This window comes from Coregonus clupeaformis, chromosome 30 (assembly GCF_020615455.1).
Source record: "Coregonus clupeaformis isolate EN_2021a chromosome 30, ASM2061545v1, whole genome shotgun sequence".
Classification (NCBI taxonomy): Eukaryota; Metazoa; Chordata; class Actinopteri; order Salmoniformes; family Salmonidae; genus Coregonus; species Coregonus clupeaformis.
This window is the reverse complement of record NC_059221.1, coordinates 42,429,615-42,501,703: the sequence shown is the minus strand read 5'-3', so window position 1 is coordinate 42,501,703 and position 72,089 is coordinate 42,429,615.

Here is a 72,089-nt window from a genome sequence, read left to right as displayed (position 1 = left end):
ATAGGAGACTGCAGAGATAACATGACATGAAGGAGACTGCAGAGATAACATTACATATAGGAGACTGCAGAGCTAACATGACATATAGGAGACTGCAGAGCTAACATGACATATAGGAGACTGCAGAGATAACATGACATGAAGGAGACTGCAGAGATAACATGACATATACGAGACCTCAGAGGTACACACCACTGCTGCCCAGCTAGACATAAAATAAGCATGGTGAGACACTGTGCGTGCGTGCGTGTACGTGCGTGTGTCATTCAATAAGCCTGGTGAGAGCCTGAGGCAATGCACACCTGGAGTTGTTCAAAGGCATCAACATCACAGAGGTAGAGCTGCTAGAGAGATAGTGCCACAATAAACCTTTCTCCCAGCATAGAGAGCCTCTTATCACATCTATCAGCCTCTCTCTGTTCTGTGGTGACAATGTGACAGTGTAGGACAAGTCGGCTTAGCTTCCTATAAATCCCATGGTTCTGGTTGTCCTTCACATGCCTTTCTTTTTTTTTACTATCACAGTGTAGTTGTATGTGAGGGTTCTGCTGCTCTCTCTGTCTCTGCCCCTTTCTCCCCTCTCTCTCTCTCTCTGTCTCTCTCTCTCTCTCTCTGTCTCTCTCTCTGCCCCTTTCTCCCCTCCCTCTCTCTCTGTCTCTCTCTCTCTCTCTGCCCCTTTCTCCCCTCCCTCTCGCTCTCTCTCTCTCTCTCTCTCTCTCTCTGCCCCTTTCTCCCATCCCTCTCGCTCTCTGTCTCTCTCTCTCTCTCTCTGCCCCTTTCTCCCCTCCCTCTCACTCTCTGTCTCTCTCTCTCTGCCCCTTTCTCCCTTCCCTCTCGCTCTCTGTCCCTCTCTCTCTCTCTCTCTCTGCCCCTTTCTCCCATCCCTCTCGCTCTCTGCTCTCTCTCTCTCTCTCTCTGCCCCCTTTCTCCCCTCCCTCTCACTCTCTGTCTCTCTCTCTCTGCCCCTTTCTCCCCTCCCTCTCACTCTCTGTCTCTCTCTCTCTGCCCCTTTCTCCCCTCCCTCTCACTCTCTGTCTCTCTCTCTCTGCCCCTTTCTCCCTTCCCTCTCGCTCTCTGTCTCTCTCTCTCTCTCTCTCTGTGCCCCTTTCTCCCCTCCCTCTCTCTCTCTCCACCCAGGGAGCCCTGAAAGAATCATAGGAAGTGTAGTCTGTGAAGGAATGCCTGTAGTCCCAGAGGCAGAGTGTTAGTCTGTTGGCCTTACTGCTTAACGACAGGTGGACCACCCTGGGGAAAGTCTACCACTTAATGACAGGTGGACTACCCTGGGGAAAGTCTACCACCTAACGACAGGTGGACCACCCTGGGGAAAGTCTACCACTTAACGACAGGTGGACCACCCTGGGGAAAGTCTACCACTTAACGACAGATGGTCCACCCTGGGGAAAGTCTACCACTTAACGACAGGTGGACCACCCTGGGGAAAGTCTACCACTTAACGACAGGTGGACCACCCTGGGGAAAGTCTACCACTTAACGACAGGTGGACCACCCTGGGGAAAGTCTACCACTTAACGACAGGTGGACCACCCTGGGGAAAGTCTACCACCTAACGACAGGTGGACTACCCTGGGGAAAGTCTACCACTTAACGACAGGTGGACCACCCTGGGGAAAGTCTACCACCTAACGACAGATGGTCCACCCTGGGGAAAGTCTACCACTTAACGACAGGTGGACCACCCTGGGGAAAGTCTACCACTTAACGACAGGTGGACCACCCTGGGGAAAGTCTACCACCTAACGACAGGTGGACTACCCTGGGGAAAGTCTACCACTTAACGACAGGTGGACCACCCTGGGGAAAGTCTACCACTTAACGACAGGTGGACTACCCTGGGGAAAGTCTACCACTTAACGACAGGTGGACCACCCTGGGGAAAGTCTACCACTTAACGACAGGTGGACCACCCTGGGGAAAGTCTACCACTTAACGACAGGTGGACCACCCTGGGGAAAGTCTACCACCTAACGACAGGTGGACCACCCTGGGGAAAGTCTACCACCTAACGACAGGTGGACCACCCTGGGGAAAGTGTACCACTTAACGACAGGTGGACCACCCTGGGGAAAGTCTACCACCTAACGACAGGTGGACCACCCTGGGGAAAGAATCACCGGAACAGCATCAAAACACATCAAACACATTGGTCTGATAAAATTCCATCAATTCCATTGCAGGCATTACTCTATGAGTCATCCTCCCCTCACCAGCCTCCACTGTTCTGAACTGAACTAGCCATTTTTAAGAGTGGACTAGCTGTAAAGGACTGTGCTTAATCAATATTACATCGTTATTAAAGTAATCTGCATGTTTTAACACTAATGTGACCAGGCAGTTGTAGTATACATATAGCTGAAGTCGGAAGTTTACAAATACACTTAGGTTGGAGTCATTAAAACTTGTTTTGCAACCACTCCACAAATTGAGTCAGGCATACAAACCTGACTCAGTTACACCAGCTCTGTCAGGGGGGAATGGGCCAATATTCACCCAACTTATTGTGGGAAGCTTGTGGAAGGCTACCCGAAACGTTTGACCCAAGTTAAACAATTTAAAGGCAATGCTACCAAATACTAATTGCGTGTATGTAAACTTCTGAACCACTGGGAATGTGATGAAAGAAATAAAAGCTGAAATAAATAATTCTCTCTACTATTATTCTGACATTTCACATTCCTAAAATAAAGTGATGATCCTAACTGACCTAAGACAGGGAATTTTTACTAGGATTAAATGTCAGGAATTGTGAAAAACTGAGTTTAACTGTATTTGGCTAAGGTGTATGTAAACTTCCGACTTCAACTGTAATGTTTCATTATGCTAGGTTTAGGTTTACTAGGAGGTCAGACACATGCGTTCTCTCAGTAGATCAATGCATCCCAAACTACTGTTGACCATGGTTCAACCCCATGGAATAACCCTCAATTCATTGGACACTGTGTTAACAAACCTCCAAACGAGCTTCAACGTCATACAACACTCCTTCAGTAGCCTCCAACTGCTCTTAAACACTAGTAAAACTAAATGCATGCTCTTCAATCGAACCCTGCTGGCTCCCGCCCACCCGACTAGAATCACTACTCTCGACGGGTCTGACCTAGAGTATGTGGACAACCACAAATACCTAGGTGTCTGGTTAGACTGTAAACTATTGTCGTATCGCGTAAGTGCTGGCAATTATTGCTGATAAACAAAGGAGTCCGCTCATACTGAACTTTGATCATAAGGTTTATTCAGATCACAGGCATTCAGCATAAGTTACAGGTGACATGCCCACCCGGAGAGCGACGCCTCAGATTGCAATGGACGCTCTGCCCTCTCTTTGTCTAGCCCCTACTTATAAACAATGCAAAAAGATGGGTGCTCCCTCTTCTGGCCAATCACCAGTCTCCCCTGGGGCGTTACACAAAAATATTCCCTCTTGATACTAAAATTAACGTCCTCTCCGGTTCCACTTAAAACATTAACAACGTCATAATCTTCATATACGATATTCCCCCCTTCGAGACTAAACAGTCTCGAAAACAAACAGAATAGGATTATGACAAGTGACAATTTATCTTATTGAGTATCTTTAACATTAAACCAAAAACATTCTTCTCTAGAATGTAAATACCTTTCTATGAAATGTGAATAACTGTTTATGAAGTGTGAATACATTACTATGAAATATGAACAAATCTTTATGGAGTGTAAGAGCGAAAAACTGTCCGGCAACCTTCGTTCCAAATCAAGACAGTAAAATTCTCTCACGGTCCCTCTGCCCCAGGCAACCACCTCGGTACTCCAGATAAACTCATAAACAATATAAATGCATTTGAAACTATGATGCAATTAAATACACATGTAAGCCCCTGCAAACAAAATCCTATCCAAAAAATATCCACTCTAAGGCTGGTCAACCCATTGGACCCTACAGTGGACCTCTCCCTGCCTAGACTCCCTGTCCCTAAGCATCAACGAAATAAACAAAAACATCTAAGATCCCCACATGTATTCAATAACATCAAATATCATTCTTCAAAAATTAATACCTAAGAATATGACACAATTATGTATTACACATGCAAATATGTCTATATTTCATTGCAGACACTGGAATGTAGTCCACTACACTTCATCTCCCCGTAGTCTCCTCTTCTAATGGATTGTTGATGATGGAATGGGAACCTTTCCCCACCTTCTTTCTGGTTCCATCTCCTCCAGTCATTGTCCTTTCATATTGTCCCTTCATATTGTCCTTGTTTGAGTATTTCAATCTCTACATGTTCCCCCAAATGCTTCTGGAAGAAAATAAAATACCAAACAGTATCTTTTGCAAAACAACACTTTCAAATTAAACATCAATATCAACTAAGAATATAAAAATGATATATAAATGATGTATGAATCACATTAACCCATTCCCCCCTTTGATTCATAAAATCATACTACAAATCACACTAATATTGGAGAAAAATTATTTGAAAAATTATCAAAACATCAAAAATGATATTTATCCATTCAGTTCCATCCAGACCCCCTTGTCCATCTTCATCCAGATCAGGAACAGTCAACAACGGCATCTGAGTGTTGTCTCCAGGCATCACAACACCAACCCATCTTAATATCATAGCTTTCGCAAAGGTCAGTAACAAAGTACAAAAGCAAAACATCACACACAACGCTATCAGAGCTGCAATTAAAATCTGAACCATCACTGCTCCTATTGGGCCTAACTGATCTTGCAACCAAGACTTCGCTGACCATCCAGCTCCCTCAGATCTCCCAAACGCATCCCTTATATTCTTCAATGCATATATAACCCTAGTGATAATATCTGAACTATCTGAACTCAAAGTATAACTAACATTATCAATATGATCTTCCCAAATGTTACACCATACCATGGAAAAAGTCCCCCCTTCTCCCTTAGATTTATACTTCAATGATAGGCTTGAAGACTATGACATGTAGCCATGTCTCTTTTCATCCAATTTCAAACCTAGCTTCAGATTTATCTGTGTCCGGTGCTACCCCTCTTTTAATGGTAAAACCTCATATGGAAACTTCCACATTGACATGTAACAACATCCTATCCATCCATAGGGTAAGAATATATATTTCATCACCACAAACCCTCCAAATATCTCTAAAATTCCCCATAGTCACATTGTCAGGCAAAAGCTAATCTTTTAACCATCAAAGTCCTGCTTTTCTTACTAACTGGTACATAAAAAGTTACATTATATTTGTCATCTCTAATCTTATGTTCATGCTTATCCAAAGTTATCATATAATCATCACAATCTGATATTCCCATAAACATACCCCTTACATCATATGTTTTATTAGAACAAAACAACTTTTAGCCCTCAATGGTTTCACCTCCAATGCTCCAGGGTTCGCTGTTACCTGATTTTACTTCACATCTAACAAATTCCCATAGGGTAATTCATTTAACCAAGAACACCTAAACCTAGGCTTAAACAAATGTTTTGACAACGACATTATTTTATCTGTTACTGATTGTTGTTGCTGATACAACAGTCATGACAAAGCATAAGATTGACACATACTTGATAGAGGTCGAGCGACCGTCTCTAAAATGTTTGGCTGGAATTCTCAACAGACATGGACCCTCAAGATTCCTCACTGATATTACAGAATGAGTTAACTGCTGGAACCAAAGATTCCTACCTGCCCATCCATCTTTAACTTTCACAACAGAAGAATCAAACCACATGCATATAGTTTCTCTCTTCCCTAACGAGCGGTACTGATCAGATACCTCTCCTTGTCTGTCATTAAAATCAAAGACCTCATCCTGTACCTCCATGATAGTATCATTCACTATTTCAGATGAATCTATATTGACTCTCTATCCCTATCTGCTCTCCTATTTTAACCCTATCCTTACTAAGTTGTTTTTTGTGTCTGTGTCATACTAATCCCTTCCCAAAGTTACCATTAAAGTAGTTGATTTAGTTGATGTATTAACCTTAATTATTTATAGTGGCAAAGCTACCGATATCCTATGTGTATTATTCACTGTTGGAGTGACTACTGTAACATATTCTTCCTGACCTCCTTTGGTGACTGCGGAAGCTTCGACAGACTTCAAATCTTCCATTATAAGCGTCACTTTACGAATTACATAGCCCTTTAACCAATAATTCTTAACCGGAACAAATTTTAATGCTTGCACTAGATAAGTATATTCTCCCTGATCTTTCTCTTATCATTTACGCAAAATAAGTGAACAGTCACTCATAACCCTCTTCCACTTCATATTGTTGTACAAACTATACCTCCTTTGACTAGGGGCAACAGGTTCTACATCTGGTCCTGATAACAATACTTCTTCTCCATAATTATCTCTCCATGTGGGAGGAACGTCCCCATCCTAACCCTAATAAGTATTTTCCTCTAAAATTGGTGCTGGAGCTATTGGTTCCCTTATAATCAAATGCGATATATTTATGGCTTTAATAACTATCAATGTTGAAAGAGTTAAATTGCTTCTCACTGTTGTTTTAATAGACTGACGTGTTAATGTCCTTATTGTTACTTCATCTAGTTTCCCCAAAGCTTTGAACTCTTTGCTTGTACTTCCATCTATCACCACTAGTGTCACTTTTTCCAACTCTCAGTCCTACCTCTAATCCCTGACTTTCAAACTTTTGATTATAAAAAATACCCCTACAATTACCTTGATCATCCTACTCTAAAATGTCCTTCACCACTGTTCTCTCTCTCTTACTACTAACTTTGAAACTTAGCTTACTGTCTTAGAGTTCCTTCAACCTAGTTCTCCTAACTTATTTTAATCTAATCTTTTCTCCTAACCTTTAAAAACCTTTCCACTGATTTATTCACAAAATCCCTTTACCACCAATTTTTAGGATATGTGATTGGGTAGTCCCCACCTGCTTCTGACTTCTTTACACACAGACTTGGCAAACGACTAAACACCTTTTAGCCTAGCCTGAAATCTCTTGGTGTAAGAATGTAACCCAGAATAACAGTCACCCCTTTTAACTTTATTTTTCAGACAGATTGTCTAATAGGCAGTCTAATAGATTATCATCCTTCCTATGATATTATCTTTTTAAGCAAATATGATTCCCAAAAACCCTACTTTTTAAAATCTTCTACCAGACAGCCGTCTAGTGTACATCTTATTGTACAGTTCAATTTACACAATGCATCTCTTCCCAACACTGCAATAGGTATATGTTCTAATATTAGTATGTCTATTTTAATTTATCTTTGATTTTTTATAGCATAGCTAAATTGGTTCCCTAAGAGTAATTAACTGTTTTACTACCTCAAATCCCTATCCTAATTAGTTAATTTTACATAGTGAGATGTTTAACCTCTTTAGGCTCAACACAGATAAAAGCTTTTCCACTATTCACTATCACTTCTCATAGTCCTCTGGTTTTACTTCAATTGTTAGATATTTTCTCTTCTTCTCTAATCGGTGCTATCAGCTGACACCCCCCTTCGTATCTTCTAGGCACTCTAGAATCCTTAGGGTTCACCTGAGAAACAGGTGATCTTGACTGGCCCCTGTATCTTCCTTAAAAATGTTCTCTGTTGTTTCCTCCTGACTTGTTGCACTCACAGGTAAAGTGACCAACCTGTCCATAATTATAACGGTCTTCTGAAAGTTGCTGGAAGTGTAGCTGAAATCTTCCTCCTCCTTCTAAGCCTTCTCGTCCTCTTCCTCTCCAATTCTGTGTCTGTCCAGAAACTGGCTGTGGATATGGAACACCTGGTACCCCCCTTGGCTGGTACAATTGCATTTGATATTGTTCAGTTGAAGCTGTAACAGTGATTGTTGATTTGGTTCACTCTGATTCTTCATAACCAAAGCTTCTCTTCTCCACCAGTTGTATGATTGAGTTTTCTGAGAGTTTCTTGATCCTGTTCTTTCTTGCTGTTGACATATCAGGATTCTTCAAAAGCTTATATTCTAAGTTCTGTCCTCGAAATATCATCTTCCATCATCTTCTTACTTTTCTTCAGCATCTTGGCCTCAATGTATTCTTCTCCTCCAATTCTTGGGATTATTTTCTCAGCAGGTTTTCTCCTTCTGTAGCTTCTCTTCTTGAGTTGTTCATCCAGTTGTGTTACTTCTTCTAAACTATTCGCTTTATCCAGGCATGATAAGCATCGGTCTATATCTTCTTCTATTTCTTCTGTGCCAGTCCTTGTAGGACAAACTCCTTTTGAATACACAGCACCTTTAGTCTCCTCTTTATCGCTGTCTTCATCTGAACTCGAATCTCTTGTATCCTTCTTCCTTCAACTTCCATCAGAGATCAAATCTCTAGTATCCTTCTTTCCTCTCTTGCCAACTTCCTTCTGATCACAGAGTCATATCCACCCATGATCTCTTCTCAATCACTCTGATCTTCATCTTCATCATCTTCTTCAAGTTCCATCTTCCTTAACCTCACTCTTCTCTTCCAGACATCTCATTTTCTTCCTTCTGGAGTTTTGGATTCATCTTTATCGTCGTTTCTGCTTGTCCTCTATCTATTATTTGTTCATCTTCCTCTCCGATGCAACAATCACCCTGCTGGATGATCACTGGAAGCTGAGGATAAACATCCCTAAGCTCTACTTCCTTCTCGTAAGGTGGGTGTCTTTTTGCTGAATCCGTATGTGAGAAAGGTGTACTAACTTCTGCCATTAGTTTTTCTGTCACCTTCTCTATAACTTTGTTTATCGCTGGAATCTTTTATCAGTTTTTGTTTGAGAATGAAGGGCAACTTTTATTTCATTTGCCGGATAACCTAACACTACTTTAGTTAAAGGATTACAATTTTTTCCCTATATCAACCGGTGTAATCACCTTCATAGCCTTGCTGTCCTTTCTCCCCATTATAACAACCCTTTTATATTCCTTTATCGTGAATTATTTTATTTTAGACTATATAGCCTATGGCTTCCCCCCTTTAATTATTAATAATATGTTTTTTATTTTTATAAATCAATAAAAATATGAATATGAAAAAATTCAATCAAAAACCATTTCTAATTAAAATAAAAAATCAATTAAAAAATCAATTAAAAATTATGAATAATTAAAACCAATTTTTTATTTCTACATCCTATGTCACCAATTTATCAATTAGTGGTGGCTATCTTACCACAACCCATCAAATGCAAGTAGTCAACTTCAGACTACAATACCCATAAACAAAGCCTGTAACCCTACCATTACTACAATTCCCATAACCCCCTTGCTCTATAAGCACCTAATTATCTTAATTTTACAGAATAATGTCAGTCCTTGATTCCCAACACAACTCCAATCAACCCAAGTGATGCACATAGCCTCCAAAATGCAATTTTTAATGAAATAGTATTTGCCAAGCCTATGTGAAATTGTCATAACATCAGATATCCTGTAGGGGAAGATTTTGTAACAGACCAGTACCAAAACCCCTTGACTCGATCCTCTGTCGCGTCACGTGACGTGATGTATACGTCAGCACCCCCTCTCTTTCTCTCTCCATTGTTCCTCTCATATGACAAAAGAACAGAGACACAAAAATATTTTTGTAGTTAATGCAATCACTGAGTTATTTCAACCATATTCAATATTCCCCCACTCACATTCACTTTAAGACTTAATTCAGGACTAAATAGATCGCTCAAAAACATTTTTATTTTATTTTAATCCGTCATTTAATTTAATTCATTATAATTCGTCAACATATATCTAATTTATAAATTCACTACATCTCAACAAATAGTTTCATTTTCAAGCAACAGCCGTTTAAACTAGAAGATTTAATTCATTTTCAAATCTTTCCTCTTTGTTCCCTCGTCTGTGTTTCTGTCTCCCCCTGCAGTGTAACAGATGTGTTGTTTAGTAAAATCCCACGCATGCGCGATACATTCAAAAATACTTTTTCACCGTGGAAGGGAGATTCTTAGATCTCTCCCCAACCCAAATAGACGGTTAACAGTCCTGCTGTACCTCCGTTTTCCCCTCATAGTCAACCAACATTTAACAGCGCTCACAAAACATAGAACTTGAATTCCACAGACAAACATAATTTAAGAGGCTTTCTCCCATCGCAGTGGACCTCTACGGTCACATGTTAGCATGCAGCATATTAGCATTTAGCATTAGCATTTAGCCTGTATGCACCATGTAGCATAAAAACAATGCACCTGACATTGCGTCTTTAATTACTTTTTCCTTTTTTCTAACTTTAGGCTGCCGTGAGTTCTGGATATTTTATGAGAGGCTACTCCAGACAAATGCTTCGTCAACCACCAGCTGAGATGTAACATCAATAGAATTTATATTCCAAAACTCGTGTCCCCAGAACACACCTAATCACACCGACTGCGTTTTTAGGATTTTATGGCCCACCCTATGGTCGCCTCGTTTGTTCCGAGGGCTTATCAAATCCTGCAATGTCCTAACTTGTATACATATCTTGGCCCCGATTGTTCTTGACTTACTATTCAAGCAACACATCTCTATAAACACTCCATAAGCTCTCCCCACTTTTGCGCTGTTTTAAATTTTTTGATAATGATTAGCCAGACCCCCGTTTTCAGCAATAATGCCACACGGGGCACATTTCGGTCCTAATGGTACATCCCTCCAGTGTACAATCACATAGCATCCAAACTAACAACTTCCAAAGCTGTGAGGAAAACTCACCCTTGTCTGGCTGACTTCAGAACTAGTTAGCTTGGCGGCAACGAATGCAACAAAGAAGATTTGCAGACCAGCCCCACGTTGAGCGCCATTTGTCGTATCGCGTAAGTGCTGGCAATTATTGCTGATAAACAAAGGAGTCCGCTCATACTGAACTTTGATCATAAGGTTTATTCAGATCACAGGCTTTCAGCATAAGTTACAGGTGACATGCCCACCCGGAGAGCGACGCCTCAGATTGCAATGGCCGCTCTGCCCTCTCTTTGTCTAGCCCCTACTTATAAACAATGCAAAAAGATGGGTGCTCCCTCTTCTGGCCAATCACCAGTCTCCCCTGGGGCGTTACACTAAAACATTCCCTCTTGATACTAAAATTAACGTCCTCTCCGGTTCCACTTAAAACATTAACAACGTCATAATCTTCATATACGATACTATCCTTCCAGACTCACATTAAGAATCTCCAATCCAAAGTTAAATCTAGAATCGGCTTCCTATTTCGCAACAAAGCCTCCTTCACTCATGCTGCCAAACATGCCCTCGTAAAACTGACTATCCTACCGATCCTTGACTTCGGCGATGTCATTTACAAAATAGCTTCCAACACTCTACTCAGCAAATTGGATGTAGTCTATCACAGTGCCATCCGTTTTGTCACCAAAGCCCCATATACTACCCACCACTATGACCTGTACGCTCTTGTTGGCTGGTCCTCACTACATGTTCGTCGTCAAACCCACTGGCTCCAGGCCATCTATAAATCACTGCTAGGCAAATCCCCGCCTTATCTTAGCTCATTGGTCACCATAGCAACACCCACCCGTAGTATGCGTTCCAGCAGGTATATCTCACTGGTCATCCCCAAAGCCAACACCTCCTTTGGCTGCCATTCCTTCCGGTTCTCTGCTGCCAATGACTGGAACGAACTGCAAAAATCTCTGAAGTTGGAGACTATTATCTCCCTCACTAACTTTAAGCATCAGTTGTCAGATCACCTTACCGATCACTGCACCTGTACACAGCCCATCTGAAATTAGCCCACCCAACTACCTCATCCCCATATTGTTATTTATTTTGCTCATTTGCACCCCAGTATCTCTATTTGAACATCATCTCTTGCACATCTATCATTCCACATTTGCACACACTGTATATATATTTTCTGTTGTATTTTTGACTTTATGTTTTTTTACCCCATATGTAACTCTGTGTTGTTGTTTTTATCGCACTGCTTTGCCTTATCTTGGCCAGGTCGCAGTTGTAAATGAGAACTTGTTCTCAACTGGCTTACCTGGTTAAATAAAGGTGAAATAAAAAATAATTAAATAAAATGGAACCGTCTTCACATTGTCTAATCGAGGAAGTTGAGCAAGAAACCACTAGAGGATCATAAACTCAAATCAAATGTGTGTGTTGGAATCAGAATCCTTGCCCTTTATCATTCGGCTTTCATTTTGTCCGCAGGCGTCTGACAGTGAATGAATCAAAAGCATTGAGCCACTTGAGATGTTAATAAGACTATTAATTACCCCCATCTCTAATCAATAAGTAATACAGTACGTAAGTGGAACGGAACGTCGTCTAATCTCTGTCTTCACAGTGATCTCTGCGGTGCATAAGAGATTGCCTTATTTTACACGAGAGGCAGTAGTAATCTAGCGAATGACGTCTATCTTGTGACATCTCTTCTCTATCCACAGTGGTCTCTGCAGAGGGGAAGGCATTGCCTTATTTAGTAGGCCTTAATGCTTTATCTTTGCTTAATACCATATCAGTTTAAACGGGAAGCTGAACAGAAAAGCTCAGGGTCACATAATTGTAAGAACCTGACAGGCTCAGAGACGTGTCTGGGTTAACAGCTCGGGTGTAATAAATGAGCGCACACTGTAGCAAACTGAACGGAAAACATTTTTTCCAACGAAAACAAGAATATCTATTTGACAAATGTAGGTATGTCGCTCCACGTTTCCTTCCGGGTTACAGAGAAAGAGACAGGTTTTCCTTTAACACGTTTGACCATTAGTACGTTTATTATTATTATTATTATTATTATTATTATTATTATTATTATTATTATTATTAGTACGTCTCAGGCCTGGTTTGTTCCGCCTTAATTGTGTTGATTTGCTTTTCCTTATAACCTGTTTGGTTGTGTGGTCCTCTGTAGCTCAGCTGGTAGAGTGTGGCGCTTGTAACGCCAGGGTAGTGGGTTCGATCCCCGGGACCACCCATACGTTAAAATGTATGCAGGCATGACTGTAAGTCGCTTTGGATAAAAACATCTGCTAAATGGCATATTAAACAGCAACTCACCACACCCAGAGAGAGAGAGAGTCTCTCTCTCTCTGAGATTTGTTTGTGCGTTGCATTTTTAAACTGTCACACTGAGGTCATTTTTGATTCTTGAAGTAAACAACTGCTTTAAATAATAGTTTCAGTTCAGGTTATTAGGGTGTAGCATACAACCAGCTATACAACCAGCTATACAACCAGCTATACAACCAGCTATACAACCAGCTATATAACCAGCTATATAACCAGCTATACAACCAGCTATACAACCAGCTATATAACACTATAACCAGCTATACAACCAGCTATATAACACTATAACCAGCTATATAACACTATAACCAGCTATACAACCAGCTATATAACCAGCTATATAACACTATAACCAGCTATACAACAAGCTATATAACACTATAACCAGCTATACAACCAGCTATATAACACTATAACCAGCTATACAACCAGCTATATAACACTATAACCAGCTATACAACCAGCTATATAACACTATAACCAGCTATACAACCAGCTATATAACACTATAACCAGCTATACAACCAGCTATATAACACTATAACCAGCTATACAACCAGCTATATAACACTATAACCAGCTATACAACCAGCTATATAACACTATAACCAGCTATACAACCAGTTATATAACACTATAACCAGCTATATAACCAGCTATACAACCAGCTATATAACACTATAACCAGCTATACAACCAGCTATATAACACTTGAAATGCCACTATGTTATCATTTTCTATTCATGTGGATTTGTATTTGTATTTATTATGGATCCCCATTAGCTCCTGCCAAGGCAGCAGCTACTCTTCCTGGGGTTTATTATGGATCCCCATTAGCTCCTGCCAAGGCAACAGCTACTCATCCTGGGGTTTATTATGGATCCCCATTAGTTCCTGCCAAGGCAGCAGCTACTCTTCCTGGGGTCCAAACACATTAAGGCACTTACATTACACATAAAACAAAAGATAAAACAGTACATCACATAACATTATTACACCACTACATATCTACAATACAAAATGTATAATACCACCATACAACAATATTACAATGTACGTGTGTGTAGAGTGCGTGTGCTAGCGTGTGTGTGTGTGTGCGTTTGTGTCTGTACCCTTGTGTGTGTCTCTTCACAGTCCCCGTTGTTCCATAAGGTGTATTTTTATCTGTTTTTTTTTATCTGATTCTACTGCTTGCATCAGTTACCTGATGTGGAATAGAGTTCCATGTAGTCATGGCTCTATGTAGTACTGTGCGCCTCCCATAGTCTGTTCTGGACTTGGGGATTGTGAAGAGACCTCTGGTGGCATGTCTTGTGGGGTATGCATGGGTGTCCGAGCTGTGTGCCAGTAATTTAAACATACAGCTCGGTGCATTCAGCTTGTCAACACTTCTTACAAAAACAAGTAGTGATGAAGTCAATCTCTCCTCCACTTTGAGCCATGAGAGATTGACATGCATGTCATTAATGTTCGCTCTACGTGTACATTTAAAGGGCCAGCCTTAAATTCCCATTGGCTATTAGAGGCTCAATGGCTACAATTGATCCTATGTGGAATATGTTTAACCTAGCCTCATCTCGTCCACTCTCTCTCTCAAGCAATTGAGCCTGGGGACAGGGTTAAAGTTAGCCTGTCAGCTAATGTCCGTTTCTGGGAGTAGTGAACACGCATCTCGTCTGGGGGTCAATATGTACATTGTCTTTTCAGAGGGTTACATAAAATAGGTTATAGCAAGCTGTACTAAACTGGGGAACACATTTTTTTTTTCATCATGAAACTATCTGTTTCTTTGGAAGGAATAAATACCATAATTTACCTCTCTTTATTCTTAGAGCTTGTTTGGCTCCTCTCTCTCTCAAGCCTGTCGGTGCCCAAAATAACGGACTGCAGGGACGGAGGCAGGGAGGGAGGGAGAGGCAGGGGACAGACAGACAGGAGAGAGGGAGGGACAGACAGACAGACAGACAGGCTGCAGGAAGGGGGGCAGGGATGGAGGGACAGACAGGAGGGAAGGACGGGGGACAGACAGACAGACAGGAGGGAAGGACGGGGGACAGACAGGAGGGAGGGACGGGGGACAGACAGGAGGGAGGGACGGGGGACAGACAGGAGGGAGGGACGGGGGACAGACAGGAGGGAAGGACTGGGGACAGACAGGCCCTGGTCTCCTTTGGGCCCTGGTCTCCTTTGGGGCTGGTCTCCGTTGGGCCCTGGTCTCCGTTGGGCCCTGGTCTCCTTTGGGCCCTGGTCTCCTTTGGGGCTGGTCTCCGTTGGGCCCTGGTCTCCGTTGGGCCCTGGTCTCCGTTGGGCCCTGGTCTCCTTTGGGCCCTGGTCTCCTTTGGGCCCTGGTCTCCGTTGGGCCCTGGTCTCCGTTGGGCCCTGGTCTCCGTTGGGCCCTGGTCTCCTTGGGTGGTTGGGCCCTGGTCTCCGTTGGGCCCTGGTCTCCGTTGGGCCCTGGTCTCCGTTGGGCCCTGGTCTCCGTTGGGCTCTGGTCTCCTTTGGGCCCTGGTCTCCTTTGGGCCATGGTCTCCGTTGGGCCCTGGTCTCCGTTGGGCCCTGGTCTCCGTTGGGCCCTGGTCTCCTTTGGGCCCAAGTCTAAAGTCATGCCATATTGGGATGCAGGCGCTGCGACAGATTGCAGGTGTTTACTGCATGCTAATTATCTGAACCCACGAGCCCAAATGCACGCGTGAGGAAGTGGCCTGGGTGAAGGTGGGGGTGGTGGTGATGATGTGGGTCGTGGTAGTAGTGGTGATGGTGGTGTTGGTGGTGGTGGTAGTGGTGGTGATGGTGGTAGTGGTGATGGTGTTGGTGGTAGTGGTGGTGGTGGTGGTAGTGGTGATGGTGTTAGTGGTGATTGTGGTGGTGGTAGTGGTGATGGTGTTGGTGGTAGTGGTGGTGGTAGTGGTGATGGTGTTGGTGGTAGTGGTGTTAGTGGTGATGGTAGTGGTGATGGTGGTGGTGTTGGTAGTGGTGGTGGTGGTGGTAGTGGTGGTGGTGGTAGTAGTGGTGATGGTGGTGGTGTTGATGGTGTTGATTGTGGTGGTGGTAGTGGTGATGGTAGTGGTGATGGTGGTGGTGTTGTTAGTGGGGGTGGTGGTGGTAGTGGTGGTGAGGGTGTTGGTAGTGGGGGTGGTGGGGAGGTAAGGGTGCCTGGGTGGGTATAGGTGATTCCCAGCAGGCTTTAGATGCACCAAAGAGAGTCTCAGACAGGCCAGGCCAGGGTTTAAGATGCAGCAGGGGTTTAAAGGAGTTGAGAAGGCAGCCAACCGTCCCCTGATGCTGCCTGACAGCTCAGGAGTCCACCCCGCCCTGGGGACAGAGGGACACGGATCTAGGAGAGGTGTCCACCCCACCCTGGGGACAGAGGGACACGGGTCGAGGAGAGGTGTCCACCCCACCCTGGGGACAGAGGGACACGCGTTGAGGAGAGGTGTCCACCCCACCCTGGGGACAGAGGGACACGGGTCGAGGAGAGGTGTCCGCCCCACCCTGGGGACAGAGGGACACGGGTCTAGGAGAGGTGTCCACCCCACCCTGGGGACAGAGGGACACGCGTTGAGGAGAGGTGTCCACCCCACCCTGGGGACAGAGGGACACGGGTTGAGGAGAGGTGTCCGCCCCACCCTGAGGACAGAGGGACACGGATCTAGGAGAGGTGTCCGCCCCACCCTGGGGACAGAGGGACACGGATCTAGGAGAGGTGTCCACCCCACCCTGGGGACAGAGGGACACGCATTGAGGAGAGGTGTCCACCCCACCCTGGGGACAGAGGGACACGGATCTAGGAGAGGTGTCCACCCCACCCTGGGGACAGAGGGACACGCATTGAGGAGAGGTGTCCACCCCACCCTGGGGACAGAGGGACACGGATCTAGGAGAGGTGTCCACCCCACCCTGGGGACAGAGGGACACGGGTCGAGGAGAAGCGTTGAGCCTGCCCTGGGGACAGAGGGACACGCGTCGAGGAGAGGTTGAAACTAAAGATCACTGTTGTTGTTGTTTGTTTTACAGGATGCAATCTGTAGATCACTGTTGTTGTTTTAGAGGATTGCACCATATTAGCTAACGTAATAACAAGTCAACATAGCTATTAGAACTAACGCGCTAGTAAACCCGCTACAATCATGCAGTACAGTGTACAGTTAGCAAGCAGTTTAGCAGTTACACCGGCGGGCCCCGTTGGCAATAAATTAATAAAACCAAAAGCTTACCTTGACTTGGAAGAGTTCCAGTGTTGGATAGCCATAACCAGCTAGCTAACATAGTATCCCTCTCTGTTTAATCCGGGTGCTTGAGTAGCCTAAACTAGCTAGCTTCATTCGCTGGATCTCTCTCTCTCTCTCTCTCTCTCTCTCTCTCTCTTGCTTCTTCATTTTCAAATAAATGAATTTGTTCCAAACTGTTCAACTATTGTCTTTTGCTCTCTTTGAGTCAACTACTCACCACATTTTATGCTCTGCAGTGCTAGTTAGCTGTAGCTTATGCTTTCAGTACTAGATTAATTATCTGATCCTTTGATTGGGTGGACAACATGTCAGTTCTTGCTGTAAGAGCTCTGATAGGTTGGAGGATGTCCTCTGGAAGTTGTCATAATTACTGTGTAAGTCTATAAAAGGGGGTGAGAACCATGAGCCTCCTAGGTTTTGTATTGAAGTCAATGTACCCAGAAGATGGTCGGAAGCTAGCTGTCCTCTGGCCACACCATGGTGCTACCCTACAGAGTGCTGTTGAGGTTACTGTAGACCTTAATTGCAAAACCGTGTTTTAATCAATTATTTGGTACATTTTAATATATTTAGTATTGCTTTATCTAAAAAGGATAACTTTTTTTTATGTTTCACAATTTTTAGGAAATTCACTGAGGAGGATGGTCCTCCCCTTCCTCCTCTGAGGAGCCTCCACTGGCACACACACACACACACACACACCAGACAGAGAGCCACCTAATGGAATTTAAAGTGGTCCAAACAAACCTCACCTCTCCTGACCTCTGTCTCATCCTCTCTTCTTCCTGTTTCCTTCCTGTCTGCTGCGGTAATGGGATTCTGGGTAAATGCAACAGTATTCTGGATAGTTCAAGTCCAAGTGTGAATTCCAAATGGCACCCTATTCCCTATGTAGTGCATTACTTTTGACCTTTTGACCCTATATAGGGGAATAGGGTGCCATTTGTGATGCAACCTGGGTAGTTCAAGTCTTCCAGAAGTTCCAGACAGAAGAGAAAATAAAATAAAAATGTATAATTAATTTGCTTGGTTTTCTTTGATTAATCAATTGTGAAACTATTACTTTCTTCCCACTTAAAGATGCACTATGCAGAAATTGCTAAAAATTCTAATAGAGAAAAACAAGCAAGTATAGTGAATCATTGTACCATCTAACCGACTGTGAAATTGTTTTTTTTTACTCCTGTTTTCTCCCCAATTTCAATCTTGTCTCATCGCTGCAACTCCCCAACAGGCTCGGGAGGCGAAGGTCGAGTTCATGCGTCCTCCGAAACATGACCCGCCAAACCGCGCTGCTTAACACTCGCCAGCCTGCAGGCGCCCGGCCCGCCACAAGGATTCACTTGAGCGCGATGAGCCAAGTAAAGCCCCTTCCAGCAATACCCTCCCGTAACCCGGACGACGCTGGGCCAATTGTTCACCGCCCTATGGGACTCCCGATCACGGCCGGTTGTGATACAGCACGGGATCAAACCTGGGTCTGTAGTGACGCCTCTAACACTGCAATGCAGTACCTTAGACCGATGCGCCACTTGGGAGGCCCTGTGAAATATAGTGTATTTTCAGCTGTTTGAAGCTGGTGTACAAAACCAAATGTAGAAGAACGGAAAGCATAGAAATAGTGCATATAGAACAGATTTACCTCTTCTTAGACCTGCTTTCAATGAAAATGACAGATCTATAACACACATTTCTATGTGAATTTGGTCGGGTAGCCCAAAAAGCTACATACTGCAGCTTTAAATACTTGTTGATCTGCATCTAAACATCTCTAAACTATTTCTCTGAGACCTGGTTACAAAACCTTCTGGAGCAGAGAGCATTATGGGAAAACTGGGAATTTGATCTGAACTAAGCTAAGGGAATTATTACATAAAGTGATGGATGATTTAGATACTGTTTTGTTCTGCCAGGGAGCAACAAAAACAAAAAGCATCTGAAAATCTCTGAGAATGAAATGAGGAGCCTGAATGATTAGTGTCAGGAAGCCACTTTCGAGATGAATGGTGCCTCTGTCAACATTCTCATTTATAATCTTCTCATTTCAAAACCAATTAGATGTCTCAGTTCCAACGTGGGTAATACTAATTACTAATCAGTTTGCCTCTCCAGTATAAGTGAAGTGATATCTTACAACAGAACAGTTAGTGGCCTCCACCTCTTTAAGGAATACCTGGAATAGTATAAAGCAATCCTTCTACCTCCCCCCCCCCTCCTCCACCCTCCCATAAAAAAAAGAAGAAAAAAAGTGGTTGTCCCACTTGCTATCATAAGTTGAATGCACCAATTTGTAAGTCGATTTGGATAAGAGTGTCTGCTAAATGCTGTAAATGTAAATGTAAATGTAAACGGTTCAATATGACCCATATTACCAGAGGTCTCTAGTCTAAATGGTTCAATATGACCCATATTACCAGAGGTCTCTAGTCTAAATGGTTCAATATGACCCATATTACCAGAGGTCTCTACTCTAAACGGTTCAATATGACCCATATTACTGGAGGTCTCTAGTCTAAACGGTTCAATATGACCCATATTACCAGAGGTCTCTACTCTAAATGGTTCAATATGACCCATTTTACCAGAGGTCTCTAGTCTAAATGGTTCAATATGACCCATATTACCAGAGGTCTTCTATCCAGTCTAAACGGTTCAATAAGACCCATATTACCAGAGGTCTGGTCTCTAGTCAAAACGGTTCAATATGACCCATATTACCAGAGGTATCTAGTCTAAATGGTTCAATATGACCCATATTACCAGAGGTCTCTAGTCTAAATGGTTCAATATTACCCATATTACCAGAGGTCTCTAGATAAACGGTTCAATATGACCCATATTACCAGAGTTCATGTCTCTAGTCTAAATGGTTCAAAAGGACCCATATTACCAGAGGTCTCTAGTCTAAACGGTTCAATATGACCCATATTACTAGAGGTCTCTAGTCTAAACGGTTCAATATGACCCATATTACCAGAGGTCTCTACTCTAAACGGTTCAATATGACCCATATTACCAGAAGTTTTGTCTCTAGCCTAAACGGTTCAATATGACCCATATTACCAGAGGTCTCTAGTCTAAACGGTTCAATATGACCCATATTACCAGAGGTCTCTAGTCTAAACGGTTCAATATGACCCATATTACCAGAGGTCTCTAGTCTAAACGGTTCAAGATGACCCATATTACCAGAGGTCTCTAGTCTAAACGGTTCAATATGACCCATATTACCAGAGGTCTCTACTCTAAACGGTTCAATATGACCCATATTACCAGAGGTCTTGTCTCTAGTCTAAACTGTTCAATATGACCCATATCACCAGAGGTCTCTAGTCTAAACTGTTCAATATGATCCATATTACCAGAGGTATCTAGTCTAAACGGTTCAATATGACCCATATTACCAGAGGTCTCTAGTCTAAACGGTTCAATATGACCCATATTACCAGAGGTCTCTAGTCAAAACTGTTCAATATGACCCATATTACCAGAGGTCTTGTCTCTAGTCTAAATGGTTCAATATGACCCATTTTACCAGAGGTCTCTAGTCTAAACGGTTCAATATGACCCATATTACCAGAGGTCTCTAGTCTAAATGGTTCAATATGACCCTTATTACCAGAGGTCTCTAGTCTAAACGGTTCAATATGACCCATATTACCAGAGGTCTCTAGTCTAAACGGTTCAATATGACCCTTATTACCAGAGGTCTCTAGTCTAAACGGTTCAATATGACCCATATTACCAGAGGTTTCTAGTCTAAACGGTTCAATATGACCCATATTACCAGAGGTATCTAGTCTAAACGGTTCAATATGACCCATATTACCAGAGGTCTCTACTCTAAACGGTTCAATATGACCCATATTACCAGAGGTCTCTAGTCTAAATGGTTCAATATGACCCATATTACCAGAGGTCTCTAGTCTAAACGGTTCAATATGACCCATATTACCAGAGGTCTCTAGTCTAAACGGTTCAATATGACCCTTATTACCAGAGGTCTCTAGTCTAAACGGTTCAATATGACCCATATTACCAGAGGTCTCTAGTCTAAACGGTTCAATATGACCCTTATTACCAGAGGTCTCTAGTCTAAACGGTTCAATATGACCCATATTACCAGAGGTTTCTAGTCTAAACGGTTCAATATGACCCATATTACCAGAGGTATCTAGTCTAAACGGTTCAATATGACCCATATTACCAGAGGTCTCTACTCTAAACGGTTCAATATGACCCATATTACCAGAGGTCTCTACTCTAAATGGTTCAATATGACCCATATTACCAGAGGTCTCTAGTCTAAACGGTTCAATATGACCCATATTACCGGAGGTCTCTAGTCTAAACGGTTCAATATGACCCATATTACCAGAGGTCTCTAGTCTAAACGGTTCAATATGACCCATATTACCGGAGGTCTCTAGTCTAAACGGTTCAATATGACCCATATTACCAGAGGTCTCTAGTCTAAACGGTTCAATATGACCCATATTACCAGAGGTCTCTAGTCTAAACGGTTCAATTGTCACGGTTTCGGCCAAGGCTGCCTCTCCTCCTTGTTCGGGCAGGCTTCGGCGCTCGTCGTCTCCGGAATTCTAGCTGCCACCGATAGATGTTTCATGTTCGTTTGCTTTTGTCTGTTTGTGTCACACCTGTTTCTGTTTTACGTAATTAGTGTCCTATAAGTTTCTCGTTGTGTTTGTCATGGGTTGTGTATGATTGTTTTTCGTCAGTGTTGTGTTTGCTCGGTTGAGCATATTTTCTCCACTGCGCTGGAGTTCAGTTGCACCTGTTTCGTGCACCACTTCGTTTTGTCGCACCTGTTTGTGCGCATTTGCCTTTTCGCCTCGTGGGTAGTTTAGCTGTTGGGCTTTATTGTCCTGTTGCCTGTGTTTGGGCCAGAATACAGCATTTGGAACCTACCGTCTGCGTCCTGCATTTGATTCCTTACACCACACCTACACACGCCCTGACAGAATCATACACCAGTCATGGAATCAGCAGGAGCCGAAGCAGCCCAGACAAGACTGGAAGCCCAGGTTCGGGACCAGCAAGAGCAACTCCTGCAGATGGGGAACGCCCTGCAGGAGGTGATTACCACACTCCGAGGCTGGGGTTCGTCTCCACCACCACCCGCCCTGCCAGCACCATCGGCCAGCCCGCCCAGTCCAGCGCCAGAACCTCGAGGAGTCCGACTATCTCTCCCGAGGGCTTACGACGGGACAGCGGCTGGGTGTCAGGGATTCCTGCTCCAGGTAGAGCTATACCTGGCCACCGTGCACCCGGCACCGTCAGGGCACGAGAGCGTGTCCGCCTGATCTCCTGCCTGGCCGGAAAAGCGTTGGAGTGGGCCAACGCAGAGTGGAGGAAGATCGACGCCACGACTATTACGTACACCGAGTTCTCCCGCCGCTTCAGGGCGGTGTTTGACCATCCCCCGGAGGGGAAAGCGGCGGGGGAGCGTCTGGTCTTCCTCCGACAGGGGAGGAGAAGTGCCCAGGAATTCGCGCTCGAATTCCGTACTCTGGCGGCAGATGCAGGGTGGAATGATCGGGCCCTCATCGATCTATACCGATGCAGCCTACGTGAGGACGTCCGTCGGGAGCTGGCTTGCAGGGACACCAGCCTCACTTTCGACCAGCTGGTGGATATGTCCATCAGGCTGGATACCCTGCTGGCTACCCGCGGACGTCTTGCGGAGGGTCCGTCCATTCCCACCCTCCAGCGCCTCCGAGCCTTGTCCCATGGAGCTCGGGGGCGCTGGCGCTAGAGAGAGGAGGAGTCGGCAGGCTAGGGGGTCCATCCACTGCACCAACTGTGGTCGGGGAGGACACACCGCGGCTAGGTGCTGGGGATGGCCTCCTAGGGGAGATGACGACAGGTCCCGCACTGGGGATTCCCTCCAGGTGAGTAGGCGCCCCACTCACCCAGAGCTCTCTGTTGCCCATTTTTGTATGCCTGTACGTTTTCCACAGGTAGCACCTCATGCCCAGCATAAGGCGCTGGTAGATTCAGGCGCAGCTGGGAATTTTATTGATAAAAAGTTTTGTTTAGCGTTAGGGATTCCCCTCATTCCTGTTGATGTTCCTTTTCCCGTTCACGCCCTAGATAGTCGTCCGTTGGGTACGGGCTTGATCAGGGAGGTCACGGCGCCACTTAGGATGTGTGTGCGCAGGGGGATCATCAGGAGATGATTCAGCTGTTCCTGATTGACTCTCCTGCGTATCCGGTGGTGCTGGGCATGCCCTGGTTGAGTACCCATAACCCAGTGATTTCGTGGCAGGAGAGGGCTCTGATGGAGTGGTCTGCCCAGTGTGTGGGTAGATGTTTGGGCGTTTCCGTAGGGGCTACCTCGGTGGAGAGTCCAAACCAGGTGCCCGCATTGCACATTCCACCTGAGTATGGGGATTTGGCTATTGCGTTTAGTAAGGCGAGGGCGACGCGGTTGCCACCCCATAGGCAGGGGGATTGTGCGATAAACCTCCAGGCAGGAGCTGCGCTCCCACGGAGCCATGTGTATCCTCTGTCTCAGGAGGAGAAGAAAGCTATGGAGATTTACATAGACGAATCACTGAGACAAGGATACATACGGCCGTCCACTTCCCCGCGTCCTCGAGTTTCTTTTTCGTGAAGAAAAAGGATGGTGGTTTGCGCCCATGCATCGATTACCGTGGTCTCAATCAGATTACGGTGAAGTATAGTTATCCACTCCCGCTGATTGCGACCATGACTGAGTCGTTGCATGGGGCGCGTTTCTTCACGAAACTAGATCTCAGGAGCGCGTACAACTTGGTGCGCATCAGGGAGAACGATGAATGGAAAACAGCCTTTAGTACCACCTCGGGCCATTACGAGTATCTGGTCATGCCATACGGGTTGATGAACGCTCCATCAGTTTTCCAATCATTTGTGGATGAGATCTTCAGGGACATGCAGGGGCAGGGGGTGGTGGTGTACATTGATGACATTCTCGTGTACTCACCTACCCGTGTCGAGCATGTAGCCCTGGTGCGCAAGGTGTTGCGGAGGCTGGTGGAGCACGACCTGTATGTGAAGGCAGAGAAGTGTCTGTTTTTCCAGGAGTCGGTCTCCTTTTTGGGTTATCAGTTGTCTGCGTCAGGGGTGAGGATGGAGGTAGATCGAGTTTCGCCGTGCGTAATTGGCAAACACCAACCACTGTGAAGGAGGTGCAGCAGTTTTGGGGTTTGCAAATTACTACAGGAGGTTTATCCGGGGTTTTGGACAGGTGGCAGCTCCCATCACGTCTCTGTTGAAGGGGGTCCGGTGCGTCTGCAGTGGTCAGCCGAGGCGGACAGGGCGTTTGGGGAGGCTGAAGGACCTGTTTACCTCGCCCCGGTGCTGGCGCACCCGGATCCCTCTTTGCCGTTCCAAGTAGAGGTGGACGCGTCGGAGGCCGGTTTAGGAGCCGTGCTTTCACAACGATCCGGCGCGCCACCTAAACTCCGCCCCTGTGCTTTTTACTCTAAGAAGCTCAGTCCGGCGGAGCGGAACTATGACGTAGGGGACAGGGAGCTGTTAGCCGTGGTACAGGCTCTAAAGGTGTGGAGGCACTGGCTTGAGGGGGCTCAACACCCTTTCTCATTTTGACGGACCACCGTAACCTGGAGTACATCCGGGCGGCGAGGAGGCTGAACCCTCGCCAGGCAAGATGGAGTATGTTCTTGACCAGGTTTACGTTTAAGATCACGTACATCCCTGGGTCACAGAATGGCAAGGCAGATGCGCTGTCTCGGCGGTATGACGCGGAGGAGAGGTCCGTGGAGCCCACTCCCATACTGCCTGCGTCGTGTCTGGTGGCGCCGGTAGTGTGGGAGGTCGATGCTGAACTCCCGAGCGGGCGGTTACGCACCGACCCTAGTCCATCACAGTGCCCGGAGGGTCGGAGTACGTTCCGCTCGAGGTTCGGGATCGATTGATCTATTGGGCTCACCACGTCACCCTCCTCTGGACATCCGGTATCGGCCGGACAGTGCACTGTCTTAGTGCCAAGTACTGGTGGCCCACGTTGGCTAGGGATGTGAGGGTTTATGTTTCCTCCTGCTCGGTGTGCGCCCAGTGTAAGGCGCCTAGACATTTACCTGGGGTAGTTGCTACCCCTGCCCGTTCCACAACGGCCATGGTCCCACCTATCAGTGGACTTTATAACAGACCTTCCCCTCTCCCAAGGGAATACCACCATCTTGGTCGTTGTGGACCGGTTCTCTAAGGCCTGTCGTTTGCTCCCCATGCCGGTGTGACACTCTGGCTCTATGGACTTTTATTTTGAGCCAGGGTTGTTATTTTTCTGTTGGGTGTATTTCTATGTTTGCTTTATGTTGGGTATTCTGGTTGTTTCATTTCTATGTGTGGTGATTGTTCGTGATTATTCAGGTGACTCCCAATCGGAGGTAACGAGTGACAGCTGTCGGCTCGTTATCTCTGATTGGGAGCCATATTTATACTGTGTGTTTTCTCGTGGTATTGTGGGTTTTTGTTCCAAGTTCTGTCAGTGTTACAGAGGACTTCACTATCGTCATTTGTTGTTTTTTTGTGGTTGCTTTATTTAATAAAGTCATCATGATTCCTCCACGCGCTGCGTATTGGTCCGCTTCCTCAGACGATCGTGACAGAAAAACCCACAATACCCACGAGAAAAACACACAGTATAAGAGGCTCCCAATCAGAGATAACGAGCCGACAGCTGTCACTCGTACCTCGATTGGAGTCACCTGAATAATCACGAACAATCACCACACTAGAAATGAAACAACCAGAATACCCAACATAAAGCAAACATGAAATACACCCAACAGAAAAATAACAACCCTGGCTCAAAATAAAAGTCCATAGAGCCAGAGTGTCACAGCCGGGTCTTCCTACGGCCCTGCAAACTGCCGAGGCACTGTTTACCCATGTGTTCCGGCACTACGGGGTGCCCGAGGACATTGTGGCTGATCGGGGTCCCCAATTCACCTCCAGGGTCTGGAGAGCGTTTATGGAGCGGTTGGGGGTCTCGGTGAGCCTCACCTCGGGCTACCACCCGGAGAGCAATGGGCAGGTGGAACGCGTAAACCAGGATGTGGGTAGGTTTCTCAGAACATACTGCCAGGACCGGCCGGAGGAGGGGTCTAGGAACGTTCCCTGGGCCGAGATGGCCCAGAATTCCCTACGCCATTCCTCCACGAACCTAACCCCATTTCAATGTGTGTTAGGTTACCAGCCGGTTCTGGCACCCTGGCAGCAGAGCCAGATCGAGGCTCCTGCGGTGGATGAGTGGGCGCGGCGCTCGGAGGAGACTTGGAACGCTGCACACGTCCACCTGCAGCGGGCCCTCCGACGTCAGAAGGCGAGCGCTGATCTCCACCGCAGTGAGGCACCGGTGTACGCACCTGGTGATCGAGTCTGGCTCTCTACCAGAAACCTGCCCCTCCGCCTGCCCTGTCGGAAACTGGGTCGGCGGTTTGTAGGGCCATTTAAAGTCCTGAGGAGGTTGAACGAGGTTTGTTATAGATTACAGCTACCTGTGGAGTATAAGTGTATTAACCCCTCGTTCCATGTGTCCCTTCTCAGGCCGGGTGAGTAGCGGGCCCACTCCAAGAAGATGAGATCTTGGAGACTCCTCCGCCCCCGTTGGACATCGAGGGGGCACCGGCGTACTCCGTGAGATCCATCTTGGATTCGAGACGTCGGATGGGGGTCTCCAGTATCTAGTGGAGTGGGAGGGGTACGGTCCGGAGGAGCGGTGCTGGGTGCCGAGGAGAGACGTGTTGGACCCGTCGCTCCTGACGGAGTTCCATCGGAGGCATCCGACGCGCCCTGCGCCGCGTCCCCTGGCCGTCCCGAGGCCGGAGTCGGCGCGCGTCTGGAGCCGCGCGTCAAGGGGGGGTACTGTCACGGTTTCGGCCGAGGCTGCCTCTCCTCCTTGTTCGGCAGGCTTCGGCGCTCGTCGTCTCCGGGAATTCTAGCTGCCACCGATAGATGTTTCATGTTCGTTTGCTTTTGTCTGTTTGTGTCACACCTGTTTCTGTTTTACGTAATTAGTGTCCTATAAGTTTCTCGTTGTGTTTGTCATGGGTTGTGTATGATTGTTTTTCGTCAGTGTTGTGTTTGCTCGGTTGAGCATATTTTCTCCACTGCGCTGGAGTTCAGTTGCACCTGTTTCGTGCACCACTTCGTTTTGTCGCACCTGTTTGTGCGCATTTGCCTTTTCGCCTCGTGCGTAGTTTAGCTGTTGGGCTTTATTGTCCTGTTGCCTGTGTTTGGGCCAGAATACAGCATTTGGAACCTACCGTCTGCGTCCTGCATTTGATTCCTTACACCACACCTACACACGCCCTGACATCAATATGACCCATATTACCAGAGGTTTCTTGTCTAAACGGTTCAATATGACCCATATTACCAGAGGTATCTAGTCTAAACGGTTCAATATGACCCATATTACCAGAGGTCTCTAGTCTAAACTGTTCAATATGACCCATATTACCAGAGGTCTCTACTCTAAATGGTTCAATATGACCCATATTACCAGAGGTCTCTAGTCTAAACGGTTCAATATGACCCATATTACCGGAGGTCTCTAGTCTAAACGGTTCAATATGACCCATATTACCAGAGGTCTCTAGTCTAAACGGTTCAATATGACCCATATTACCGGAGGTCTCTAGTCTAAACGGTTCAATATGACACATATTACCAGAGGTCTCTAGTCTAAACGGTTCAATATGACCCATATTACCAGAGGTCTCTAGTCTAAACGGTTCAATATTACCCATATTACCAGAGGTCTCTAGATAAACGGTTCAATATGACCCATATTACCATAGTTCTTGTCTCTAGTCTAAACGGTTCAATATGACCCATATTACCAGAGGTCTCTAGATAAACGGTTCAATATGACCCATATTACCAGAGGTCTTGTCTCTTGCCTAAACGGTTCAATTTGACCCATACCTTTATTTAAATTGGCAAGTCAGTTAAGAACAAATTCTTATTTACAATGACGCTGTGCCAATTGTGCGCCGCCCATGGGTCTCCCAATCACGGCCGGTTGTGATACAGCCTGGAATCGAACCAGGGGGTCTGTAGTGACTCTTAAAGCGCTGAGATGCAGTGCCTTAGACCGCTTAAAAAAACAAAAAAGGAAAAAAATCACATGTGAAAAGAACACGTGAAAAAACGTGGTTTTCGGACACTTTTCACATGTGAACAAATGTCACGTGGGAAAAACAGACATGTTCGAATATCATACTGTATACTACAGTGGCTTGCGAAAGTATTCACCACCCTTGGCATTTTTCCTATTTTGTTGCCTTACAACCTGGAATTAAAATTGATTTTGGGGGGGTTTGTATAATTTGATTTACACAACATGCCTACCACTTTGAAGATGCAAAATAAGTTATTGTGCAACAAACAAGAAATAAGACAAAAAACTGAAAACTTGAGCGTGCATAACTATTCACCCCCCCAAAGTCAATACTTTGTAGAGCCACCTTTTGCAGCAATTACAGCTGCAAGTCTCTTGGGGTATGTCTCTATAAGCTTGGCACATATAGCCACTGGGATTCATGCCCATTCTTCAAGGCAAAGGTTTCTGATATTTTTTTATAACCCAACCCTGATCTGTACTTCTCCACAACTTTGTCCCTGACCTGTTTGGAGAACTCCTTGGTCTTCATGGTGCCGCTTGCTTGGTGGTGCCCCTTGCTTAGTGGTGTTGCAGACTCTGGGGCCTTTCAAAACAGGTGTATATATACTGAGATCATGTGACACTTAGATTGCACACAGGTGGACTTTATTTAACTAATTATGTGACTTCTGAAGGTAATTGGTTGCACCAGATCTTATTTAGGGGCTTCATAGTAAAAGGGGGTGAATACATATACATATGCATGCACCACTTTTCCGTTATTAATTTTTTAGAATTTTTTTAAGCAAGTTATTTCTTTCAATTTGGACTATTTTGTGTATGTCCATTACATTAAATCCAAATAAAAATCAATTTAAATTACAGGTTGTAATGCAACAAAATAGGAAAAATGCCAAGGGAGATTAATACTTTTGCAAGGCACTGTACAAAGTTAATGAGTATATACTACATACTATATACTATTAGTTAATTTTAGTATACTGAAAACAAACAGTATCCTTTCAGTTGAGCATACCAGCGCTACTGCCTGTCTACCAGAAGTTGATGCTGTTGCTATGCAACCTCTTGCTAGCTTGTTAGCATAACAAATTACTAGCTAGACAGCTTATGACTTAAAGGCTTAAAGGCTGTGTTCATAAATTCAATCTGGAGTGCCAGAGTGCACTCAGAGTGTGCTCTGAGCGTTCACAAATTCAGAGCGTTGTCATATTGTCCTTTCGTAAATTCAGAGTGTTTCGCTCTCGGAGAGTTCAGAGTGCACACTGGACGCTCTGACCGAGGAGTAGGGTTGATCCGAGCATTCTGACCTCACAACAGCAGTCAAAGCAGCCAAGCTAACTGGCTAACGTTGGCTAGCTTGCTAGCTACATCCAGACACAAATGAGAGAACAACCTCACTCTGACCATTTTACTCGCCCTAGCAGAGCTGGTTAGGCTGTTTTGATGTTATCCAGAGCGTTGGTGACTAACTGTGCTGCTGGCAACAATTTAATAAAAAAAATTTGCCGGTGTTTACTGACACCGGACATTTTCAATGGGTGTTGAGCATTCGTAAATTCATCAGTTATTATGCGCTCTGGCACACTCAGGCAAGAGTGCTCTGAAAATCGGAGTAGATGGCCAGAGCAAATTGACGGAACACACACAAATTAACAATGTCCATTGAGAACGCACAACAACCATATCACTTAGCTAAGCTAAGAATGACGTGAATAATCAAGTCAATAAACATTGGGTAGTTAGTTAGATAGCATATGAACTACCAGTGGACACACCTACTCATTCAAGGGTTTTAAATAGCTCTTGTCATCAAGGCAAAGGGTGGCTACTTTGAAGAATCTCAAATATAAAATATATTTTGATTTGTTTAACACTTATTTGGTTGCTACATGATTCCATATGTGTTATTTCATAGTTTTGATGACTTCACTATTATTATTCTACAATGTAGAAAATAGTAATAATAAAGAAAAACCCTTGAATGAGTAGGTGTGTCCAAAGTTTTGACTGGTACGGTAGTTAATGAATCATTGAGATTTTCATTGGCAAACTTCAGACGGCCCTGTATATGTGCTTTCTTGAGCAGGGGGACCTTGCGGGCGCTGCAGGATTTCAGTCCTTCACGGTGTAGTGTGTTACCAATTGTTTTCTTGGTGACTATGGTCCCAGCTGCCTTGAGATCATTGACAAGATCATCCCGTGTAGTTCTGGGCTGATTCCTCACCGTTCTCATGATCATTGCAACTCTACGAGGTGAGATCTTGCATGGAGCCCCAGGCCGAGGGAGATTGACAGTTCTTTTGTGTTTCTTCCATTTGCGAATAATTGCACCAACTGTTGTCACCTTCTCACCAAGCTGCTTGGCGATGGTCTTGTAGCCCATTCCAGCCTTGTGTAGGTCTACAATCTTGTCCCTGACATCCTTGGAGAGCTCTTTGGTCTTGGCCATGGTGGAGAGTTTGGAATCTGATTGATTGATTGCTTCTGTGGACAGGTGTCTTTTATACAGGTAACAAACTGAGATTAGGAGTGTGCTCCTAATCTCAGTTCGTTACCTTGTCACGATCGTCATAGGGAACAGACCAAGGCGCAGCGTGATGAACGAACATACTTTAATTAGTTAAAGTGTAAACACGAATACAAAACAAGAAACGACTCGTGAAGTCCACGGTGACAATGACCGAACACGGAACAAAAACCCACAAACACAAAGGGAAAACATACAGTTTAAATATGGCTCCCAATCAGAGACAACCAGCCAACAGCTGACACTCGTTGCCTCTGATTGGGAGTCACTCAGGCAAAACATAGAAATAGACGAACTAGAACCCCCAACATAGAAATACACCACATAGAACAAACACACCCTGGCTCAACAACTAGAGTCCCATAGCCAGGGTGTGACATACCTGTATAAAAGACACCTGGGAGCCAGAAATCTTTCTGATTGAGAGGGGGTCAAATACTTATTTCCCTCATTAAAATGCAAATCAATTCATAACATTTTTGACATGTGTTTTTTCTGGATTTTGTTGTTGTTATTCTGTCTCTCACTGTTCAAATAAACCTACCATTAAAATTATAGACTAATAATTTATTTGTCAGTGGGCAAACGTACAAAATCAGCAGGGGATCAAATAATTTTTTCCCTCACTGTATATGGAATCATTGCTACTGCAACATGTTAACTCCACCTTTTCACAGGTGCGGAGAATAACAATATTTCACCATCACATGTGAACTTGCAATTTCACATGTGAAAGTGAGATGTTTTTTACATGTGGAGTTTTCTTACATATGAAACTGCACATTTTAGTTTTTCACATGATTGATTTTCACATGTGAACCTGCAATTCCACATGTGAAGGTGAGAATTTCACAATAACATTTTTCACTCCCGGCAAAGTATTGCGACATGCGTCAGGTTGATTTTATACTAAGAAGAATATAATTGAATTTAGCTGAAAGAAACATTTTAAGGATATTTTTCCCATTATGGAGCGAGTTCGCATATGATGTGGCTATATTGAGGTAAAAGTGATTACTTGAAAGAGGTCCTATATGCTAGATTTAGAGTTATTTGGCGACTTTAGTTGTGAATGATACAAACCTTAGAATATCTATTGTAGTTAGGTATTGTAGGTAGTTATCGTGGGTTGTTGTATGTAATTATTGTAGGTTAATATTGTATTCGGCTGAGCCTGGTGTAGCACGAAGCTAGCTGGCTAACCCACTACCTAGCGGGTAGCTACTGGCAACTATTAGCAACGGTATAGTTGTTTCACGCCTGAGAGTGCCTGTAATTACGCCAGCTGGCTGCCTACAATAATTACATACAATATTTGCCTACCATTCAGCTGTTTTCTAACCTCATTGTCTGAACCGTTAACGTTAGGTAGTAAGTAGCTACTGTGCTTGAAATTTAGCTAGCTTGTTGCTACCTGGATAGCAACTAGTAAACAATAGCTGGAACGACCTGGCGAACAGACGCGAACTGGCTGAGTCAATTCAGTGGCTAGTTTTGCACTTGGCTAGCTAACAGTAGCTGCTAGGGGTAAGTCATAACCTACATTTGTGTTTTATTTTTACATATTGGTAGCTAGAGTCGTTCAAGGAATTCGGGACATGGGTGACTAGTTAACGTTAGTTTTGCTCTCTCTGTGTGTTCGTGCCGTGAAAGGAGGGGTTTCTTCTTTGTCTGAAAGCAATGGCTAGCTAGTATGCTAACTATTCTAGCTAACTAACTGGCTGAATAAGTTGACGACGGACTCGCTCAAGCTGTCGGGACTAACACACAACGTTAGACACGGACACGAACGATCTGCTTGGCGTGTTGACACACTGGTGGTTTGTTGTGGCCGAGTATTGGTGCTAAACCGTGTTGTTGGAGTCCGGCATGCAAGCTGGCTGTGGCGTCTTATGACTAGGTGCCCTGGACGATTTTCACGGAAGAATACTGTCCCTAGTTAGCTAGCTGAATAAACTAAGTTAGTCTATTCCTAGAAAACATTGAACCGCTGTAGTTTACAACAATTATAGTTTCTGAGGTGGAAGTTGTGAGAGTTATATTTGGGTGTTTTGTTGAGGGAGGCACCGCTCTCTCCTTTCCCAGATGTTTAGTTCATTTCATTCCGATCTCCTTTGCATTATTGTAGCCATTTTCTGCAGCCTGTCAACTATGCCTCTGCCTATCCCTGTTCTCTCCTCTCCGCACAGGCTATACAAACGCCTCACACCGCTTGGCTGCTGCCTCTCTAACCTGGTGGTCCCTGCACGCACCACCCACGTGGAGTTCCAGGTCTCAGGCAGCCTCTGGAACTGCCGTTCTGCTGCCAACAAGGCAGAGTTCATCTCAGCCTATGCTACCCTCTAGTCCCTCGACTTCTTGGCGCTGACGGAAACATGGATTACCACTGAAAACACTGCAACTCCTACTGCTCTCTCCTCGTCTGACCATGTGTTCTCGCATACCCCGAGAGCATCTGGTCAGCGGGGTGGTGGCACAGGAATCCTCATCTCTCCCAAATGGACATTCTCTATTTTTTCCCTGACCCATCTGTCTATCTCCTCATTTGAATTCCATGCTGTCACAGTCACTAGCCCATTTAAGCTTAATATCCTTGTCATCCATCGCCCTCCAGGTTCCCTTGGAGAGTTCATCAATGACCTTGACGCCTTGATAAATTCCTTTCCTGAGGATGGCTCACCCCTCACAGTTCTGGGGGACTTCAACCTCCCTACGTCTACCTTTGACTCATTTCTCTCTGCCTCCTTCTTTCCACTCCTCTCCTCTTTTGACCTCACCCTCTCACCATCCCCCCCTACTCACAAGGCAGGCAATACGCTTGACCTCATCTTTACTAGATGCTGTTCTTCTACTAATCTCACTGCAACTCCCCTCCATGTCTCCGACCACTACTTTGTATCCTTTTCTCTCTCGCTCTCCTCCAACACTACTCACTCTGCCCCTACTCAGATGGTAATGCGCCGTCGCAACCTTCGCTCTCTCTCTCCCGGTACTCTCTCCTCTTCCATCCTATCATCTCTTCCCTCTGCTCAATCCTTCTCCCTCCAATCTTCTGATTCTGCTTCCTCAACCCTCCTCTCCTCCCTTTCTGCATCCTTTGACTCTCTATGTCCCCTATCCTCCCGGCCGGCTCGGTCCTCCCCTCCAGCTCCGTGGCTTGATGACTCATTGCAAGCTCACAGAACAGGGCTCCGGGCAGCCGAGCGGAAATGGAGGAAAACTAGACTCCCTGCGGACCTGGCATCTTTTCACTCCCTCCTCTCTACATTTTCTTCATCTGTTTCTGCTGCTAAGGCCACTTTCTACCACTCTAAATTCCAAGCATCTGCCTCTAACCCTAGGAAGCTCTTTGCCACCTTCTCCTCCCTGCTGAATCCTCCTCCCCCCTCCCCCCTCTCTGTGGATGACTTCGTCAACCATTTTGAAAAGAAGGTTGACGACATCCGATCCTCGTTTGTTAAGTCAAATGACACTGCTGGTCCTGCTCACACTGCCCTACCCTATGCTTTGACTTCTTTCTCCCCTCTCTCTCCAGATAAAATCTTGTGACTTGTGATGGCTGGCCGCCCAACAACCTGCCCGCTTGACCCTATCCCCTCCTCTCTTCTCCAGACCATCTCCGGTGACCTTCTCCCTTACCTCACCTCGCTGATCAACTAATCCTTGACCGCTGGCTATGTCCCTTCCGTCTTCAAGAGAGCGAGAGTTGCACCCCTTCTCAAAGAAACAACACTCGATCCCTCTGCTGTCAACAACTACAGACCAGTATCCCTTCTTTCTTTTCTCTCCAAAACTATTGAGCGTGCCGTCTTTAGCCAACTCTCTTGCTATCTCTCTCAGAATGACCTTCTTGATCCAAACCAGTCAGGTTTCAAGACTGGTCATTCAACTGAGACTGCTCTTCTCTGTGTCACGGAGGCTCTCCGCACTGCTAAAGCTAACTCTCTCTCCTCTGCTCTTGTCCTTCTAGACCTGTCTGCTGCCTTTGATACTGTGAACCATCAGATCCTCCTCTCCACCCTCTCCGAGCTGGGCATCTCCGGCGCGGCTCACTCTTGGATTGCGTCCTACCTGACCGGTCGCTCCTACCAAGTGGGGTGGCGAGAAGCTGTCTCCGCACCACGTGCTCTCACCACTGGTGTCCCCCAGGGCTCAGTTCTAGGCCCTCTCCTATTCTACACCAAGTCACTTGGCTCTGTCATATCCTCACATGGCCTGTCCTATCATTGCTACGCAGACGACACACAACTAATCTTCTCCTTTCCCCCTTCTGATAACCAGGTGGCGAATCGCATCTCTGCATGTCTGGCAGATATATCAGTATGGATGAAGGATCACCACCTCAAGCTGAACCTTGGCAAGACGGAGCTGCTCTTCCTCCCGGGGAAGGACTGCCCGTTCCATGATCTCGCCATCACGGTTGACAACTCCGTTGTGTCCTCCTCCCAGAGTGCGAAGAGCCTTGGCGTGACCCTGGACAACACCCTGTCATTCTCCGCTAACATCAAGGCGGTGACCCGATCCTGTAGGTTCATGCTCTACAACATTCGGAGAGTACGACCCTGCCTTACACAGGAAGCGGCACAGGTCCTAATCCAGGCACTTGTCATCTCCCGTCTGGATTACTACAACTCGCTGTTGCTGGGCTCCCTGCCTGTGCCATTAAACCCCTACAACTCATCCAGAATGCCGCAGCCTGTCTGGTGTTGAACCTTCCCAAGTTCTCTCACGTCACCCCGCTCCTCCGCACACTACACTGGCTTCCAGTTGAAGCTCGCATCTGCTACAAGACCATGGTGCTTGCCTACGAAGCTGTGAGGGGAACGGCACCTCCGTACCTTCAGGCTCTGATCAGTCCCTACACCCAAACGAGGGCATTGCGTTCATCCACCTCTGGCCTGCTGGCTCCCCTACCTCTGCGGAAGCACAGTTCCCGCTCAGCCCAGTCAAAACTGTTCGCTGCTCTGTCACCCCAATGGTGGAACAAGCTCCCTCACGACGCCAGGACAGCGGAGTCACTCACCACCTTCCGGAGACATTTGAAACCCCACCTCTTTAAGGAACACCTGGGATAGGATAAAGTAATCCTTCTAACCCCCCCCTTACCCCACCCCACCCAAAAAAAATATTTAAAAAAAATTGAAATTGTAAAGTGGTTATCCCACTGGCTATAAGGTGAATGCACCAATTTGTAAGTCGCTCTGGATAAGAGCGTCTGCTAAATGACGTAAATGTAAACATTCCCTGTCTTACGTCACTTAGGATCACCACTTTATTTTTGTCCGAATAATAGTAGAGAGAATGATTTATTTCAGCTTTTATTTCTTTCATCACATTCCGTCAGAAGTTTACATACACTCAATTAGTATTTGGTAGCATTGCCTTTAAATTGTTTAACTTGGGTCAAACGTTTCGGGTAGCCTTCCACAAGCTTCCCACAATAAGTTGGGTGAATTCGTTGGCCCATTCGTCCTGACAGAGCTGGTGTAACTGAGTCAGGTTTGTAGGCCTCCTTGCTCGCACACGCTTTTTCAGTTCTGCCCACAAATGTTCTATAGGATTGAGGTCAGGGCTTTGTGATGGCCACTCCAATACCTTGACTTTGTTGTCCTTAAGCCATTTTGCCACAACTTTGGAAGTATGCTTGGGGTCATTGTCCATTTGGAAGACCCATTTGCGACCAAGCTTTAACTTCCTGACTGATGTCTTGACATGTTGCTTCAATATATCCACATAATCTTCCTTCCTCATGATGCCATCTATTTTGTAAAGTGCACCAGTCCCTCCTGCAGCAAAGCACCCCCACAGTATGATGCTGCCACCCCTGTGCTTCACGGTTGGGATGGTGTTCTTCGGCTTGCAAGGAGCCCCCTTTTTCCTCCAAACATAACGATGGTCATTATGGCCAAACAGTTCAATTTTTGTTTCATCAGACCAGAGGACATTTCTCCAAAAAGTATGATCTTTGTCCCCATGTGCAGTTGCAAACCATAGTCTGTCTTTTTTATGGCGGTTTTGGAGCAGTGGCTTCTTCCTTGCTGAGCGGCCTTTCAGGTTACGTCGATATAGGACTTGTTTTACTGTGGATATAGATACTTTTGTACCTGTTTCCTCCAGCAGGTCCTTTGCTGTTGTTCTGGGATTGATTTGCACTTTTCGCACCAAAGTACGTTCATCTCTAGGAGACAGAACGCGTCTCCTTCGTGAGCGGCATGACGGCTGCGTGGTCCCATGGTGTTTATACTTGCATACTATTGTTTGTACAGATGAACGTGGTACCTTCAGGCGTTTGGAAATTGCTCCCAAGGATGTCTTGGCTGATTTCTTTTGATTTTCCCATGATATCAAGCAAAGAGGCACTGAGTTTGAAGGTAGGCCTTGAAATACATCCGCAGGTACACCTCCAATTGACTCAAATGATGTCAATTAGCCTTTCAGAAGCTTCTAAAGCCATGACATCATTTTCTGGAATTTTCCAAGCTGTTTAAAGGCACAGTCAACTTAGTGTATGTAAACTTCTGACCCACTGGAATTGTGATACAGTGACTTATAAGTGAAATCATCTGTCTATAAACAATTGTTGGAAAAAGTACTTGTGTCATGCACAAAGTAGATGTCCTAAACGACTTGCCAAAACTATAGTTTGTTAACAAGAAATGTGTGAAGTGGTTGAAAAACAAGTTTTAATGACTCCTACCGAAGTGTATGTAAACTTCCGACTTCAACTGTAGGTCCTGGATGGCAGGAAGCTTGGCCCCAGTAATGGACTGGGCTGTACGCACTACCCTCTGCTGTTCCTTACCTTACTGCACAAGCTGGGCATCATTCACAAGTGATAGGCTTATATTGTCACCCATCAGACTAGTCTTAATTTAGTGTTGTCTTTACATATACTAAATAATATATGTGTGAAATAAATTTTGATTTAGAATGGACCATTATCATGCACCTGTCTTGGAACAGGGTCATGGTAAAAAAATATATATATAAAAACATGTAATCTATGCACTTAAATAGAGAAGGGAGGACACTTTTCCCATGGTTAATTTTCATGCCAGCCAGGTAGGCTATACTCCTGTTGTAAAGAGAAGCAATGTGCTTAATATTAGCAAAGTTGATAGATAAATATAGTAGGCCTAGCCTATAGAAAGCTGATGGGATCCTCCTCTTTTTAATAGAGGCTTCAAAACTGTTTTCTCAAGCAATTGCATAGGCTATAGAAATGAGCTCATGGGCTCTCATTAAGTGTTTCATTAGATTTCCGATCACATTAGCATTGATGTCAGAGTGATTAGAGGGACAATAGAGTGCTGAGTACCAGGCAGTTAGCAAGTTTGGTAGGCTACTAATGACCATCAGCGGCATCAGAGCTTGGAGAAGCCTAATTACCGTGACTAAACGGTCACGTGGAATTTGACGGGCGTCATGACTCGTGACCGCCGGTGTGGCGGTAATATGTTCACCCTAACAGTCCTACTGGACCCAGTACAGAAACGGGATGCAGTGACCACACTCACACACCTGATCCTGAAACACCTTGACCAACCAATAACTTGTGCCAGAGCTCTTCATAGATGTTTCCTGTGCCTTGAAAAACACCATACAACCACAACTTCTACTAACCAAACTGAAAAGAACTGGACATGAACCCACACCTCAGTCACTGGTATCACTCATTCTTTCCTCGATGAAAAGAACCCAGTTGGTCAAGGTAAACAACATCACTAAGGACTTAACATGGTCCACACACACCCACACGGTCGTGAAGAGGGCCTCTTTCCCCCTAGGGAGGCTGAAAAGATTTGGCATGGACCCTCGGCTCCTCAGATGGTTTTACAGCTGCACCATCGAGAGCATCTCCAGCCACCAAAGCCATAGACTGTTCACTCTGCTACCATCGAGAGCATCTCCAGCCACAGACTGTTCACTCTGCTACCATCGAGAGCATCTCCAGCCATAGACTGTTCACTCTGCTACCATCGAGCAAACGGTACCGGAACATCAGGTCTCGGACCAACAGGCTCTGACATAGTTTTCTACCCCCAAACCATAAGACTGAAAAATAGTTAATTAAATAGACTCTATGAAATACACATTCACATGCACTACATATGCACACACGCACATAACAGACCTACCGACACAACACAAACACACACACTCTGTTCTTAATTTAACCCTTATTATTATCTATCCTGATGCCTAGTCACTTTACCCTGCCTTCATGTACATATCTAGATGAAACATTTTTACGTATGGGTGGTCCTCTGTAGGTCAATTGGTAGAGCATGGCGCTTGTAACGCCAGGGTAGTGGGTTCGATCCCCGGGACCACCCATACGTAAAAATGTATGCACACATGACTGTAAGTCCCTTTGGATAAAAGCGTCTGCTAAATGGCATATTATATTATTATTATATTATATTAAATATCTTGTACCTCTGCACATTGATCTGGTACTGGTACTCCCTGTATATAGCTCCACATTGATCTGGTACTGGTACTCCCTGTATATAGCTCCATCTTGTGAAGTTTATTCCTCGTTACTATTTTTCATTATAATTGTTTAACTCTGCATCATTGGGAAGGGCTCGTAAGCAAGCATTTCATGGTAAAGTCAACAACATTTGTATTCGGCGCATGTGACGAATACACTTTGAATTTAACACTTCCCTCCTGTGGAGGTTGTGTGAGCTCACCCATCCTCTTAATTCTGTACACCACGCATCACATCATCAAGTTCTCAGACGACACCGTCCTGCTGGCCCTTGATGGATGACAACAGTAAACCTCCCACTGTATCTAGATAGTGTAAACAGCCTTGTGCAGTGGTGCGACACAAACGCTCCGGTCCTGAATGTCGCAAAAACACAGGATGTTATCTTTGACCTCAGGTCAGTGGCTGACCGGAGCCAGGTCGTCATTCACAGTGAACATATCCAGCAGTTCGACTCCTAGAAATACCTAGGAGTACGTGTTGACCTGAGATGGAGTGCAGCAGCTCATGTACTTTGTCCGCAGGCTGAGGTCTTTCAGGGCAAGCTCGGAAATACTCAACTTCTGCTCCGCTATCCAGAGTGTTTTACAGTACTGCATCACTGTGGTACTATCCGGAGTGTTTTACAGTACTGCATCACTGTGGTACTATCCAGAGTGTTTTACAGTACTGCATCACTGTGGTACTATCCAGAGTGTTTTACAGTACTGCATCACTGTGGTACTATCCAGAGTGTTTTACAGTACTGCATCACTGTGGTACTATTCAGAGTGTTTTACAGTACTGCATCACTGTGGTACTATCCGGAGTGTTTTACAGTACTGCATCACTGTGGTACTATCCGGAGTGTTTTACAGTACTGCATCACTGTGGTACTATCCAGAGTGTTTTACAGTACTGCATCACTGTGGTACTATCCAGAGTGTTTTACAGTACTGCATCACTGTGGTACTATCCAGAGTGTTTTACAGTACTGCATCACTGTGGTACTATCCAGAGTGTTTTACAGTACTGCATCACTGTGGTACTATCCAGAGTGTTTTACAGTACTGCATCACTGTGGTACTATCCGGAGTGTTTTACAGTACTGCATCACTGTGGTACTATCCAGAGTGCTTTACAGTACTGCATCACTGTGGTACTATCCAGAGTGTTTTACAGTACTGCATGACTGTGGTACTATCCAGGGTGTTTTACAGTACTGCATCACTGTGGTACTATCCAGAGTGTTTTACAGTACTGCATCACTGTGGTACTATCCAGAGTGTTTTACAGTACTGCATCACTGTGGTACTATCCAGAGTGTTTTACAGTACTGCATCACTGTGGTACTATCCAGAGTGTTTTACAGTACTGCATCACTGTGGTACTATCCAGAGTGTTTTACAGTACTGCATCACTGTGGTACTATCCAGAGTGTTTTACAGTACTGCATCACTGCGTGTTACAACAGTGTCATGGTACAGGCAGTGCTTAATTTGAGCCGGATCCTGCCGGAACAGGATCCGGCACCTCTCTATTTTGGACTGTTTTGTTACGGAACCTATTTGGCCAAATCTGGTACATCTCCTGTCGTGGAAAATAAAATAACTGTAACTTTTTGCTATGTAAAAATGTTGAATAAAAGTGATCAAAGTTCATTTGAGTTGCCTCTTCGTTACTTCTCCTAAAAAATAAAGTAATGAAAAAAGTTACATAAAATACCAATAACGAGGTTATACACAGGAGATACCGGTACCGAGTCAATGTGCAGGAGGCTGAATACAGGAGGTACCGGTACCTAGTCAATGTGCGGGGCTACAGGTTAGTCGAGGTAATATGTAGGTAGGGGTAAAGTGACTATGCATAGATAATAAACAGCGAGTAGCAGCAGCGTAAAAAGGGGGTCAATGCAAATAGTCTGGGTAGCCATTCGATGAACTGTTTAGCAGTCTAATGGCTTGGGCATAGAAGCTGTTAATGAGCCTTTTGGACCTAGACTTGGCGCTCCGGTACCGCTTGCCGTGCGGTAGCAGAGAGAACCGTCTATGACTAGGGTGGCTGCTGTCTTTGATATTTTTAGGGCCATCCTCTGACACGTCTGGTATAGAGGTCCTGGATGGCAGGAAGCTTGGCCCCAGTGATGTACTGAGCTGTACGCACTTCCCTCTACACTACCTGTCAAACGTTTTAGAACACCTACTTATTCAAGGGTTTTTCTTTATTTTTACTATTTTCTACATTGTAGAATAATAGTGAAGACATCAAAATTATGAAATAAACATATGGAATCATGTAGTAACCAAAAAAAGTGTTAAACAAATCTAAATATATTTTATATTTGAGATTCTTCAAATAGCCACCCTTTGCCTTGATGACAGCTCTGCACATTCTTGGCATTCTCTCAACCAGCTTCACCTGGAATGCTTTTCGAACAGTCTTGAAGGAGTTTCCACATATGCTGAGCACTTGTTGGCTGCTTTTCCTTCACTCTGCGGTCCGACTCATCCCAAACCATCTCAATTTGATTGAGGTTGGGTGATTGTGGAGGCCGGGTCATCTGATGCAGCACTCCATCACTCTCCTACTTGGTAAAATAGCCCTTACACAGCCTGGAGGTGTGTTGGGTCATTGTCCTGTTTTAAAAAATTATAGTCCCACTAAGCCCAAACCAGATGAGATGGTATATTTTGCTGCAGAATGCTGTGGTAGCCATGCTGGTTAAGTGTGCCTTGAATTCTAAATAAATCACAGACTGTGTCACCAGCAAAGCACCCCCACACCATAACTCCTCCTCCTCCATGCTTTACGGTGGTAAATACACATGCGGAGATCATCCATTCACCCACACCGCGTCTCACAAAGACACAGCGGTTGGAACCAAAAATCTCAAACTAGGACTCCATACCAAAGGACAAATTTCCACCGGTCTAATGTCCATTGCTCATGTTTCTTGGCCCAAGCAAGTCTCTTCTTATTATTGGTGTCCTTTAGTAGTGGTTTCTTTGCAGCAATTTGATCATGAAGGCCTGATTCACACAGTCTCCTCTGAACAATTGATGTTGAGATGTGTCTGTTACTTGAACTCTGTGAATAATTTATTTGGGCTGCAATTTCTGAGGCTGGTTACTCTAATGAACTTATCCTCTGCAGCAGAGGTAACTCTGGGTCTTCCATTCCTGTGGTGGTCCTCATGAGAGCCAGTTTCATCATAGGTGAAACTATGATGGTTTTTGATACTGCACTTGAAGAAACTATCAAAGTTCTTGAAATGTTCCGTATTAACTGACCTTCATGTCTTAAAGTAATGATGGACTGTCGTTTCTCTTTGCTTATTTGAGCTGTTCTTGACATAATATGGACTTGGTCTTTTACCAAATAGGGATATCTTCTGTATACCCCCACTACCTTGTCACAACACAACTGATTGGCTCAAACGCATTAAGAATGAAAGAAATTCCACAAATTAACTTTTAAGAAGGCACACCTGTTAATTGAAATGCATTCCAGGCGACTACCTCATGAAGCTGGTTGAGAGAATGCCAAGAGTGTGCAAAGCTGTCATCAAGGCAAAGGGTGGCTATTTGAAGAATCTCAAATATAGTATATATTTTGATTTGTTTAACACTTTTTTGGTTACTACATGATTCCATATGTGTTATTTCATAGATTTGATGTCTTCACTATTATTCTACAATGTAGATTTATTTTAATGTAGATGTAGATTCATTTTAGGTTTTGCTGTTCTCCAAATATCAGTTTAGAGTTTTTAAATCATGTAGAAATGCAGTAAATGATCTTCAACTTCCCAAAATACTATTGGAGGGTGTGTGTGTGTGTGTGTGTGTGTGTGTGTGTTGTTCTTGATGAGTGAAGGCTATATGTGTGTGTGTGTGTGTGTGTGTGTGTGTGTGTGTGTGTGTGTGTGTGTGTGTGTGTGTGTTGTTCTTGATGTGTGAAGGCTATATGTGTGTGTGTGTCCCTCTCCCCCCCTCCCCTGGCACTCTGATGCCCCTACTTCCTCCAAGCGGTCCCCAGGTGGCCAAAGCCAATTACAGGCAAGACCTCCATGGCATTTTCCAGGCATGAAGGGAGGGCACTCATCACAAGGGAGAAATTAATGTCCCAATTCTCTTTGTCAATCTCTGGCTGGCGACATACTTTCTGCCCCTACCACCTCCCAGTAGCCACCAGGAGGACCACTTTCTGCCCCCACCACCTCCCAGTAGTCACCAGGAGGACCACTTTCTGCCCCTACCACCTCCCAGTAGCCACCAGGAGGACCACTTTCTGCCCCTACCACCTCCCAGTAGCCACCAGGAGGACCACTTTCTGCCCCTACCACCTCCCAGCAGCCACCAGGAGGACCACTTTCTGCCCCCACCACCTCCCAGTAGCCACCAGGAGGACCACTTTCTGCCCCCACCACCTCCCACCTCCCAGTAGTCACCAGGAGGACCACTTTCTGCCCCCACCACCTCCCAGTAGTCACCAGGAGGACCACTTTCTGCCCCTACCACCTCCCAGTAGTCACCAGGAGGACCACTTTCTGCCCCCTACCACCTCCAGTAGCCACCAGGAGGACCACTTTCTGCCCATACCACCTCCCAGTAGCCACCAGGAGGACCACTTTCTGCCCCTACCACCTCCCAGTAGTCACCAGGAGGACCACTTTCTGCCCCTACCACCTCCCAGTAGCCACCAGGAGGACCACTTTCTGCCCCTACCACCTCCCAGTAGCCACCAGGAGGACCACTTTCTGCCCCCACCACCTCCCAGTAGTCACCAGGAGGACCACTTTCTGCCCCCACCACCTCCCAGTAGCCACCAGGAGGACCACTTTCTGCCCCTACCACCTCCCAGTAGCCACCAGGAGGACCACTTTCTGCCCCTACCACCTCCCAGTAGTCACCAGGAGGCCCACCTTGATATATGTGACTCATTTCAGTAAACTAGGCGTATGTTGCGTGTCACTTCTTCACAGGATCACTTTTATCAAAATGCTTTTTTTTTTTTTTCCAGAAATGCCTTCAGGAGCATGTGAACTTTCATGTGCCTTAATAAAAAATGTGTATGCCATCTGTAAATATGAATAAAATGGTTAAATTACGAGCCTAGTTGGTTTAGCCATGGGAAAAGACATGAACCTTCCCGCTAGCCATGATTGGCTAGGATAATGGATGGGCTGGACATGCCGAGAGATGAGTTCGGATTGGCCTGCCGTGTAGCACGCTTCTGTCTATAACAAAGGGCTGCTCAGTATATGTCGGTAATCCTTTTCTAATGCAGCTTTTTTGAAAGATATCACGAATAACTGCAAAAGTGTTGCCCTCCACTCTCTGGACGACAAGAGCTTTGAAATCAGTAGAATGTCCGCTGGAAGCAGAGTACGATAGCTAAGGAGATGGAGAAAATTCTGGCGTTTGATTGCAAATATGTGGAGGGGGTCGAAAAGAGAACACACAGAAGGCTGTTGTATAAAACACCTGTCTCTGGATTACATCTTCAAACTAAGCGCAACCAAGGCATCCGTGACAGAGAAGGAGAAGTGTCCATCCATGTATACGGGTAAGAGAGTCTAGCTAGCTACATTTTCAGATATTACACGTTCCTAATTTTGACAAAAAGTCATTTTCATTGCAAGTTAAAGCGTGCTGTTAGCTAGCTAGCTAATGTTAGCTTGCTGGCTCGCTAGCTAATGTTACGTGTATGATCTGTGTAGTAATATTACTGTGGGGATCTATTTTCTTATAACTAGATGTGATGCCTAGCTTAAAAAGAATGCATTAATGATTAAACATAATAGGTTTGTGCTGTACTGATATAGACTGTTTAACATGACAAGCTGTGATTAATGTGGGGAACTATTAGGGGGTAGGCTGAGATAAGGTTTGTTTCTCACACACTGCCTCTTTGTTAGAACGCTCAAGGACATGTGTTCTGCTACAAAGATGTCTGAGGTTGCTGACTCTCTGGACAAGTTGTGGAGAAAACAACTAAACAGCTGGCAACAGTGAAGCGCCAAGGGCCTGGGACCAGCCTGTGCGCCAACGATAGGCTGAGTAAGTCTAAACCACACTCAGTCTCTACTCTGATAGGCCCAGCAAGGAGCAGGAACTATCTCTGTCAGAGTATTTAAAGAATAACTTAGAACGATGGCTCAGTTCTCTGAGTGCCCTGCGTGGTATTTCAGTGGACCCGTATCATATTTACCATTGAAGTGGTTTGCATTAATTAAAATACTAGTCTATTTTAAAAGACGTGTATTGACCTCTTTTTGTTCCTATACCAGATTTGAATTGACGCAACATATCATTACTCGTATCTCAGAGCCATTTGCACTGCTAGTTATAGCCTAATGTTAGCTAGCTAGCGAACATTGAATCTAGTTGGTTAGCTACCTGCAGATTCATGGCTGGGGTCATTTTAGTTTTTGCTGTTCTCCAAATACAGTGGCTTGCGAAAGTATTCACCCCCCTTGGCATTTTTCCTATTTTGTTGCCTTACAACCTGGAATTAAAATGGATTTTGGGGGGGTTTGTATCATTGTGAAACAATAAGACAAAAAACATAGTGCTTTCCTTAATGGCCAAAAAGCTCAATTTTAGTCTCATCTGACCAGAGTACCTTCTTCCATATGTTTGGGGAGTCTCCCACGTGCCTTTTGGCAAACACCAAACGTGTTTGCTTATTTCTTTCTTTAAGCAATGGCTTTTTTCTGGCTACTCTTCCGTAAAGCCCAGCTTTGTGGAGTGTACGGTTTAAAGTGGTCCTATGGACATGTAGTAGTGTTGTTCCCCTAGATTATGCACCAAGTTGCACACAAGGACAGTTCAAGTAGGCCAGGTCAAGAGGGGATGTTAATAAGTTAATAATAATAATAAAAATTCAATGTGGTTTCTTTATTTAATTACAGCTGCATAGCTAATGTTATTTTTTTGGTGTACAAACATTTTTATATATCTAAATTGTAAATACACCTAATTGTAAAAGTTGTGTATATATTTGGTTTGGTCCATCTGTACCTCTTATTGTTCTCTTTTACCTTCAACAAGCTGTCCTTGGCACCGTAAATTTGTCAATATAAAAACTGTGGTAAAGTTACACAAAGTGCTGTTACGCAACTATACGTTTTGTTACAATGTGGACAATATAAAGATTTATGTTAACAACTTTCACCGAGCTCGCTAATTAAGGTACCTATTGTAACTCGGGAGTATTTGGGGCAGTGTTTGAGTGAGTTTTCTATGTGCTCACGCAGGTGCCCGAGAGCTGTGACTGCACCAAGGGCTAGCTTGTGTGTTGTCTCTTCGTGTGCAGGTATGTCTTTTATTTTGTCAGAATTATGTTGTATATCGTTTAACTTGTATTGTATAGTGTGCTGTTGGGCACTGAATGTGTGCATGCAGCACCTGTGCTCTCTTTTGCCTGACCTTCAACTAGCAAGGTGCCCGTGTGCAGGTCGAATAAAAATTATCCAACCATCAGAATTCCAGTTGTGGCAGTGTCCTAATTAAAAGTACACAACGCAGAACGAACCAGGCAACAGACAGATACTCCAATCTCCGCTGTGGAGCTTTGCAGCTCCTTCAGGGTTATCTTTGGTCTCTTTGTTGCCTCTCTGATTAATGCCGTCCTTGCCTGGTCCGTGAGTTTTGGTGGGCGGCCCACTATTGGCAGGTTTGTTGTGGTAACATATTCTTTCAATTTTTTAATAATGGATTTAATGGTGCTCCGTGGGATGTTCAAAGTTTCTTCTCCACAACTTTGTCCCTGACCTGTTTGGAGAGCTCCTTGGTCTTCATGGTGCAGCTTGCTTGGTGGTTCCCCTTGCTTAGTGGTGTTGCGGACTCTGGGGCCTTTCAGAACAGGTGTAAATATACTGAGATCACGTGACACTTAGATTGCACACAGGTGGACTTTATTTAACAAATTATGTGACTTCTGAAGGTAATTAGTTGCACCAGATCTTATTTAGGGGCTTCATAGCAAAGGGGGTGAATACATATGCACACACCACTTTTCCGTTATTTATTTTTTATTCATTTCACTATACCAATTTGCACTATTTTGTGTATGTCCATTACATGAAATCCAAATAAAAATCAACTTAAATTACAGGTTGCAATGCAACGAAATAGGAAAAACACCAAGGGGGATTAATACTTTTGCAAGGCACTGTATCAGTTTAGAGTTTAAAAAAAGCCAGACTACGGTTTGCAACTGCACATGGGGACAAAGATCGTACTTTGTGGAGAAATGTCCTCTGGTCTGATGAAACAAAAATAGAGCTGTTTGGCCATAATGACCATCGTTATGTTTGGAGGAAAAAGGGGGCTCCTTGCAAGCCGAAGAACACCATCCCAACCGTGAAGCACAGGGGTGGCAGCATCATACTGTGGGGGTGCTTTGCTGCAGGAGGGACTGGTGCACTTCACAAAATAGATGGCATCATGAGGAAGGAAAATGATGTGGATATATTGAAGCAACATCTCAAGACATCAGTCAGGAAGTTATAGCTTGGTCACAAATGGGTCTTCTAAATGGACAATGACCCCAAGCATACTTAAAAGTTGTGGCAAAATGGCTTAAGGACAACGAAGTCAAGGTATTGGAGAGGCCATCACAAAGCCCTGACCTCAATCCTATAGAAAATGTGTGGGCAGAGCTGAAAAAGCGTATGCGAGCAAGGAGGCCTATAAACCTGACTCAGTTACACCAGCTCTGTCAGGAGGAATGGGCCAAAATTCACCCAATTTATTGTGGGAAGCTTGTGGAAGGCTACCTGAAACGTTTGACCCAAATTAAACAATTTAAAGGCAATGCTACCAAATACTAATTGAGTATGTAAACTTCTGCCCCACTGGGAATGTGATGAAATAAATAAAAGCTGAAATAAATCATTCTCTCTACTATTATTCTGACATTTCACATTCTTAAAATAAAGTGGTGATCCTAACTGACCTAAAACAGGGTATTTTTACTAGGATTAAATGTCAGGAATTGTGAAAAACTGAGTTTAAATGTATTTGGCTAAGGTGTATGTAAACTTCCGACTTCAACTGTATATATATACAGTGGGGAGAACAAGTATTTGATACACTGCCGATTTTGCAGGTTTTCCTACTTAAAAAGCATGTAGAGGTCTGTAATTTTTATCATAGGTACACTTCAACTGTGAGAGACGGAATCTAAAACAAAACAATCCAGAAAATCACATTGTATAATTTTTAAGTAATTAATTTGCATTTTATTGCATGTCATAAGTATTTGATCACCTACCAACCAGTAAGAATTCCGGCTCTCACAGACCTGTTAGTTTTTCTTTAAGAAGCCCTCCTGTTCTCCACTCATTACCTGTATTAACTGTACCTGTTTGAACTGGTTACCTGTATAAAAGACACCTGTCCACAAACTCAATCAAACAGACTCCAACCTCTCCACAATGGCCAAGACCAGAGAGCTGTGTAAGGACATCAGGGATAAAATTGTAGACCTGCACAAGGCTGGGATGGGCTACAGGACAATAGGCAAGCAGCTTGGTGAGAAGGCAACAACTGTTGGCGCAATTATTAGAAAATGGAAGAAGTTCAAGATGACGGTCAATCACCCTCGGTCTGGGGCTCCATGCAAGATCTCACCTCGTGGGGCATCAATGATCATGAGGAAGGTGAGGGATCAGCCCAGAACTACATGGCAGGACCTGGTCAATGACCTGAAGAGAGCTGAGACCACAGTCTCAAAGAAAACCATTAGTAACACACTACCACGTCATGGATTAAAATCCTGCAGCGCACGCAAGGTCCCCCTGCTCAAGCCAGCGCATGTCCAGGCCCGTCTGAAGTTTGCCAATGACCATCTGGATGATCCAGAGGAGGAATGGGAGAAGGTCATGTGGTCTGATGAGACAAAAACAGAGCTTTTTGGTCTAAACTCCACTCGCCGTGTTTGGAGGAAGAAGAAGGATGAGTACAACCCCAAGAACACCATCCCAACTGTGAAGCATGGAGGTGGAAACATCATTCTTTGGGGATGCTTTTCTGCAAGGGACAGGACGACTACACCGTATTGAGGGGAGGATGCATGGGGCCATGTATTGCAAGATCTTGGCCAACAACCTCCTTCCCTCAGTAAGAGCATTGAAGATGGGTCATGGCTGGGTCTTCCAGCATGACAACGACCCGAAACACACAGCCAGGGCAACTAAGGAGTGGCTCCGTAAGAAGCATCTCAAGGTCCTGGAGTGGCCTAGCCAGTCTCCAGACTTGAACCCAATAGAAAATCTTTGGAGGGAGCTGAAAGTCTGTATTGCCCAGCGACAGCCCCGAAACCTGAAGGATCTGGAGATGATCTGTATGGAGGAGTGGGCCAAAATCCCTGCTCCAGTGTGTGCAAACCTGGTCAAGACCTACAGGAAACGTATGATCTCTGTAATTGCAAACAAAGGTTTCTGTACCAAATATTAAATTCTGCTTTTCTGATTCAAATACTTATGTCATGCAATAAAATGCAAATTAATTACTTAAAAATCATACAATGTGATTTTCTGAATTTTTGTTTCAGATTCCGTCTCTCACAGTTGAAGTGTACCTGTGATAAAAATTACAGACCTCTACATGCTTTGTAAGTAGGAAAACCTGCAAAATCGGCAGTGTATCAAATACTTGTTCTCCCCACTGTATATATATATATATATATATATATATATATATATATATATATATATATATATATATATATATGATCTTTCTTATATCTCTCAGAGACTTCAGAACAAACTTCCTTTAGATTTTTTGGGGGGACTATCTATTGTTCCATGTAGTGAATCTGTTTGTATGGGCTAATAGCAGTAAGGCCAAATAAACATTTTCATCAAATAATTATTTGTATTTTTTTTAAATTCAAGGGGTCTTAAAATTCTAAATCAAATAGCAAAATGATCCTTGGTATGCCATTCTTAAAACAATTCCATATTGCTTAATATAATCCCTCCCTCGGCTTAGACAGGTCTTAGACTGTTTAGTGCCCAAAAATAAGGGGTTAAATAAAAAGATATATACAAATGTTTCCTGATCTTCTTTACATCTCTCAGATATAGGACAGAAACTTCAGAACAAACTTCCTTTAGATTTTCTTGGGACTATCTGTTGTTCCCATGTAATTAATGTGTTATTCAATGTGTTTGTATGGGCTAATAGCATAATTGTTCAACAAATATATTTTTTTATATCTTCAAGGGGTCTTAAACTTCAAAATCAAATGATTCTTGGTATGACCTTCTTAAAACAATTCCATATCGCTTAGTAGAACCCCAGCCCCCCGTTGAATCTCATTTAAAACAATGACATTTAATCTCATAAAACAATACATGGATGATGATAGACTGTATATCTAAGCCTAATCTCATAGAAAAACAATGGCAAAAATGGCAAAAAAATTCGATTTCCGCCTCAATAGACAAAAGTCACTGATAAGGACATGCATAAACTAGGTATCAATAAGGGAAAAAACACCTGGGAGATTATAAGGAAATGGTTAGAACATAGATAGGAATGGCACAGTTCAGATTACAGAAGATCAAGCATATTTTACTATTTTGTAAGTAATCTTTAATGGACAAGCTATAAGTCATTTATTGATTAAAAGAGCTGGAAACACATCAGATGGCTTCCAAGACAAGTCATCCACTTCTGAGGAAACAGCTAGAACTTTACAGATGTTTTTAGTAAGGGGTGTCAGGTACATCGCCACGTGTCCCCTCAACCTCTCCAAAGTGTCCTAAGTATATAGATGAGGTAATTCCACTGCTTTTGCACATTGAATGAGCCTAAAATATATTGTCACTATAAGAACACAATTTGTACAATATCAACCTCAAACAATGTGGTGGTGTCAGGGGACATCCAGAAACTGTTGATGGCCAAGAAACTCACTCATGTGAAGAGTACTGTTGATGGCCAAGAAACTCACTCATGTGAGGGAACCTGACGCCAACGAGGATGGTGGCCTCGCGACTAGCTCTTAGGAAACTTTGCAGTATTTTGTTTTTTTATGTATAATTTTTTTACATTAGTAGCTCAGAAAGTGTTTTGTATCATTATATACAGCTGGGAAAAACTATTGTATATCAGAGCGACGGTAACTCACCAGCATCACGACCAGGAATACGACTTTCCCGAAGCAGATCCTTTGTTTGCTCTCCCCAGGGCAATTCTACTGATTCCAGCGGCTGACCCAAAACATCGCCGGCGGAGGAGAGGCACTCGGAGCGGCCTGCTGGTTCGACTTAGGAGGCGCACACACCACCCAACGCTTCCAAGTATACTACTCGCTAATGTTCAGTCTCTGGTTAAGGATTTCTTTCCAGAGAGACATCAAGGCTTGTAACATACTCTGTTTCATGGAAACATGGCACTCTGGGGATATTCTGTCGAAATCGATCCAGCCAGATGGGTACTCAGTTCATTGTGCAGACAGGAATAAATATATCTCCGGGAAGCAGAATGGCGGAGGTGTGTGTTTCATGATTAACGACTCATGGTGTAATTGTAGTAACATACAGGAACTCAAGTCCTTCTGTTCACCCGACCTAGAATACCTCACAATCAAATGCCGACCGTATTATCTCCCAAGATAATTATCTTTGGTTATAGTCACGGCCGTGTATATCCCCCCTCAAGCCGATACCACGACGGCACTCAAATAACTACACAGGACTTTATGTATGCACACATGACTGTAAGTCATTATATGTAAACTGGAAACAACGTATCCTGAGGCTGCATTTATTGTAGCCGGGGATTTTAACAAAGCAAATTTGAGGACTAGGCTGCCGAAGTTCTATTAACATATCGACTGTTGTACTCGCGCTGCTAAAATCCTCAACCATTGCTATTCGAACTTCCGGGATGGTTATAAGGCCCTCCCCCGCCCTCCTTTCGGCAAATCTGACCACGACTCCATTTTGCTCCTCCAATCCTATAGGCAGAAACTCAAACAGGAAGTACCCGTGCTAAGGACTTTTCAACGCTGGTCTGACCAATCGGAATCCACACTTCAAGATTGTTTTGATCACGCGGACTGGGATGTGTTCCGGGTAGCTTGCGAAAATAATTTAGACGAATACACTGAAACGGTGACTGAGTTTATCAGGAAGTGTATAGGTGATGTTGTGCCAACTGTGACAATTAAAACCTACCCTAACCAGAAACCATGGATAGACGGCAGCATTCGCGCAAAATTGAAAGCGCGAACCACCGCATTTAACCATGGCAAGGTGACTGGGAATATGGCAGAATATAAACAGCGTAGCTACTCACTCCGCAAGGCAATTAAACTGGCAAAACATCAGTATAGAGACAAAGTGAAGTCGGAATTCAACAGCTCAGACACGAGAAGTATGTGGCAGGTTCTACAGACAATCACGGACTACAAAAGGAAAACCAGCCATGTCGCCGACACCGACGTCTCGGTTCCAGACAAGCTAAACACCTTCTTTGCCCGCTTTGAGGATAACACAGTGCCATCGACGAGGCCCACTACCAAGGACTGTGGCCTCTCCTTCTCCGTGGCCGACGTGATTAAGACATTTAAGCATGTTAAAACCCGCAAGGCTGCCGGCCCAGATGGCATCCCTAGCCGCGTCCTCAGAGCATACGCATACCAGCTGGCTGGTGTGTTTACGGACATATTCAATCTCTCCCTTTCCCAGTCTGCTGTTCCCACATGCTTCAAGATGGCCACCATTGTTCCTGTCCCCAAGAAAGCAAAGGTAACTGAACTAAATGACTATCGCCCCGTAGCACTCACCTCTGTCATCATGAAGTGCTTTAAGAGACTAGTCAAGGATCATATCACCTCTGCCTTACCTGTCACCCTAGACCCACTTCAATTTGCTTACCGCCCCAATAGATCCACAGACGATGCAATCGCCATCACACTGCCCTATCCCATCTTGACAAGAGGAATATCTATGTAAGAATGCTGTTCATTGACTATAGCTCAGTATTCAACACCATAGTACCCTCCGAGCTCATCATTAAACTCGAGGCCCTGGGTCTGAACCCCACCCTGTGCAACTGGGTCCTGGACTTCCTGACGGGCCGCCCCCAGGTGGTGAAGGTAGGAAACTCCACTTTGCTGATCCTCAACACTGGGGCCCCACAAGGGTGTGTGCTCAGCCCCCTCCTGTACTCCCTGTTCACCCATGACTGCGTGGCCAAGCACGCCTCCAACTCAATCATCAAGTTTGCAGACGACACAACAGTAGTAGGCCTGATTACCAACAATGACGAGACCGCCTACAGGGAGGAGGTGAGGGCTCTGGGAGTGTGGTGCCAGGAAAATAGCCTCTCACTCAACGTCAACAATACAAAGAGATGATCGTGGACTTCAGGAAACAGCAGAGGGTGCACCTCCCTATCCACATTGACGGGACCGCAGTGGAGAAGGTGGAAAGCTTCAAGTTCCTTGGCGTACACATCACAGACAAACTGAAATGGTCCACCCACGTAGACAGTGTGGTGAAGAAGGCGCAACAGAGCCTCTTCAACCTCAGGAGGCTGAAGAAATTTGGCTTGGCACCTAAAACCCTCACAAACTTTTACAGATCCACAAATGAGTGCATACTGTCGGGCTGTATCAACTGCACCGCCTGCAACCACAGGGCTCTCCAGAGGGTGGTGCGGTCTGCCAAACACATTACCAGCGGCAAACTACCCGCCCTCCAAGACACCTACAGCAGCCGATGTCACAGGAAGGCCAAAAAGATAATCAAGGACATCAGCCACCCGAGCCACTGCTTGTTCACCCCGCTATCATCCAAAAAGCGAGATTAGTACAGGTGCATCAAAGCTGGGACCGAGAAAATGAAAAACAGCTTCTATCTCAAGGCCATCAGACTGTTAAATAGCCATCACTAGCACATTAGAGGCTGCTGCTGCCTATTGAAATCACTGGCCACTTTAAGAAATGGAACACTAGTCACTTTAATAATGTTTACATATCTTGCACTACTCATCTCATATGTATGTCCATGCCGCTCTGCCATTGCTTGTCCATGTATGTATATAGTCTAAAATTCCATTCCTTACTAGATTTGTGTATAGGGTATATGTTGTGAAATTGTTAGATATTACTTGTTAGATATTACTGCACTGTCGGAGCTAGAAGCACAAGCATTTCGCTACACCCGCAATAACATCTGCTAAACACGTGTATGTGACAAATAACATTTGATTTGATTTGATTTGTGAAGAGTACTGTTGATGGCCAAGAAACGGTTTTCACTCATGATGGAGGCAGGGAACTTTCATCGGTAGAGCGGGGACTTGCTCCGCTAGTCAACTAGTCTTGACACCTTCGCCAGTCCCATGTACATCACCAGGGAAATGTACGAGAGCGTGTTGCCCATGGTGACATGTTTCCAGTGCGTCTTCTTCTCCCCCATGCTGCTTCTTGTCCTCAAACGTGTTGCTATTGGAAACTAGTGTCCCCAGCACAGATGTGGTGAAGTAGAGCTGAAACAGCTGAAAGAAGATGTATGTTTGAGTACCGTCCAACTGTGGGCCGACAGGTCGTTTGGGTCTGAACCAGGGTGGTACTGGCCCCACACCATCTTCAATGACTGTATGCCATCTGTCCTCAGGTTCATCTCCCTCTGTTGTGCTGGTTCCAGTGCCCCTACCTCTGCTCCTCCCTCTTCTCTGTTGAAGTCTAGGTGTCCACCTCTAGAAGAACTGGCTGTGAGGGGAGTGGAGCCAGGGCCAGCAGTGGGCATAGTGGAAGAGGAGTGAGGCCCTTGTGGAGTGGTGGAGCTGGAACCATCAGTAGAGACAGCATTAGAGACAGCAGTGGGGGTAGTGGATCTGGCAGGGGAGGGTGAAGACCTTGACTGGCAGGGGGCGCTTGCAGGGGGGTGGTTTGCTCCCAAAGGTCATCATCCTTTCTGTGGGGAATAACATAAAGGAATATAGAGGGATCAATATTGCTGGAAGATACACATCATTACAGTTGACTCATTTTACGAACTACTTGTTTCAAGCAGACCACCATAGTCCCCGTGCCCAAGGACACTAAGATAACCTGCCTAAATGACTACCGACCTGTAGTACTGACGTCTGTAGCCATGAAGTGCTTTGAAAGGCTGGTCATGGCTCACTTCAACACCATTATCCCAGAAACCCTAGACCCACTCCAATTTGCATCCAGGACCTCTATACCAGGCGGTGTCAGAGGAAGGCCCTCAAAATTGTCAAAGACTCCAGCCACCCTAGTCATAGACTGTTCTCTCTGCTACCGCACGACAAGCGGTACCGGAGCAAGTCTAGGTCCAAAAGACTTCTCAACAGCTTCTACCCCCAAGCCATAAGACTCCTGAACAGCTAATGATGGCTACCCGGACTCTTTGCACTGCCCCCCCACACCATCTTTTTACGCTGCTGCTACTCTGTTAATTATTTATGCATAGTCACTTTAACTCTACCCACATGTACATATTACCTCAACTAGCCGGTGACCCCGCACATTGACTCTGCACCGGTACCCCCCTGTATATATAGCCTCCCTACTGTTATTTTATTTTACTTCTGCTCTTTTTTTCTCAACACTTTTTTTGTTGTTGTTGTTTTATTTTACAAAAAAATAAATGCATTGTTGGTTAAGGGCTGTAAGTAAGCATTTCACGTTAATGTCTACACATGTTGTATTCGGCGCATGTGGCAAATAAAATTTTATTTTATTTGATTTGACATTACTGGAATGGAAAGGCAATATACTAGAAGATAACACCCAGGCTAAACTTTGTTAGTGACTTTCAGCATCTCACAGCCCTCTCTCAGACTAACTCTCTACATGTCTAACTCCTTCAGTAGTTTCCCCTCCCCACTGGACATAGCAGGCCAGGGGGATTGTAGACTGGCCCATCACACCTGGCCAGGGGGATCGTAAACTGGCCCGTCACACCTGGCCAGGTGAGAGAGCAGCAAAGGTCACCTCTGTCCACAAAGCCTCTCTGAGTAAGAGTGCTGGGATCTGGGATCAGTTTGGCTTTTTAGATCATAATGAATAAGATTATTTGGACACTGTCTGGAGAGTGCCACACCCCGAGATATGAAACACACACACACACACACACACACACACACACACACACACACACACACACACCCCCCCGAGATATGAAACACACACACATGATGCAGACAGTGGGACACATTAGAGACCAAGGAGGAATGGCCACAGGAGGTTGATGGCCTCCTGGTGTACGCAGGGGGGGTTGCTGAGGAGTATTTTTTTTAGAAATAATGTGTTATTGTTGCTCACCCATGCCTATACCTCCCAGTGGAAAACTAATTTGAAAAATTTGCACAAACAGGTGCTCAGCTCAACGGGACTGCCGCTCAGCTCCCCGAGACTGCCGCTCAGCTCAACGGGACTGCCGCTCAGCTCAACGGGACTGCCGCTCAGCCAATAGTAGCCAATAGGCAGAGGATAATAATGGTAATGCATTATATTTTGTAAAGCGGTTTCTTGCATCAAACACAACAACAATATTTTCAGTTACCTCCTTGTCTGAAGGTCAAGTGGATAAACAGGTTAATGTCAAGCCTTAAATGTTTTTTTTCCAAAAGTTTTGTGACGAGTACTGAGGATACGAAGAGGCAGGACGCAGAAATCAACAATGTAAAGGTTTACGTGACACTGAGCAAGAGAACAACAAAGAGCGAGTACACGACATGCCACTAACAATCACACACAACACAACACTGAACAGTCCAGGGCTATATAGGGGTGGTGATGAGATGATGAGGTGCAGGTGCGCTGGAGGTGATCAGGGTGCGTTAGGTTTCCATTCCGGTGTTGCCGAGGTGGTGCGCTCAGACCGGTGGCTCAGTAGACCGGCGAATCAGAGCGCCGGAGGGGAGCAACGGGAGGAGAGGTGACAAGTCTAATGGAATGTAGGCCTACATTGAACACCACACATTGGCTGCTACTGTAGGCTGAACGATAGAACTATTATGGGATGCATTTTCTCCATTGTTTTTGATGGTAGGCCACTCTGATAGGCCTACATTCTGATCAAATAGCCACAGTGGCCTACTTGACCACTGTCTAAAACTGTAATTTAAAGCGGGTACCGCCTCAGTGTTCACAGTAAACGCACGTTGGTGTCACACCTGCCCCCGCTCCCCCTCCCTGGCGCCAGGCTGCCCATCATTACGCTAACCTGTCACCATCGTTACGCTCATCAGCGCTTCATTGGACTCACCGCTGCTTTATGACCTCCCCTGCAGCTGTCTGCTCCTCTGTTTTAGCCCCGTGTCGGCATCGGTGTTGTTTTGTTTCTCTCCTCCAGACGCTTGTTCTCGCTTTGTTTCTTGTCTATTTAATATTAAATCCTCACCCCCGTCTCCCAGCGTCTGTCGTTACAGCTGGAAGTTGCACAGGATTTTCACAATGTTCAAGTTTGCACTCAGCAGACCTAAAATTTGTTTAGTGCCGAATTTCTTTTGAGGGAACATTGGGTGTAAGCTACACGTGCAGTCCAAAACACAAACACTGTGACAAAACAACATTACTGGAATGTAAAACCAATATACTACCCTATACAATAAAAGCAGTGGGACACAGGTAGCCTACCTTCAGAGACAAAGTCACAATGGCCATGAGAATTTGGTGGCCTCTCCAAAGTTGCACAGAATATATACAACTTTTACAGCAAACTAATGTGAAATATATACAATATATACAATATATACAATATATACAATATATACAATATAATGATAATAACATAATAACTACTGTGGAATAATAGACAGGATGTCGGCTACGCAGGACAGGACACCTGATAGACAGGACAGGACACCTGATAGACAGGACACCTGATAGACAGGACAGGACACCTGATAGACAGGACAGGACACCTGATAGACAGGACAGGACACCTGATAGACAGGACACCTGATAGACAGGACAGGACACCTGATAGACAGGACCCCTGATAGACAGGACAGGACACCTGACAGACAGGACAGGACACCTGATAGACAGGACAGGACACCTGACAGACAGGACAGGACACCTGATAGACAGGACAGGACACCTGATAGACAGGACACCTGATAGACAGGACAGGACACCTGATAGACAGGACAGGACACCTGATAGACAGGACAGGACACCTGATAGACAGGACCCCTGATAGACAGGACAGGACACCTGATAGACAGGACAGGACACCTGATAGACAGGACAGGACACCTGATAGACAGGACAGGACACCTGATAGACAGGACACCTGATAGACAGGACAGGACACCTGATAGACAGGACAGGACACCTGATAGACAGGACAGGACACCTGATAGACAGGACAGGACACCTGATAGACAGGACACCTGACAGACAGGACACCTGACAGACAGGACAGGACACCTGATAGACAGGACAGGACACCTGATACCTGTCTCCCGAGTGGCGCAGTGGTCTAAGGCACTGTGCCACTAGAGATCCTGGTTCGAATCCAGGCTCTGTCGTAGCCGGCCGCGACCGGGAGACCCATGGGGTGGCGCACAATTGGTCCAGCGTCGTCCAGGGTAGGGGAGGGAATGGCCGGCAGGGATGTAGCTCAGTTGGTAGAGCATGCCGTTTGCAACGCCAGGGTTGTGGGTTCGATTCCCACGGGGGGCCAGTATGAAAAATAAAATAAAAATGTATGCACTCACTAACTGTAAGTCGCTCTGGATAAGAGCGTCTGCTAAATGACTAAAATGTAAATGTAAAAATGTGATAGACAGGACAGGACACCTGATAGACAGGACAGGACACCGCTATACTGGTAATACAAAACACAAAGAAGCAGACCACAACTATATAAGACATACTAAGTAAACTATAGAAAGTTTACTACAAAATAATTTACTTACAGATCTAAAACGGAATCTAATTGTTCTGGAAAACATTTTTTCTCCGCCCGAGTCATCTTGGACCAAGGTCAGTCCCAGCATCTGTGTCTGCATTTCCTCCAAAGCCTCGTTCTCACCTTTTGTCATCTTTTTACCCCCCTGTTGGGTAGTTTGCTTGGTTTTTCTTATTACATCCCTGATAAGCAATTTTTAGGCCAAAGTGATTAAAGAATCCGTTCAAAATACTATGATGCAAAATACTATGATGCAAAATACTATGATGCAAAATACTATGATGCAAAATACTATAATGCAAAATACTATGATGCGCTGTGTGTGTTCTGAGTGTATCCTTTCACAATGCCAGTAGCAAATGGGCAACATTACGCAAAAGCCCTACTCAGGTCCTACATAGTCCCACCCAGGTCATCTGATCTGACTGTAAAGCTTTGGCAACACAACTGTCCATCTTTCATTATTTTGCCCGCTCCCAGTCTAACCCTAAACCACAGGTCTAAAGATAAAAACAGCATAAAGATGTCGCATCTGGGTAGACATTTGATGTTCTAATTCAGTCATACGTTATCAGAGAACATTGACAGTAGGCTATGAACCTAAAGATTCAAGTATAAAATTAACTTATTGACTCTCTGGGCTGTGAATCGATAATGGCAGGTCACAGGCCGAGTAATAACATATATCTTTATCATCTGTGGAGTCTTCCCTTTCACCACATATCAACGTTTTTCTATATTTATATGAACTGAACAGAAATATAAAACGCAACACGCAACAATTACAAAGATTTTACTGAGTTACAGTACATACATGTATCAGGAAATCAGTCAATTGAAATAAATTCATTAGGCCTTAATCTATGGATTTCACATGACTGGGAATATAGGTATGCATCTGTTGGTCACAGATACCTTGAAAATAAAAATGTAGGGGCGTGGATCAGAAAACCAGTCAGTATCTGGTGTGAACACCATTTGCCTCATGCAGCTCGACATCATCTCCTTCGCATAGAGTTGATCAGGCTGTTGATTGTGGCCTGTGGAATGTTGTCCCACTCCTCTTCAATGGCTGTGTGAAGTTGTTGGATATTGGCAGGAACTGGAACATGCTGTCGTACATATCTATCCAGAGCATCCCAAACATGCTCAATGGGTGACATGTCTGGTGAGTATGCAGGCCATGGAAGAACTGGGACATTTTCAGCTTCCAGGAATTGTGTACAGATCCTTGCAACATGGGGCCGTGCATTATCATGCTGAAACATGAGGTGATGGCGGCGGATGAATGGCACGACAACGGACCTCAGGATCTCGTCACGATATCTCTCTGTATTCAAATTGCCATCGATAAAATGCAATTGTGTTCGTTATCCGTAGCTTATGCCTGCCTATACCATAACCCCACCGCCACCATGGGGCACTCTGTTCACAACGTTGACATCAGCAAACGGCTCACCCACATGACGCCATACACGGTCTGCGGTTGTGAGGCCGGTTGGACGTACTGCCAAATTCTCTAAAACGACGTTGGAGGCAGCTTATGGTAGAGAAATTAACATTGAATTATCAGGCAACAGCTCTCGTGGACATTCCTGCAGTCAGCATGCCAATTGCACACTCCCTCAAAACCTTAGACATCTGTGGCATTGTGTTGTGTGACAAAACTGCACATTTTAGAGTGGCCTTTTATTGTCCCCAGCACAAGGTGCACCTATGCAATGATCATGCTGTTTAATCAGCTTCTTTACATGCCACACCTGGCAGGTGGATTATCACTAACAGGGATGTAAACAAATTTGTTCACAACATTTTAGAGAAATAAGCTTTTTGTGCGTATGGAACATTTCTTGGATGTTTTATTTCAGCTCATGAAACATGGGACCAACACTTTACATGTTGCATTTATAGTAGTTTTTAGCTTCTCCACACTAACAGACCTTGAGTCACAGCCATCTTGAAATGGGCTCATGGGAGTGATCTGCCCTTTTATGGCTGTATGCCCATATATGGTACTAAGTCCCGCCGAAGATTGTATGATGCGGCTGGAAAGCCAAGATCGCCAGCTTTTAGGAGACAACCTGTATTTATGGGTTGGGGCTACCATTCTCACTTTAGATGACATTGAATACAATTTTTATTGACGGTCCCCTATTTACATTTAAGTGGTTAAAGAAAACACAGCTATAAAATGCCACTCAAACAGTTCACAGATCCTCTGAGCATTTGTTCCAATGATGAGTGAATTCCTTGCCCTTTTATGCTACAAGTGCTTTGTGGAATGACTTTTTAATGAAGCTCTCTAAAGGGAATAGGTCTGTTTCTAAAAACTCCAGAGATTAACTGAATGTCAGAGATCGCTGCCAGAGGCCTCATGCCCATAGGGGGCACATGCCCTCTCTGATTTTATGTTTTTTCTTCTCTGTAAAACTACTAGCCACCTAGCAATTTTACGAAGTTAGCTTTAGCTAGCCCAGATAGGTTCCCAATATCCCAACCTCATAACTAGCTTCCAAGAAGCCATTTCAGGCTATCAATCAAGTTAGAGTAGCTAGCTTGTCAAACTATCTTAGCTGGCGTGCCAGCTGGCAAGGTTGGTCGACTTTAGAAAAGCAAGTAATAACTAAATGCAGTGAAAAAGACTCACATTCCTTTCAATCTTTTACCTAGATTTTAGCAGAGATGCAGAGAAGCATATTTTGTTTCTTAAAAAAAAAAAAAAGAGGGAAAACAGAACCACCAGTTATAATTTTTTTATTTTATTTTTACATTGAATAATAATAATAATATGCCATTTAGCAGACGCTTTTATCCAAAGGGACTTACAGTCATGTGTGCATACATTTTTACATATGGGTGGTCCCGGGGATCGAACCCACTACCCTGGCGTTACAAGCACCATGCTCTACCAATTGAGCTACAGAGGACCATAATCATAATGGCTATAGATTGAAAAAATACGCTGTTTCAGGTTTTCAAATATTCTCAAATTTACGGGCCTAGCCCCCCTCTGGACCACCCCCCAGCCATCCTCAGCTAACTTGTGCCCCCTCCGATTTTTGGGGTCCCTGATCTAAAAGCTGCTGTTTTGTTTTTATCCAGGGGCATCTTTTCACTGACTGTGGGGAATCCTGGACATACAGCCTAGAAAAGGAAATCAAGAAAAAATGTAATAAAATCTTGTCTATCAAACAGAGATTGTGAATGGTTGTCCTCTTCGACAGAATGCTGAATCTGCTCAGCTAGGGTACAAACAGTGGTTGTCTTTGTAGAAAAGGCCTTAGATTTTCCTCTTGCCTGCAACAGGAAATGTCATAACAATGGTTGATGTCTCCTGACTTTCTGTAGGATGAAAGCAACAATCCATAATGTTTACAAAATGTGGCGACAATGCACACTGTCATCCCTTAGAAACACTGCTGCACACTGTCATCCCTTAGAAACACTGCTGCACACTGTCATCCCTTAGAAACACTGCTGCACACTGTCATCCCTTAGAAACACTGCTGCACACTGTCATCCCTTAGAAACACTGCTGCACACTGTCATCCCTTAGAAACACTGCTGCACACTGTCATCCCTTAGAAACACTGCTGCACACTGTCATCCCTTAGAAACACTGCTGCGCACTGTCATCCCTAAGAAACACTGCTGCACACTGTCATCCCTTAGAAACACTGCTGCACACTGTCATCCCTTAGAAACACTGCTGCACACTGTCATCCCTTAGAAACACTGCTGCACACTGTCATCCCTTAGAAACACTGCTGCGCACTGTCATCCCTTAGAAACACTGCTGCGCACTGTCATCCCTTAGAAACACTGCTGCACACTGTCATCCCTTAGAAACACTGCTGGACACTGTCATCCCTTAGAAACACTGCTGCCCACTGTCATCCATTAGAATGCATTCCCTGTAGTGATCATTGTTAGGCCCATCTTGCCCTGTCTCCTGAAATTGAAGTTGCCTTTTTATTCATGTTCAGATGAGAGCTCAGATTAGATCAAGCCATTGCATTGCTTATTTCGCCTACAAAACTACTATTTAGTTTGTAGCATTTATACAACAACTCACCAGCTTGAGAGTCGTACGTGAGGTGTTCTAGAGAGCACTACTTACCTGTGGTGTTCTAGAGAGCACTACTTACCTGAGGTGTTCTAGAGAGCACTACTTACCTGTGGTGTTCTAGAGAGCACTACTTACCTGAGGTGTTCTAGAGAGCACTACTTACCTGTGGTGTTCTAGAGAGCACTACTTACCTGAGGTGTTCTAAAGAGCACTACATACCTGAGGTGTTCTAGAGAGCACTACTTACCTGAGGTGTTCTAAAGAGCACTACTTACCTGAGGTGTTCTAGAGAGCACTACTTACCTGTGGTGTTCTAGAGAGCACTACTTACCTGATGTGTTCTAGAGAGCACTACTTACCTGATGTGTTCTAGAGAGCACTACATACCTGAGGTGTTCTAAAGAGCACTACTTACCTGAGGTGTTCTAAAGAACACTACTTACATGAGGTGTTCTAAAAAGTGTGGCTCAGTGTGCGCATATCTCATGCTCTACTTTACCTGTGTAGTGCGCGCATATTTTTTGGGATAATCCATTCTGAAATGTCAGCAACATATTACGATTTGTGCTAATTAAAATACATTATACTATTTCCAATTACCAATAGGCTATATGTGTTCATTAAAATACATTATACTATTTCCAATTACCAATAGGCTATATGTGTTAATTAAAATATATTATACTATTTCCAATTACCAATAGGCTATATGTGTTAATTAAAATACATTATACTATTTCCAATTACCAATAGGCTATATGTGTTATTTAAAATACATTATACTATTTCCAATTACCAATAGGCTATATGTGCTAATTAAAATACATTATACTATTTCCAATTACCAATAGGCCATATGTGTTAATTAAAATACATTATACTATTTCCAATTACCAATAGGCTATATGTGTTAATTAAAATACATTTTACTATTTCCAATTACCAATAGGCTATGTGTTAATTAAAATACATTATACTATTTCCAATTACCAATAGGCTATATGTGTTAATTAAAATACATTATACTATTTCCAATTACCAATAGGCTATATGTGTTAATTAAAATACATTATACTATTTCCAATTACCAATAGGCTATATGTGTTAATTAAAATACATTGTACTATTTCCAATTACCAATAGGCTATATGTGTTAATTAAAAAGCTAATTGTATCTCTCTTGCATCTTTATTATATCTCATTTTGAGGAGTCTTTTTGATTGACGTATGGATCCATCCACCTGTCGTGTGAAGGTTTTTCCCATTCCTCCTCACATGGTGATAAAATGCTGTGTGTTAACAATATTTCCCAAAATGAATGGGACCATGTCCTGTAATTAGAGCCCTGGTCAAAAGGCCAAGGTGGTCCACTATAGATCAGTGGATTTATTTTATATATATAATGACAGTTGGAAGTATTAATGGTATTGTAAGCAATTTTACATTACTTTTCACAATGCAAATCGTTTATAGTAATAATACGCCTTTAATCTTTGCATTCACTGATAAAATTGACTCAAAATTTGACCGGCAAAATATTTTATGTTTAAAATGGTGTCGAATGGTTGTCCTCAAGAGCCTTTGACAGTGATTTGGTGGCACCCGGAACGGAAAAGGTTGGGAACCGCTGGTCTAGACTAGAAGAGATGACTCTATATAGGGAATAGGATGCCATTTCAGATGCAGCCGTTCTCCTCAAAGGAATACAGTCTCATGAGCTTGGTGGGTGATACAGACAGAGACATTATCTCTGTTAAGTAGAGTACAATCTCACCTCTTGACTTCTACGTCCTCTGAACTTGCCTGCAATAGAAATGGTCATAATATTGGCTGATGTCTCGTCCATTGTTAATGGCATAGTGTTAGTAATGAATGTTTTGAGATTTTGAAAACAAATATTGCTTCTGATTCACAAACGATAACCTCCTGACTTCTACGTCCTTTGAACTTGCCTGCAATAGAAATTGTCATAATATTGGCTGATGTCTCGTCCATTGTTAATGGCATAGTGTTAGTAATGAATATTTTGAGATTTTGAAAACAAATATTGCTTCTGATTCACAAAAAGATAACCCTACTCCCCCCCCCTCTCTCTCTCTCTCTCTCTCTCTCTCTCTCTCTCTCTCTCTCTCTCTCTCTCTCTCTCTCTCTCTCTCTCTCTCTCTCTCTCTCTCTCTCTCTCTCTCTCTCTCTCTATGTCTCTCTCTCTCTCTCTCTCTCTCTCTTTCTTGTGGCAACAGGTCACAAATCTTGCTGCTGTGATTGCACACTGTGGTATTTCACCCAATAGATATGGGAGTTTATCAAAATTGGATTTATTTTCGAAATCTTTGTGGGTCTGTGTAATCTGAGGAAAATATGTGTCTCTAATATGGTCATACATTTGGCAGGAGGTTAGGAAGTGCAGCTCAGTTTCCACCTCATTTTGTGGGCAGTGTGCACATAGCCTGTCTTCTCTTGAGAGCCAGGTCTGCCTACGGCGGCCTCTCTCAATAGCAATGCTATGCTCACTGAGTCTGTACATAGTCAAAGATTCCCTTAATTTTGGGTCAGTCACAGTGGTCAGGTATTCTGCCACTGTGTACTCTCTGTTTAGGGCCAAATAGCATTCTAGTTTGCTTAGTTTTTTGTTGATTCTTTCCAATGTGTCAAGCAATTATCTTTTTGTTTTCTCATGATTTGGTTGGGTCTAATTGTGTTGCTGTCCTGGGGCTCTGTGGGGTCTGTTTGTGTTTGTGAAAAGAGCCCAAGGACCAGCTTGCTTAGGGGACTCTTCTCCAGGTTCATCTCTTTGTAGGTTATGTCTTTGTTATGGAAGGTTTGGGAATCGTTTCCTTTTAGGAGGTTGTAGAATTTAACGGCTCTTTTCTGCATTTTGAGAACTAGCGGGTATCGGCTAATTGTGCCCTGCATGCATTATTTGGTGTTTTATGTTGTAAACAGAGGATATTTTTACAGACTTCTGCAGCTTACTAACCAATTTGGTGTTTGTCCCATTTTGTGAATTCTTGGTTGGTGAGCGGACCCCAGACCTCACAACCATAAAGGGCAATGATTCATTCGTCGTCACCAGCTTACTAACCAGCTTACTAACCGCTGGTGACGACGAATGAATCATTGCCCTTTATGGTTGTGAGGTCTGGGGTCCGCTCACCAACCAAGAATTCACAAAATGGGACAAACACCAAATTGCCCCAATCATTATCACAATTGTCTCGTCTTGCCAATCACACACACCTGGTTCCTATCCCCTAATTACTCTGTGTATAAGTGTTCCCTCTGCCCCCTTGTCCTTGTGGGGGATTGTTAATTGTGAGAGTATGTAGCTCGGTGGAGCTACTCATAACATTGTGTTGCCAGGGTAGATTTCCCCCCTGTGCCTATGTATTATTGGATTCCGTTACAGTGTAATTGCCAGGGATGTTGGTTTCCCCTGTGCCTGTTTCGTTGATCGCTATTGGAGCACATTTGTGTGTCAACGAAGGAATAAACTCTGTATTCGGTGATTACCCTCCTGCGCCTGACTCCTTCCACCACACTCACCACAGTCACAACACAACTGAATGGCTCAAACGCATTAAGAAGGAAATAAATTCCAACTGTATATATACACTACCACTCAAAAGCTTGGACACACCTACTCATTCATGGGTTTTTCTTTATTTTTACTATTTTATACATTGTAGAATAATAGTGAAGACATCAAAACTATGAAATAACACATATGGAATCATGTAGTAACCAAAAAAGTGTTAAACAAATCAAAATATATTTTATATTTGAGATTCTTCAAAGTAGCCACCCTTTGCCTTGATGACAGCTTTGCACACTCTTGGCATTCTCTCAACCAGCTTCATGAGGTAGTCACCTGGAATGCACTCTATGGAATAGGGGGCCATGTGGGCATAACCACTGAGTTTGAGGGCTCTAGGGCAGTCAGTGTCCGTACCCAGCAAAGGGTCAATACGGACCGAACAGCACCAAACAATATTAATTTAGTAAATTAATTTCAGACAGCTTTCAAACATGATCGACCGGGCGCCGTTTCCCAAGTGCAGCGCAGCCTCTCTGTCTCTAGCAGTGGTGAAGAAACCCCAGGATGGCTTTTTCAAAGAAAATTCAAGTTGATAGCGAAAATTGCATTTTCAAAGACAGTGTACGCATTCATTCTCCCCGCAATAAAGTTCAAAACCAATGTGACTGATTGGCTCAGAGTCCGTAGCGCTTGTAAAAAATTGCCAATATGAAACGCCACTATGACACAAAAACACAGTCATTTGGAGCAAACGTATCCCCAAAACACAGAGGTGAGAACGAGAACATCAATCAGCTCAAAGCCCAATATGAGGTTCACCAAAGTTCTGGTGCATTCCCTGACAGCCCAAGAACGTGCATGTCAGGTGTTGCTGTAGATTGGTGTGGTGTGGAATCAGGCGCAGGACGCAGAAGTTAAGTCCAACAAAGACTTTTAGTAGAGCACACAAAAATACAATCCAAACAGCCCGGAGGCGAGAAAAGCGCACACAGGCGTAAACAAACGAGCGCACAAAACATGTGCGAAAATCCTCTCCTAAAATAAACAAGGAGGAAAGCTACAAATAGCGCACCAAACGGGTAGCGCAACAACACGACAACGGGAACAATTACACACAACACCTAAACTCACAACAAGGAACTAAATAGGGTGCTTAATGAGACATAACACAAAACAGGTGTGACAAACAGACAAAACCAATCAAACATGAAACATAGAACGGTGGCAGCTAGTACTCCGGAGACGACGACCGCCGAAACCTGCCTGAACAAGGAGGAGGGGCCGCCTCGGCCGAAACCGTGACAGTACCCCCCCCCCTTGACGCGCGGCTCCAGCCGTGCGCCGCCCCCGGCCTCGGGGACGACCAGGAGGACGCGGAGCAGGGCGCGTAGGATGACCACGCTGGAATTCGGTCAGAAGGGACGGGTCCAGAATGTCCCTCCTCGGCACCCAGCACCGCTCCTCCGGGCCGTACCCCTCCCACTCCACGAGATATTGGAGACCCCCATCCGGCGTCTCGAATCCAGGATGGTCCGAACAGTGTGCGCCGGAGCCCCCTCGATGTCCAACGGGGCGGAGGAGTCTCTTCTATCTCAAAGTCCTGGAGTGGACCAGCTACCACCGGCCTGAGGAGAGACACATGGAACGAGGGGTTAATATTCTTGTAATCAATGGGCAGTTGTAACCGGTAACACACCTCGTTCAATCTCCTCAGGACTTTAAAAGGCCCCACAAACCGCCGACCCAGCTTCCGGCAGGGCAGGCGGAGGGGCAGGTTTCTGGTTGAGAGCCAGACTCGATCTCCAGGTGCGTACACTGGCCCCTCACTGCGGTGGAGGTCGGCGCTCGTCTTCTGTCGACGGATGGCTCGCTGCAGATGGACGTGTGCAGCGTTCCACGTCTCCTCCGAGCGCCGCACCCACTCATCCACAGCAGGGGCCTCGATCTGGCTCTCATGCCAAGGTGCCAGAACCGGCTGGTACCCTAACACACACTGGAAAGGGGTTAGTTTAGTGGAGGAGTGGCGGAGAGAGTTCTGTGCCATCTCGGCCCAGGGCACATATCTCGCCCACTCCTCCGGCCGGCCCTGACAATATGACCTCAGAAACCTACCCACATCCTGGTTGACTCGTTCGACCTGCCCATTACTCTCCGGGTGGTAACCCGAGGTAAGGCTCACCGAAACCCCCAACCGTTCCATAAAGGCTCTCCAGACTCTGGAGGTAAACTGGGGGCCTCGATCAGACACTATATCCTCGGGTACCCCGTAATGCCGGAAGACGTGAGTAAATAGAGCCTCAGCGGTCTGTAGGGCAGTAGGAAGACCCGGCATGGGAAGGAGACGACAGGCCTTCGAGAACCGATCCACAACGACCAGGATGGTGGTATTCCCTTCGAGGAGGGAAGGTCGGTAACAAAATCCACCGAGAGGTGAGACCAGGGTCGTTGTGGAACGGGCAGGGGTTGTAATTTACCCCTGGGCAAGTGTCTGGGCGCCTTACACTGGGCACACACTGAGCAGGAGGAGACATAAATCCTCACATCCCTGGCTAACGTTGGCCACCAGTACTTTGTACTAAGGCAGTGCACTGTCCGGCCAATACCTGGATGTCCAGAGGAGGGTGACGTGTGAGCCCAATAAATCAGCCGATCCTGGACCTCGAGCGGGACGTACGTCCGACCCACCGGACACTGTGGAGGGCTAGGGTCGGTGCGTAATGCCCGCTCGATCTCCGCATCGACCTCCCATACCACCGGTGCAACCAAACGGACTCCGGTAGTATGGGAGTGGGTTCCACGCACCTCTCCTCCATGTCATACCGCCGAGACAGGGCATCTGCCTTCCCGTTCTGGGACCCAGGGATGTAAGTGATCTTGAACACAAACCGGGCGAGAAACATAGTCCATCGCGCCTGGCGAGGATTCAGTCTCCTAGCTGCCCGAATGTATTCCAGGTTACGGTGGTCAGTCAGAATGAGGAAAGGGTGTTGAGCCCCCTCAAGCCAATGCCTCCACACCTTTAGGGCCTGTACTACGGCTAACAGCTCCCTGTCCCCTACGTCATAATTCCGCTCCGCCGGACTGAGCTTTTAGAATAAAAAGCACAGGGGCGGAGTTTAGGTGGTGTGCCGGACCGTTGTGAAAGAACTGCCCCGATACCGGCCTCAGACGCGTCTACCTCTACTTGGAAGGGTAAAGTGGGATCCGGGTGCGCCAGCACTGGAGCCGAGGTAAACAGGTCCTTCAGTCTCCCAAAAGCCCTGTCCGCCTCAGCCGACCACCGCAAGCGCACAGGACCCCCCCTTCAGAAGAGACGTTATGGGAGCTGCCACCTGTCCAAAACCCCCGGATAAACCTCCGGTAGTAATTTGCAAAACCCAAGAACCGCTGCACCTCTTTAACCGTAGTTGGGGTTTGCCAATTACGCACGGCAGACACACGGTCAACCTCTATTCTCACCCCTGACGCAGACAACTGATAACCCAAAAAGGAGACTGACTACTGAAAGAACAGACATTTCTCGGCTTTGACATACAGGTCATGCTCCAACAATCTTCTCAATACCCTGCGCACCAGGGCTACATGCTCGGCCCGAGTAGAACTGTATACTAGAATATCATCTATGTACACCACTACTCCCTGCGCCTGCATGTCCCGGAAAATCTCATCTACAAAAGATTGGAAGACTGATGGAGCATTCATTAAACCATATGGCATGACGAGATACTCGTAATGGCCGGAGGTAGTACTAAATGCTGTCTTCCACTCATCGCCCTCCCTAATGCGCACCAAGTTATATGCGCTCCTGAGGTCCAATTTTGTGAAGAACCGTGCCCCGTGTAAGGACTCCGTCATGGTCGCAATCAGCGGGAGTGGATAACTATATTTCACAGTCACCTGATTGAGACCGCGGTAATCAATACACGGACGCAAACCTCCATCCTTTTTCTTCACAAAAAAGAAGCTCGAGGACGCGGGAGAAGTGGAGGGCCGTATGTATCCCTGTCTCAGAGACTCTGCAATGTATGTCTCCATTGCCCCTTTCTCCTCCTGTGACAAAGGATACACATGGCTCCGCGGGGAGCGCAGCTCCTGCCTGGAGGTCTATCGCACAATCCCCCTGTCTATGAGGCGGCAACCGTGCCGCTCTAGTCTTACTAAACACGAGTGCCAAATCCTCATACTCAGGCGGAATGTGCAGTGCTGGCATCTGGTTCGGACTCTCCACCGAAGTCGCCCCTACGGAAACACCCAGACATAGCCCCTCACACTGAGCAGACCACCCTTTAAGAGCCTTCTCTCGCCACGAAATCGTAGGATCATGGGTAATCAACCAGGGAAGCCCCAGTACCACCGGATACGCAGGAGAGTCGATCAGATAGAGTTGAATCGTCTCCTCATGACCCCCTGCGTCTTCATCCTAAGTGGCGCCGTGACCTCCCTAATCAACCCAGATCCCAACGGACGACTATCTAGGGCATGTACAGGGAAAGGCTTATCAACCGGAAGGAGGGGAATCCCTAACTCAACACAGAATTTACGATCTACAAAATTCCCAGCTGCGCCTGAATCGACTAGCGCCTTATGCTGGGAACGAGGTGCAACCTGTGGAAAACAAACAGGTATAGTTATGTGTACGACAGAAAGCTCTGGGTAAGTAGGGCGCCTACTCACCTGGGAGGACTCCCCAATGTGTGACCTGCCGTTTCCCTCACCAGGGGACCCTCCCCAGCACCTAGCCGCGGTGTGCCCTCCGCGGCCACAGTTGGTGCAGGAGACCGCCCCCTCGGGCTCCTTCTTCTCCCCCCTCTAGCGCCAGCACCTCCGAGCTCCATCGGGCTCGGCTCGGAGGCGCTGGAGGGTGGAATGGGCGACCCCCACCTGGGACGTCCGCGGGTCGCGAGCAGGGTGTCCAGCCGAATGGCCATGTCCACCAACTGGTCAAATGATAGTGTAGTATCCCTGCACGCTAACTCTCTGCGGACGTCCTCCCGAAGGCTGCATCTAAAGTGGTCTATGAGGGCCCGCTCATTCCACCCCTGCATCTGCCGCTAGAGTCCGGAACTCCAGCGCAAACTCTTGAGCGCTCCTCATCCCCTGCCGGAGGTAGAATAGACGCTCCCCCGCCGCCTTCCCTTCTGGTGGATGGTCGA